This window comes from Coregonus lavaretus (assembly GCF_964263955.1).
Source record: "Coregonus lavaretus genome assembly, contig: HAP1_SCAFFOLD_54, whole genome shotgun sequence".
Taxonomy (NCBI): Eukaryota; Metazoa; Chordata; class Actinopteri; order Salmoniformes; family Salmonidae; genus Coregonus; species Coregonus lavaretus.
In genome coordinates, this window is record NW_028158385.1 from 3448829 (window position 1) to 3520917 (window position 72089).

General features: G+C 41.4%; 1 protein-coding gene across 1 annotated transcript; it reads left to right on the forward strand.

Moving 5' to 3' along the window:
• Nucleotides 1-2985: 2985 nt before the first annotated feature.
• On the forward strand, nt 2986-28347 carry LOC311124082 (uncharacterized protein; the record flags this gene model as incomplete). The annotated part of the gene is made up of 3 exons (XM_084198296.1): nt 2986-3107; nt 3636-4520; nt 28166-28347. Exons 1-3 carry the CDS (start codon nt 3005-3007, stop codon nt 28345-28347), a joined length of 1170 nt encoding a protein of 389 aa, XP_084054422.1. The 5' UTR covers nt 2986-3004.
• Nucleotides 28348-72089: the final 43742 nt, after the last annotated feature.

The following is a 72089-nucleotide window of genomic DNA, read 5'->3' on the forward strand; positions in this document are numbered from 1 at the left end:
TTACGTCCAGCTGTTTTTATCGACACAGGATAGTTACATGGAAACACACCCTAGATGGCAATTGTCGTATCTATTTTCTATGCAAACTTTTTCTTAATGTCGAGAAACAAAGCACTGGACAAGTTATTGGAAACATAGCTACTGTTTCACAAGATTGGAAAGTACAGTACAGCAGAGTACAGGAAAGAGAAGTTTAGTTCAGTACAGTACAACAGTACAGATTATAGTACAGTATAACGTACTGTATTGTATTCTACTCTAATGTACTCTGTTAGGGCTGGGCTATATGGACTATATCATACAGCTGTATCTTGAGTTTTTTTCAAACGTATGGGTGATTCAAGATTTCTTAATTTTGTTTTTCTCTAAGTAAGTGTTGTACAGTTAAAGGTCAAATACATTGCATTTCAAACAGTCAGCTATAATCTAATGAATTCAGGGCTTGTGAAGTTATACCTATGAATAAATACTATTGTTTTTTGATTGAAATAATACAGTGAAGCCAACGTTATTCAGGAAAATAGTACATAGTGCTGCCTAAAACAAACTGCAAACTTGTTCTAAATGGTTTTTCAGTCATTTATGTGAATTTCTGAAATCTACTATAGGTTAAGTGCACTTACATGGTTTAATTTAAAGTGTGCAATTTGTGTCTAATGTGAAATTAATAAATGGTTTGTTGTCAATGCTTAGCTACCTGATCTAATATATTTTTATAGAATAATGAAAGTGGCAGAACTGTCAAGACTAACTTTTGTGTCCGTTTCTCTTTATTACTACTGGACGACTCAGATTAAGTCTGAGGCCGGTAACATCAACAGTGAGGACAAACCCAGCCTGCCTCTCTCCTTCCACACTGAGTCTAAACCTACAGTCACTGGGTCCTGATTGTGACAGTGGAGCCCAGTTTGCACTGCAGGATCCAGAGATGGCATCAGTGAAGCTGGAAGACTGCAGTCAAACATTGGAGCTGAATGTCAACATTAAAGATGAAGAAAAGGAGGAGAAGATTGGGAAATCTGTTTCTCATGGTAAGAGCAGGTTCTATCTAACTATAAGTATATATTTTTTTTGTCAAGCAGTGGCAAATATACAGCACCAGTCAAACGTTTGGACACACCTACTAATTTAAGGGTTTTTCTTAATTTTTTACCATTTTCTACATTGTAGAATAATAGTGAAGACATCTAAACTATAAAATAACACATATGGAATCATGTAGTAACCAAAAAAAGTGTTAAACAAATCAAAATATATTTTAGATTTTTGCCTTGATGACAGATTTGCACACTCTTGGCATTCTCTCAACCAACTTCATCTGGAATGCTTTTCCAACAGTCTTGAAGAAGTTCACAGCATAGCACTTGTTGGCTGCTTTTCCTTCACTCTGTGGTCCAACTCATCCCAAACCATCTCAATTGGGTTGAGGTCGGTTGATTGTGGAGGCCAGGTCATCTGATGCAGCACTCCATCACTCTCCTTCTTGGTCAAATAGCCCTTACACAGTCTGGAGGTGTGTTGGGTCATTGTCCTGTTGAAAAACAAATGATAATCCCACTAAGCGCAAACCAGATGGGATGGTGTATCGCTGCAGAATGCTGTGGTAGCCATGCTGGTTAAGTGTGCCTTGAATTCTAAATAAATCACCAGCAAAGCACCATCACACCTCCTCCTCCATGCTTCACGGTGGGAACCACACATGTAGAGATCATCCGTTCACCTACTCTGCATCTCACAAAGACACTGCGATTGGAACCAAAAATCTCAAATTTGGACACATCAGACCAAAGGACAGATTTCCACCGGTCTAAGGTCCATTGCTCATGTTTTTTGGCCCAAGCAAGTCTCTTCTTCTTGTTGGTGTCCTTTAGTAGTGGTTTCCTTGCAGCAATTCCACCATGAAGGCCTGATTCACGCAGTCTCCTCTGAACAGTTGATGTTGAGATGTGTCTGTTACTTGAACGCTGAAGCAATTATTTGGGCTGCAATTTCTGAGGCTGGTAACTCTAATGAACTTATCCTCTGTAGCAGAGGTAACTCGGGGTCTTCCTTTCCTGTGGCGGTTCTCATGAGAGCCAGTTTCATCAATGCGCTTGATGGTTTTTGCGACTGCACTTGAAGAATCTTAAAGTAATGATGGACTGTTGTTTCTCTTTGCTTATTTAAGCTGTTCTTGCAATAATATGGACTTGGTCTTTTACCAAATAGGCCTATCTTCTGGATACCACCCCTACCTTGTCACAACACAACTGATTGGCTCAAGCGCATTAAGACATTCCACAAATTAACTTTTAACAAGGCACACCTGTTGATTGAAATGCATTACAGGTGAACACCTCATGAAGTTGGTAGAGATAATGCCAAGAGTGTGCAAAGCTGTCATCAAGGCAAAGGTTGCTTACTTTAAAGAATCTCAACTATAAAATATATATTTTGATTTGTTTAACACTTTGTTGGTTACTACATGATTCCATATGTAATTTCATAGTTGTGATGTTTTCACTATTATTATACAATGTAGAAAATAGTAAAAATAAAGAACCCCTGGAATGAGTAGGTGTTCTAAAACTTTTGACTAGTACTGTATGTGAATTTAGGAATATCTACTATAGGTTAAGTACCGGCACCTCAAATATCTAGTGCTTGAGCTCCTGTTCCTCTTATAGAATGTTAGCTCAACAGTATTGTGGAACTCCTGCACCTAGATATAAGCAGTACCGACACCTATTTCAGTCCAAGTCAAGCACTGAAGTAGATAATTTAACAAGAATAAATATAATATATTTTTAGAGAATAAAGAAAGTGCCAGAACTGTCAAGACAATAACTTTTTGTGTCCGTTTCTCATTGTTACTACAGGACGACTAAAATTAAATCTGAGGCCGGTAACATCAATAGTGAGGACAAACCCAACCTGCCTCTCTCCTTCCACACTGAGTCCAAACCTACAGTCACTGGGTCCTGATTGTGACAGTGGAGCCCAGTTTGCTAAGCAGGATCCAGAGATGGCATCAGTGAAGCTGGAAGACTGCAGTCAAACACTGGAGCTGAATGTCAACATTAAAGATGAAGAAGAGGAGGAGAAGATTGGGAAATATGTTTCTCATGGTAAGAGCAGGTTCTATCTAACTAAGTTTGTGTTATTCATTCCAACTTCCAAATGTGCATGAAAAGTTGCAGTAGAACTGTTTCATGATTAACTGTTTCAATGAGAAGGTAGATGTTATTTTATGCTACTGACCCTTGCATGGTTTTACACCAGTATTGGCAGCATGTGTTTTATTCACTGGGCTATCTGGAGTGATCAGAGAGTAGACTAAAGAAGTGAAGTAGACAAACTGCCAATGTTTTAAAGTTCTATTAAATGAGTCTGTGTAGTTACTAACCCTTGTGATAGTGAGTGGAGGATGACACTAACCCCTGTGATAGTGACTGGAGGATGACACTAACCCTTGTGATAGTGAGTGGAGGATGATATGGCTTCTACATCTGCATTGCTTGCTCTTTGGGGTTTTAGGCTGGGTTTCTATAAAGCACTTTGTGACAACTGCTGATGTAAAAAGGGCTTCATAAAATACATTTGATTGACATGTATATCACACCAACTGACTGGTTCTTCTGTTGTTGTTCACACAGGAGACCATGTTGAGACATTCTCTACATTCAGCGAGCAACAGCAGGAAGATCACAGAGCTAAGAGGTCTCACCACTGCCCACATTGTGAGGCGAGTTTCTCAATTCTATCAAAGTTAAAAATACACCTACAAATACACACAGGAGAGAATCTGAATTTCTGTACTGACTGTGGGAAGAATTTCACAACATCAAAGGCTCTGACAGTTCATCAGAGAGTGCACATAGGAGAGAAGTCTTACTCCTGCTCTGACTGTGGAAAGATTTTCTCTCGACAGGGAAACTTAAAATCGCACCAAAGGATACACACAGGAGAGAAGCCTTACTCCTGCTCTGACTGTGGGGCAAGTTTCTCTCACCGGTGCAGCTTAAAAACACATGAACGTATACATGCAGGAGAGAAGCCTTATTCCTGCTCAGACTGTGTAAAATGCTTCACAACATCATTTGAGCTAAAAGTTCATCAGAGAACACACACCGGAGAGAAGCCTTACTCCTGCTCTGACTGTGGGAAGAGTTTCTCTCAACTGGGCTGCTTAAAAAAACATGAACGTATACATACAGGAGAGAAGCCTTACCCCTGCTCTGACTGTGGGAAGAGTTTCTCTCAACTGGGCAGCTTAAAAAAACATGAACGTATACATACAGGAGAGAAGCCTTACTCATGCTCAGACTGTGTAAAATGCTTCACAACATCATTTGAGCTAAAAGTTCATCAGAGAACACACACCGGAGAGAAGCCTTACTCCTGCTCTGACTGTGGGAAGAGTTTCTCTCAACTGGGCTGCTTAAAAGAACATGAACGTATACATGCAGGAGAGAAGCCTTACCCCTGCTCTGACTGTGGGAAGAGTTTCTCTCAACTGGGCAACTTAAAAAAACATGAACGTATACATGCAGGAGAGAAGCCTTATTCCTGCTCAGACTGTGTAAAATGCTTCACAACGTCATTTGAGCTAAAAGTTCATCAGAGAACACACACCGGAGAGAAGCCTTACTCCTGCTCTGACTGTGGGAAGAGTTTCTCTCAACTGGGCTGCTTAAAAAAACATGAACGTATACATACAGGAGAGAAGCCTTACCCCTGCTCTGACTGTGGGAAGAGTTTCTCTCAACTGGGCAGCTTAAAAAAACATGAACGTATACATACAGGAGAGAAGCCTTACTCATGCTCTGACTGTGGAAAGGTTTTCTCTCAAATAGGCCATTTAAAAAGACACCAAGGTAAACATAAAACGAGAGAAGGCTTACCACTGATCTAAAAACAACAGCTAATCTGCAAGGTTATCAGAGAACACACACAGGAGAGAATCCTTACTTCTGCTCTTAATATGGCAAGAGTTTCTCCCGATTGGCAACATAAAAACACCAAAATTACACACTGGAGAGAAGACTTATTACTGCACTGACTGTGAGACGAGATTCTACAGATTGGTTAATTTAAAAGACACTAACGTATACATAAGAAGTGGTAGTGGTCAAAGACAAGACCACAGAGGGAAGTCAATCCTAGATCTGATCAACACAACCCACTGTACTTGCTCCTCTCAGATCCAGTGATCACAAATGTCTGCTGTTCTCTCCAATCACAACACCAGGAGGGAGAAGAGAGGTGCAGCGGAAAAAATGACATCTGGTAACCCAGAACAGAAAGGAGACCTTTGCACGATGTAAGGCCAGTACTGACTGGTCTGGCATATATGAGGTGGAGAGCATCGATGCAAAGGTGGAGATGTTCAACTCCTGCATTCAAACTGCACTTGATGTATGCATGTCAATAAGAAATAAGAAAACAACAACACTGGACAAGCCCTGGATGACTGAAAGAATAAAGGCTGCCATCAGGAAAATACAGAATATTTTCAACAGATGGAGAGAAACAATGACATGGAGAAAATACAGAAACACAGTGCAAATGCTTATCAAGGAAGCAAAGACAAGCTACTACAAAACTGAAATCCAGGACCTAAAGAAGAAAAACCCTAAGGAATGGTGGGACTTCATTAACAAAGGACAGGGACCAAAGAAAACATCAGGAGGGAGAATACAGGTCGAGGGAATTGAAGACGACGACGTGGCTGATGTTTTGAATGGCTTCTTTGCTGAGGCATGGACAAGCACCACACCTCTTGCCATCTTCCCCCTGCCAATGCCTACAAGGCAGGTTGAGCTGTGCAGCATTGGCCAGTTAAAGCAAGCTCTGACCAGACTCAGCCCACGTAAAGCATGTGGGCCTGATGGCATTCCAGCCTGGCTACTAAAAGAGCATGCAGAAGATCTAGCCCCTGTCATCAAACACATTGTTAACACCACCTACTGGCAGGGGACAGTTTTATCTGAGTGCACGAGTCAGTATGACTACCTCCCAAAGTCTAGCACTACTACCGCCCTTGTGAAAACCACACTTCTGCTGACAGCTACAGTCCCTTGGTCAGAGGACCATCCACAACCTGCACCACTAATCCTAGGAGGACAGGAAGTACCAGTGGTAACAGCAACCAAGTATATTGGTTTTCATCTAGACTCTAACCTCAGTGGTGACAAGTGGAGCAGCCAGTGAGAAAGGCCTCGATACGCCTATTTGACATTTCTTGCCAGTAATGTCCTACTGAAGATCTGGTCACAGTCTATACTACACTGGCCGGTGGAGTGCTGTTAGTTGGATGCAGTAAAAAGCAGCAGGCCCAACTAGACAGGGTGCAGAGGAGGGCCTTGAGGATCATCTCCAGAGTTGGAACAGTCCAACCACAGCTCCCGTCACTGCAGAGCAGGCGAGAACAGGCTGCAGTGCACCTGGTGAAGGACATGCACACTCTTGACCATCCACTGAATGACCTGCTCCCTCCAAAAAGAGGTAACTGCACCACCAGGCTCCTGAGAAACAGCCACAAACTGTCCTGTCTAACTGCCTGTACAAACCGCCTGCGAAACGCGACTCTACCCACTGCTATCAGACTGCATAATAACTCCAGCTCTTAAATGGTTTTCCCAAAAACTCTTTTTTTTAAATCACATTTTAATATTTCAATTTCCATCATGAAAAATGTCCTGTAATGTTTCAAGTGTTCTGTATTCTACTTATGTCACGTATTGTGTTATGTATTTAACAGGTAGCCTAGTGGTTAAGAGTGTTGGGCCAGTAACTGAAAGGTCACTGGTTTGAATCCTGAGCCAACTAGGTCCAAAATCTGTCATTGGGCCCTTGAGCAAGGCAATTAACCCCAATTGGTCCTATAAGTCGCTCTAGATAAGAGCATCTGCTAAATTACAAATATGTAATGAAAAATGATGTTTGTACATGAGTTTGTGCTGGGCAACCTCTTCTTATCTTGTGCATAAATATAACAAAGTGTTTAAAGTAAAATAGTTAGTCTATACAGTGCATTCTGAAAGTATTTAGACCCCTTGACTTTTCAACAAGAAAATACGTTGCAGCCTTATTGTAAAATTAATTCAAAATGTGTATATATAATCCCTCAATCTACACACAATACCACATAATGACAAAGCGAAAACAGGTTTAGACATTTTTGCAAATTTATGAGAAATTAAAAACAGATACCTTATTTAAATAAGTATTCCAGACACTTTTCTATGAATCTCGAAATTTAGCTCAGGTGCATCCTGTTTCCATTGATCTTCCTTGTGAACTTGATTGGAGTCCACCTGAGATCAATTAAATTGATTGGACATGGTTTGGAAAGGTACACACCTTTCTATATAACATCCGACAGTTGACATTGCATGTCAGAGCAAAAACCAAGCCATGAGGTCAAAGGAATTGTCCGTAGAACTCCGAGACAGGATTGTGTCGAGGCACAGATCTGGGGAAGGGTACCAAAAAATGTCTGCAGCATTGAAGGTCCCCAAGAACACAGTGGTCATTCTTAAATGGAAGAAGTTTGGAACCACCAAGACTCTTCCTAGAGCTGTCCGCCCGGCCAAACTGAGCAATCGGGGGAGAAGGGCCTTGGTCAGGGAGGTGACCAAGAACCCGATGATCACTTTGACAGAGCTCCAGAGTTCAGCCTGCTTGGAGTTTGCCAAGAGGCACCTAAATGACTCTGACCATGAGAAACAAGATTATTTTCTGATGTTACCAAGATTGAACTCTTTGACCTGAATGCCAAGCGTCACGTCTGGAGGAAACCTGGCACCATGCGTACGGTGAAGCATGGATGTTTTTCAGAGGCAGGGACTGGGAGACTAGTCCAGATCGAGGGAATAATGAACGGAGCAAAGTACAGAGAGATCCTTGATGAAAACCTGCTCCAAAGCGCTCAGGACTTCAGACTGGGGCGAAGGTTCACCTGGCCCAGCCAGAGCCCAGACTTGAACCCGATTGAACATCTCTGGAGAGACCAGAAAATAGCTGTGCTGCAACGCTCCCCATCCAACCTGACAGAGCTTGAATGGATGAAACTCCCCAAATACAGGTGTGCCAAGCTTGTAGTGTCATACCCAAGAAGACTCGATGCTGTAATCGCTGCCAAAGGTGCTTCAAGAAAGTACTGAGGAAAGGGTCTGAATACTTATGTAAATTTGATATTTCCCTTTTTTTATTAATAAATTAGGAAAAACTTATAAAAACCTGTCTTTTGCTTTGACATTATGGGGTATTGTGTGTAGATTGATGAGGGGAAAAACTATTTAATCAATTTTAGAATATGGCTGTAACATAATCAAATTTGGGAAAAGTCAAGGGGTCTGAATACTTTCAGAATGCACTGTATATATCTAAGCTATCATTGACTAGGTATTGGCACCCAATGTAATTTGCCAAGCTACCATTGACTAGGTATTGGCACCCCATGTATATAGCCAAGCTACCATTGACTAGGTATTGGCACCCCATGTATATAGCCAAGCTACCATTGACTAGGTATTGGCACCCCATGTAGATAGCCAAGCTATCATTGACTAGGTATTGGCACCCCATGTATATAACCAAGCTACCATTGACTAGGTATTGGCACCCCATGTATATAGCCAAGCTATCATTGCTCATCGTGTATTAATTCCTTGTGCTACAATCTTTTTTCCTGTTATTATAATTGTTGTATTGTGTTCTCCATTGTTGGTCAACATTTCACTGTTAGTCTACACCTGTTGTTTACCAAACATGTGACAATTAAAATGAAATGACTACGTGTTTAGTAAATTGTCTTATAGAATTATACTGAAAAAATATATAAACTTGACATGTAAAGTGTTGGTCCCATGTTTCATGAGCTGAAATAAAAGATCCCAGAAATGTTCCATACGCACAAAAAGCTAATTTTTCTCAAATTTAGTGCACACATTTGGTTCCATCTCTATTAGTGAGCATTTCTCCTTTGCCAAGATAATCAATCCACCTGACAGTTGTGGCATATCAAGAAGCTGATTAAACAGTTCTTCCATATTAGATCTGACAGTATGAATGGTTCTTATGGGCTGAGTGCCTGGAGTGTTTTGGTATGACCACAGTCAGGAGTTTTCTCTGACCCTGTGATCTCACCAGGACAGAACCACATGTCTCTATCACACTCCAGCCCAGAAGGTGGCAGTGATGTACCTTTAACATTGGTCTGAACACCACCAATAAACACCATAGAAGAAGAATGCATGCTTAGCAACAACCAAGGGGCCATGCAACTTTCCACTGTTCCAAAGACTGTCTATTATATGGAACAGATTGGCATGTGACCACTCTAACAATGTAGACACGTCCTCAAAGATTGGACATGAATCTGTGTTGGTCAAACTCTTCTCTTCTCTATCATTAAATACAACAAAACTATGTTTTAAGTGAAATATTTAGTGTTTGTCTAGCTGGAAAAAATACCTGAAATGAGTATCACAAAGATACATTTGACCTATGCACTAACAAGCTTTTTCAATATACGCAGCTTTGTCACCGGCTGCAGTACTGTAGCTTTATTAATCTACTGTACTTCAATCAACATGTGCTCACATTGGATGGATTGATTAGGATTCAACCATGTCTTAAACTGCTACCTAGCAAGTTTCAAGCCACAACACACATGTAAAGTTGCTGTAGAACTGTTTCATGGGGTGTGAAAATATATCTAATCAAAACTACAGGATATCTTTAGAAGGAAAATTGTTCTACAATTTTCTTACACTTTGAAAATGTGGGATAGTTTTTGTAGGTCGGCAGGATAAAAACAATATTTAATCTCTATTAAGATTTAAGCTTGCAAAATGTAAAGGGGTGTGTAGACTTTCACTGTGACTGTATACAGTGGGGGAAAAAAGTATTTAGTCAGCCACCAATTGTGCAAGTTCTCCCACTTAAAATGATGAGAGAGGCCTGTAATTTTCATCATAGGTACACGTCAACTATGACAGACAAAATGAGAAAAAATATCCAGACAATCATATTGTAGGATTTTTAATATATTTATTTGCAAATTATGGTGGAAAATAAGTATTTGGTCAATAACAAACGTTTCTCAATACTTTGTTATATACCCTTTGTTGGCAATGACACAGGTCAAACGTTTTCTGTAAGTCTTCACAAGGTTTTCACACACTGTTTCTGGTATTTTGGCCCATTCCTCCATGCAGATCTCCTCTAGAGCAGTGATGTTTTGGGGCTGTCGCTGGGCAACACAGACGTTCAACTCCCTCCAAAGATTTTCTATGGGGTTGAGATCTGGAGACTGGCTAGGCCACTCCAGGACCTTGAAATGCTTCTTACGAAGCCACTCCTTCGTTGCCCGGGCGGTGTGTTTGGGATCATTGTCATGCTGAAAGACCCAGCCACATTTCATCTTCAAAGCCCTTACCGATGGAAGGAGGTTTTCACTCAAAATCTCACGATAAATGGCCCCATTCATTCTTTCCTTTACACGGATCAGTCGTCCTGGTCCCTTTGCAGAAAAACAGCCCCAAAGCACGATGTTTCCACCCCCATGCTTCACAGTAGGTATGGTGTTCTTTGGATGCAACTCAACATTCTTTGTCCTCCAAACACGACAAGTTGAGTTTTTACCAAAAAGTTATATTTTGGTTTCATCTGACCATATGACATTCTCCCAATCCTCTTCTGGATCATCCAAATGCACTCTAGCAAACTTCAGACGGGCCTGGACATGTACTGGCTTAAGCAGGGGGACACGTCTGGCACTGCAGGATTTGAGTCCCTGGCGGCGTAGTGTGTTACTGATGGTAGGCTTTGTTACTTTGGTCCCAGCTCTCTGCAGGTCATTCACTAGGTCCCCCTGTGTGGTTCTGGGATTTTTTATAATAAAATAATAATATGCCATTTAGCAGACGCTTTTATCCAAAGCGACTTACAGTCATGCGTGCATACATTTTTGTGTATGGGTGGTCCCGGGGATCGAACCCACTACCTTGGCGTTACAAGTGCTGTGCTCTACCAGCTGAGCTACAGAGGACCACAGGATTTTTGCTCACCGTTCTTGTGATCATTTTGACCCCATGGGGTGAGATCTTGCGTGGAGCCCCAGATCGAGGTAGATTATCAGTGGTCTTGTATGTCTTCCATTTCCTAATAATTGCTCCCACAGTTGATTTCTTCAAACCAAGCTACTTACCTATTGCATATTCAGTCTTCCCAGCCTGGTGCAGGTCTACAATTGTGTTTCTGGTGTCCTTTGACAGCTCTTTGGTTTTGGCCATAGTGGAGTTTGGAGTGTGACTGTTTGAGGTTGTGGACAGGTGTCTTTTATACTGATAACAAGTTCAAACAGGTGCCATTAATACAGGTAACGAGTGGAAGACAGAGGAGCCTCTTAAAGAAGAAGTTACAGGTCCGTGAGAGCCAGAAATCATGCTTTGTAGGTGACCAAATACTTATTTTCCACCATAATTTACAAATAAATTCATTAAAAATCCTACAATGTGATTTTCTGGAATTTTTTTCTCTCAATTTGTCTGTCATAGTTGATGTGTACCTATGATGAAAATTACAGGCCTCTCTCATCTTTTTAAGTGGGAGAACTTGCACAATTGGTGGCTGACTAAATACTCCCCCCCCCCCCCCCCCCCACTGTACGTACCATTGACTTGCAATGGATTTGTGCCACAAATGCTAAAAAGTTAGCAGTTATAACAATAGTAAGATAAACAATATATGACCAGGACTATATTGAGGGACAGGCTGTTGTAATGTCCAGTTGATTATGTAAATAGTATTGTAGAACTCTGGTATTGATAGTCCATTTGAGGGTGAGTCATTGATATGAATGCTCAGAGTGAAAGACCTGAGTACTCACATGTGATGGCCCACGTCAACCACAACCTTTCCTATTGTGTTAGTAAGGACCACAGCATATTAGTCAGCCATTGTTCAAAATGTGTTCATACATATGGTACAATGGGAGGGGGTGTGGCATTCACAGGGGACCAGGAAGTTGATCTCAGACTTCTATTTAGGACTGGGATCCTATCCAGAGTTGACAGATTAACAGTGAGGACAAACCCAACCTGCCTCTCTCCTTCCACACTGATTCTAAACCTACAGTCACCTAGTCCTGATTGTGACAGTGGAGCCTAGTTTGCATTTCAGGATCTAGAGATGGCATCAGTAGACAGGTTTCCATTGGCCTAGGTTTATTTGACAAAAAAACATTTAGCAAAGAAATCATTGCAACATGATGGAAACGGCAGATACAGGAGACATTTTCTAAAGATCCACAAATGTTTTATCTTTTCAACAGGGGCAGGAAAACATTGAAGAACCACAGTGCAATGCCGCGAAGGCGGAAAAATGGCACTGCTAAAATCAGAGATTAATCTCCTGAGTACATACCTTCGAATCTTGGGTACACACCAACGTCCCCTGTATATAAACCTTACATATAGGACTTCAAGTTGTAAAATAGTGAACTACTCCTTTAATGGAGTGGTAGGTGCTATGAAAGGGATGTAAAAAAAAAAAAACGATAATGTTGTATTTTGTTCATTAGTCCACTGTTAATACAACGGCAAAAATGTTGCATATTAGCAATTACGTTTTCAAGATAGAGCACTTTCAGTACAGAGAAACAAGTGTGATGATGCAAATGAATGTTTATTTATAGCACATACTTAGAGCAAATGCACCTCTGACCAAGTGTAACTCCAAAAGAACTCTAATTAAAGGGATAGTTCATCCTGGTCCAGGGGACACAAAGGGGTGAGCTTTTTAGTTTTTGCCTTAACACTCACACAGTGGACTCAACTAAGCAACTCCAGCCTTTGAATGGAATAAGGTATGTGAGGGCAAAAACAAACAAGTCCACCCCTTTGGGACCAGGATTGGGGAACACTGCTGTACTGAAAGTCCTCCATCTTGAGAACTTCACTGCTGACGTGCGCATTTTTGGGGATTGTATACAGGGTGAGGAAACCAATGTGTACGTTTGTAATTTGATTGAACTATCCCTTTAATTAGAGTTCTTTTGGAGTTACACTTGGTCAGAGGTGCATTTGCTCTAAGTATGTGCTATAAATAAACATTCATTTATTTTATAAAGAAAACGTATTTTGTCATCTCTTAAGGATAGGCCAACTGAACGACTGTGCTCGCATACTCCCTTAAAAGACCTTTGCTTTAAAAATGAGAAAAAAGTGGCAGTAGTAGGGTTTGTCCATTTTGAGACGCCATAGACCCCTTTCTGTGTTTACAAACATAGCTGCAAGAGGGGGATGGGCGCGAGTTGATGGCAGAACAAGGGGGAGTTCTTATAGAACGCCAGCAAAAAAAGCCTCTATTTACATGTTGCTTATGAGTGCATTTCACACTACTTTGGATTATAATTGGATTTTAAGGCTCGTATGAATGCCCTGCTTAATATAATGTTGGTGGCATCACAAATCAACTGCATTACACTTTAAAAAAACACTTCAACTTCAACCATTAAAATGGCTCTTTGGCTAGCTTTTGCAATAGGCGTTTGCATTGTAGCTAACAACTGCTGCATACAAAATTGTTATTTTGCAAAGATCACAATCAAATATAATATTAGCGATTGTTAAAGCAAGAATCAAAACATAATTCTAAGCCTATGAGAGCCCCAATAAGGTTATTTTGTTTAGAAGTAATAAAAATGTAAATCTAGACTACTGCCGCCAAGAGTCGCACGCATCTGTTTGTGACGTCAGTGTGTCATGTCCTGGAAAAGGGTCTATAGCCACTTCCTCAAAATAGTCAGAAAACTCAAGAAATCCGTCTTTAATGTTGACGTTTTTGCCGAGGAAATCTTAGTCGTGCAATTTTACATCTAACTAAGATGTTTGGTTCAGTATTTCTGAATGAAAAAACCTGCATGAAAACGAGTCTTCAAGTTTAACGACAACAAATACTTTAATGAAGAATCCCTACTGTTGACTAATCACCAACGCAGGGGCGTAGACTTCGGCTACCGACTTGCCTCGAGGAAAATATGTTGTGTTCCCGAAAAGCCGAAAAAACCCTTACCGAAAGTCCAAAACGAAAACCTCACAAAATGTTGTCATAATATATGCACAAACTCTTCCGAACTGTTTCGACAGTCTAAATACAGATTAGTGACAATATCGGAACGCTTAAACCATTTGTAACATAATTATTGTTAGCCCAGCGTAAAGTTTGAGCTTTCCATTCAACACCATGGAGTGAGTCCTTACCACTGCTACACCTGGCTATCAGCCACCGGAGCTTAGTCTGGCAGCGAAAAAGTTTATTCAGCCTCATTTACTGCCTTAAAAAAAACATAGCTGATATTGCTGACTTGCTTAAACAAATATGTTTTCTACTGACTCCTTGTGGATTTGTGTAAGTCGATAAGAACAGCCTTGTTAAATAAAGGTTCAATAATATTAATAAAATATGTACATATTAAAATGGCTACTGTAAAACACATAGGGTGTTCACTCCTTAGGCCTACCTTCCTTTCTGCGTCAGACTTCGGCCTCATGTCTGGGGTGGAAAATCTACTTCTGAAAGTACCATGCTTAGATGCATAATAACATCTCAGATTGAACTCTTCGCAAACAGCGACAGTTTCGTTGCAAACAAGACACACTGGTTTGATACTGGAGAAATACAATGAATATATTTTAATAGAACAGGTAGGACTATTATAGTATCTGAAGATTATGCCTTTGTTAAATGTTTTTCATGAAGAAATGGAATGTGTTTATGTTAGTATCAAGAGGGAATGTTTTAGGTGTGACGCCATATCCAACAGACCGGAAGTGTCTTGTAGACAGGGGAGACTGGTGATTGGCCAGAAGAGAGAGTTTCATTGTTTATAAATAGGGGGGTTAAACGAAGAAGACGTCAGAACGGCCATGGCAATCGGAGGAGCCGTTCTCCGGGTGTCATATCACCTGTCATTTATGCTGTAACCTCGTGATTTTAATAAAAGCCTCTAACACGATGCAGCATAGACGGACTCTTTGTTGACAGCAATAATGGCCACCATTCATCCGATACGACATAATGGCGCCCAACGTGGGGCTGGGTTTGCGTATCTTCCTTGTTTCAGTCAACCGCCAGGCTAACTCGCTTTGAAGCATGGCCAAAAGGGTGAGTGTTTTCTTACCGCTTCGGAGTTTGTTAGATTGGATATGACTTGTGTACACTGGAGAGATGTTCCATATGACCTTGCCTCGGGTGGCGTTATTGCGGTCGACTGGAGTCTGCTAAAATGTTATTTCATTGGTAACGGGTGACAATGGGGAAATTTAGAGCATTAAGATAGATTCCATTGGTAACGGGTGACAATGGGGAAATTTAGAGAAGGCCAATATGCGCATTCTTTAGGGCACCGTGAATCTGGTAAAGACCTCGAAGCGAGGCGATTCTTTAGGAATGGGCCATAAAATCCTTGCAACGCGTTCGGTGTGGTGAGGTTGATTCTGGGAATTATAAGCTGGACGGATTATATGCATGTTATGCTCATCGTATGGTTGACGAACTATAATGCATGGGGTAACCTCTCTATGATTATCCAGAACTTACGGCAGCATAAAGTTAGGCGGAGATATTGATAATAATGGACAATGATTTGGCCACGGTGCAGGTTACTTAGGGCTGGGTAGGCCGCAGTTAGCTAGAGGCTAATGCTAATTGTGTTGTGTGCTACATGCTAACGTATCCTTAGAGATTCCATTGCGATGGATTAAAGTCTCTTAAATTTGTTTAAGTCAGGTTATATGTTTTGTGAGCGCTGTTAAATGTTGTTTGACTATAAGGGGGAAACGGGAGTTACAGCTGGAGTGTTATTCTGTCTGTTTGGGGAGAGAGAGTAGAGAATCTTCCTTCCACGGTGAAAAGGTATTTTTTTTAAATGGATGTGCGCATGTGCTTGATTTTACGGGGCTAAAACTACGACATGCGGTTGTGCTAAGCCTACAAAACAAAATGGTGGGTCGAGGTCATAGGTCCCATTTGGGAGCTGCAGGGGCAGACAGAGAAACACACGGACAAAGAGAAGATAGATTTTAGCACGATGATTCTAGTTTAAACTGCGATTGGTTAAAGATGAAACTTGTTTTGTAACCTATTGAATTTATAAATTAGATATATGGTAGCGGATTATCATAAATTGAATTAAATAATTAAATAACGGATTAAAATAAAATAATGTTTTTGAGCGATCTATTTAGTTCTGAGTTTAGTCTTAGAGTGAATAATGTAGAACGAATGAATATTGAATGGTTGGAAATACTCAGTGATGGCATTAACTACTAAAAGCTGTTTCTGTGTCTTTGTCCCTTGTCATGAGAGACAGGAGAGAGGGGGAGCGAGGAGATACAGGAAGTGATCACGTGACGCGGCAGAGGATCAAGTCAAAAAAAAAAAAGGTTACTGTTACAAGATATGTGATGTTATGACGATTTTACATAGGCATAGATTTTACATATTTCATTAAAAATTGCATTTTGGAAGATCTGTGTATCACTGGGGTTTGATTACAGATGTGTTGGGAATCAAGGATTGACATTGTTCTGTAAATTTAAGATAATTAGAGCTGATTGAGCAAGGGGTTTATGTGAATTGGAGTAATGATAGGGTTAGAGGCTTTGTTTTGGGGGGATTGCTTTGAAGTTGACTAACTTCATTTACTTGCATTTGATGGGTTGTGGTAATATAGCCACCACTAATGGATAAATTGGGGACATAGGATATAGGAATAAAAATTGGTTTTAATTATTCATGATTTTTAATTGATTTATTTGGAGTTTATTTGGATTTATTTGGAGTTGTTAGGTTTATATTAATAATTACAGGGGGGAAGCCTTAGGCTATACAGTCTAAAATAAGCTAATTCATAATAAAGGAATATAAAAGAGTTGTTACAAGGGGGAGAAAGGACAGCAAGGCTAGATGAAGGTGATTACACCGATTGATATAGGGGTAAAATAGTAATCCTTTAATTAAAGTAGGGTTAGAAAGTAGGGTTAGAAAAACTAATGGCAGAAGTTAGTACACCTTTCTCACATACGGATTCAGCAAAAAGACACCCACCTTACGAGAAGAAAAAGTACAGCTTAGGGATGTTTATCCTCAGCTTTCAGTGATCATCCAGGAGGGTGATTATGGCATCAGAGATGAAGACGAATACAAGCAGAAACGACGATAAAGATGAATCCAAAACTCCAGAAGGAAGAAAAACCGAGATGTCTGGGAACTTAAAGAAGATGAGGATGATGAAGATGAGAGTGATTGAGAGAGGTCATGGGTGGATATGACTCTGTGATCAGAAGGAAGTTGGCAAGAGAGAAACGAAGAAGGATACACGAGATTTGATCTCTGATGAAAGTTGAACGAAGAAGGAGACAAGAGATTCGAGTTCTGATGAAGAAAGTGATGAAGATTTGGAGATTAAAGGTGCTTTATGTTCGAGAGGATTTTATCCTACAATGACTAGCAAAGAAGAAATAGAGATATAGACCGATGCTTATCATGCCTGGATAAAGCAAATAGTTTAGAAGTAACACAGCTGAAGATACAGAAGAGGAGAAACTGCTGAGAAAAGGATCCCAAGAATTGGAGAAGAAGAAAGAACAGGACGAAGAAACTCTGAAAACTCAATCATACAACGGGTGGAGAAGATAAGTTTTGGTTATGAAGAATCAGAGTGAACCAAATCAACAATCACTGTTACAGCTTTAACTGAATAATATCAAATGCAATTGTACCAGCCAAGGGGGTACCAGTTGATTCATATCCAAAGCCAGTTTCTGGACAGACACAGAATTGACGAGAAGAAATAGAAGGAGGAGGAAGATTTCAGCTACACTTTCAGCAACTTTCAGAAGACTGTTATAATTGTGGACAGATTGGGTACTTTACCTGTGATGAAAATGAGTCGGGAGAAAACAACAGAGGAAGATAAAGGAGCAAGTGAAGATCACCTGTTAGTGTCTAGAAGATCCGGAAGGGGGGTGCATTGCTGAGAGCATCAATTAGAGAAGAAGAGAAAATAGCCAACAATTGAAGTAAAAACAACCGACCATTAGAAGTGATAGTGAATAGGGGAAAACTTATCTGGGTTCAGCCTAAAGAGGTTAAACATCTCACTAATTGATAACGAATTAGGATAGGGATTTGAGGTAGTAAAACAGTTAATTACTCTTAAGGTACTAATATTAGAAGATACTGTTATTGCAGTGTTGGGAAGAGATGCATTGTTTAAATTGAATTGTACAATAAAATGTACACTAGACGACTGTCTATTAGACAATCTGTCTGAAAAGTTAAAAGGGGTGACTGTTTATTCTGGGTGACATTCTTACACTAAGAGATTTCAGGCTAGGCTAAAAGGTGTTTAGACGTTTGCCACGTCTGTGTGTAATGAGTCAGAAGCAGGTGGGGAACTTTCCCAATCACATATTCTAAACATTTGGTGGTAAGGGATTTTGTGAAAAATCAGGGGGAAAAGTTGTAAATGTTATGAGAGAAAAGATTAGATTAAAATAAGTTAGGAGTAGATTAGGGTTGAAGGAACTCTGAGACAGTAAGCTAAGTTTCAAAGTTAGTAGTAAGACAGAGAGAGAAGTGGTGAATGACATTTTTAGAAGTTTAGTGGGAAGATATGGTAGGAGGTTAGATCTGTTAGGGGCAGATGCATTGAGAAAGTATGTGTTGCTGAATGATAAGAAAAGATTGAGGGTGATTGAGTATCTATAGTTACAGTTCCCAGCAGGGAGATCAAGGTAATTATAGGTGTATTTTGTGTAATCACAAGTTTGAAAGTCAGGGATTAGGGAAAGGACTGAGATTTGGGGAAAAAGTGACACTAGTGGTGATAGATGGAAGTACAAGCAAAGACAATTTTTTTCTTTGGGGAAAACTAGGAGTAACTAAGGACATTAACACTTCAGTCTATTATAACAACAGTGAGAAGCAATTTAACTCTTTCAACATTGATAGTTATTAAAGCCATAAATATATCGCATTTGATTATAAGGGAACCAATACAGCACCAATGTTAGGGAAAGAATACTTATTAGGGTTAGGATGGGGACGTTTCTCCCATATGGAGAGATAATTATGGAGAATAAGTATTGTTATCAGGACCAGGAGTAAAAGCTGTTGCACCTAGTCAAAGGAGGGATAGTTTGTACAACGATATGAAGTGGAAGAGGTTAGGAGTGACTGTTCACTTATTTGGCGTAATGTTACAGAGAAAGGTCAGGGAGGATATATGTATGCTTATTTAGGGCAAGCATTAGAAGTTGTTCCGGTTAAGAATTATGGGTTAAAGGGCTATGTAATTCGTAAAGTGATGCCTATAATGGAAGATTTGAAATCTGTTGAAGCTTCCGCAGTCACCGAAGGAGTTCAGGAGGAGTAGATTACAGTAGTCACTCCAACAGTAGATAATACACAGAGGATAATGGGAACTTTTGCACTAGAAGTAATTAGGGTTGATACAGCAATTAAGTCAACTACTTTAATGGTAACTTTGGAAGGGATTAGTGATATGATGGCAATAGCAAATGTAGGGAGTATAACATCGACAACAACTTTTCTGAAATTAAAGGAGGCAGCAAGAGAGACTCAGGGGTTTATGTTCAGATAATGGTAGAGAGAATATAGATTCATCATGGAGATACAGGATGAGGTCTTTGATTTTAATGACAGACAGGGAGAGGTATCTGATCAGTACCGCTCGTTCTTCTGTTGTGGAAATTAGAGATATATTAACTCATTCTGTAAGATCAGTGAGGAATCTTGAGGGTCCATGTCTGTTGAGGATTCCAGCACCAAACATGTTAGACGGTCGCGCGGCCTCTATCAGGTATGGTTCAGTCTTATGCTTTGTCATGACTGTGGTATCAGCAACAGTCATTGACCGATAAAATGGTGTCGTTGTCAGAACAGTGGTTTAAGCCTAGGTTTAAGTGTTCTTGGTTAAATGAATTACCCTATGGGAATTGTTAAATGGGAAAGGAAAATCAGGTAACAACGGAACCCTGAAGTATTCAGGTGAAACATTGAGGGCTAAAAGTTGTTTTTGTTCTAATAAAACATATGAGGTAAAGGGTATGTTTATGGGAATATCAGATTGTGATGATTGTATGATGACTTTGGATAAGCATGAACATAAGGTTAGAGATGACAAATATGATGTAATTTTTGTGGACCAGTTAGTGGGAACAGCAGGACTTTGATGGTTAAAGGATTAGTTTTGCCTGACAATGTGATTATGGGGAATTTTAGAGATATTTAGAGGGTTTGGGGTGATAAAGCATATATATTCTTACATTAGGGATGGACAGGATTTGGTTACATGTCAACGTTGAAGCTTCCATATGAGGCTTTTACTATTAAAAGAGGAGTAGCACCGAACACAGATCAATTTGAAACTAGAGTTCAAAATAGGATGAAAAGGGACATGTCATAGGCTTCAAACCTATCATTGAAGGATAAGTCTAAGGGAGAAGGGGGGACTTTATTCATGGTATGGTGTAACATTTGGGAAGATCATATTGATAAATATTAGTTATACTTTGAGTCCAGATAGTTCAGATAATATCACTGGGGTTATAGATGCATTATAAGGGATGTGTTTGGGAGATCTGAGAGGATTTGGTTGCAATATCAATTAGGCCAGTAGGGGCAGTGATGGGTCAGATTTTAGTTTCAGCTTGGATAACACTGTGTGATGTTTGTAATTTGTTACTGACCTTTGAGAAAGTTATGATATTGAGATAGGTTGGCGAGTGATGCCTGGAGACAACACTCAGATGCCGGTGTTGACTGTTCCTGATCTGGAGGAAGATGGATGGACTACTGATGGATAAATATCTTTTTTTTTATGAGTTGATTATTTTTCAATTTTTATTTTTTCAATATTGGGGTGATGTTGGTAGGATTTATGAATCAAAGGGGGGAATAGGTTTATGTGATTCATGCATCATTTATATATCAGTTTATATTCTTAGTTGATATTCATGTTTAATTTGAAAGTGTTTGTTTTGCAAAAGATACTGTTTGGTCGTTTCTTTTTCATTCCAGAAGCATTTGGGAGAACATGTGGAGATTGAAATACTCAAACAAAGACAATATGAAGGGACAATATGACTGGAGGAGATGAAACAAGGAGGGTGTGGCTGATTCCATCAGCAACAATCCATTGGAAGTCGAGACTACAGGGAGATGAAGTGTAGTGGACTACATTCCAGTGTCTGTAATGAAATATAGACATGTGTAATACATAATTGTGTCATATTTTTAGGGATTAATTTTGTAGAATGATGTTATTGAATACATGTGAGGATCTTAGATGTTTTTGTTTATTTCATGAATGCTTAGGGACAGAGGAAAATTTAGGTAGGGAGAGTTCCACTTTTGGGTCCAATGGGTTGACCAGCCTTTAGAGTGGATGTTTTTGGATAGGATTTTGTTTGCAGGGGCTTACATGTGTATTTAATTGCATCATACTTTCAAGTGCATTTACATGGGTTATGAGGTTATCTGGAGTACCGAAGGTGGTCGCCTGGGGCAGAGGGACCGGGAGAGAATTTTACTGTCTTGATTGATGGATGGATATTTGAAAAGATGGCTGCCGGACAGTTTTTCGCTCTTACACTCCATAGAGATTTCTTCATATTTCATAGTAATGTATTCACACTTCATAAAGATAGTAATGTATTCACACTTCATAAACGGTTATTGCATAGAAAGGTATTTACACTCTAGAGGAGAATGTTTTTGGTTTAATGTTAAAGATACTCAATAAGATAAATTGTTACTAGTCATAATCCTATTCTGTTTGTTTTCGAGACGTTTAGTTCGTCTCGAAGGGGGGAATATAGTATCTGAAGATTATGCCTTTGTTAAATGTTTTTCATGAAGAAATGGAATGTTGGTTGTGTTAGTATCAAGAGGGAATGTTTTGGGTGTAACGCCACATCCAACAGACCGGAAGTGTCTTGTAGACAGGGGAGACTCGGGATTGGCCAGAAGAGGGAGCTTCATTGTTTATAAATAGGGGGGTTAAACGAAGAAGACGTCAGAACGGCCATGGCAATCGGAGGAGCCGTTCTCCGGGTGTCATATCACCTGTCATTTATGCTGTAACCTCGTGATTTAAAAAAAAGCCTCTAACACGATGCAGCATAGACGGACTCTTTGTTGACAGAAATAATGGCCACCATTCATCCGATACGACACTATTAATACAGACATTGGTGATTTTACCACTGTAATCAGATGGACATCATTATGTTATGGTCAATGAATTGATTAGCCCACTAACCACGTGTTAAATGTGTAGTGTAGCTACACTGTGTAGGACTATGAATTGGGCAGCTATAGGCTATTTGTTAATAGGCTAATTATGTTCTGGCCTGCAGACTAGCTACAAGCTCAGCAACACATTGACTGGAGGCCAAACCTAGTTACAAACCCCCCTATATTGTAAATTCAATCTGGTTGGTATAAGATTGAAATGGGAAAATAATGTACCTGTGAACACCCTATGAAATAGCTCCCCAATACCGTCTGATGTATATATTTAATGTATTACATGAATGGTGACCACAGCCCTTCCGACAATACATTTAAAACGTGTTTGACTGTGTTTTTCCCACCCTGCTGAATGTATCCAATGTTCCATATCAAATGTGTGTCCTATTATGACACATCTGGCAGTTTCTTCTCTCCATGTTTCTTGGCCCAGTATCATTTTTTACAAAAATCTGTGTTTTTTGTTCATTACCATGTCAGGAAAATACCATGGTACTAGTGCAACTACCATGGTATTTCCCTGACATGGTATTACAATGAAAAAGATACCATGGTACTATCATGTTTATTGGGTCACTACAGTGGCAGGAAAATGCCATGGTATTTGCACCAGTGCCATAGTATTTTCCTGCCTTGGTAGTGACCCAAAACACATCATAGTACAATGGAATGTTGTTGTTCATTTTTCTACCATGGTGCATTTTTGTAAGAGCTGTCCTTCACATCGGAGTGCCAATGCTGTCTCTTTGTTGTCCTACTAACAACAGCAGCTACATAGTCTAGCCTACTATGGCCCTGTCCCTCTGGTCAGGGTAAACAAAGAGGTAATGTTGTGTCTTGTATATACAGTATAGGCCATTTGTTTGGGAGAATGTAAATGGGATCAAATTTGGTTCATATATAGACACTAACTATTATATTTAAAACAGTTTGTTTCATTTAATTATACACAAGAAGATGTTGCCCAGAACAAATTAATGTACAAAACATTATTTTTCATTACATTTTTGTCATTTAGCAGATGCTCTTATCCAGAGCAACTTACAGGACCAATTAGGGTTAATTGCCTTGATCAAGGGCACAACGACAGATTTTTCACCTAGTTGGCTCGGGATTCAAACCAGCGACCTTTCAGTTACTGACCCAACACTCTTAACCGCTAGGCTACCTGCCACCAGATCAATTAACTTCAATAAAGTCATCCAAATAAATTCATAATCAATGACTAAAATAATGAATCTAGTTTTAAAAGACAATTTATAAAACACAAGTAGTCAATTCATAGCCTGTTTATCATTAAACAAAAGTTGTTTAGTAATATAAAATAATCCACCCAAACTAATGCTGAAAACTGATCATCACACCATCTTTATCTGATATACAGTGCATTCCTAAAGTATTCAAATCCCTTGACTTTTTCCACATTTTGTTACGTTACAGCCTTATTCTAAAATTGATTACATCGTTTTTTCCCTCATCAATCTACACACAATACCCCATAATGACAACGAAAAAACAGTATTTTTTGCAAATAGAAAAAAAAAAACTTTAAATATGACATTTACATAAGTATTCAGACCCTTTACTCAGTACTTTGTTGAAGCGCCTTAGGCAGCGATTACAGCCTTGAGTCTTCTTGGGTACGACGCGACAAGCTTGACACACCTGTATTTGGGGAGTTTCTCCCATTCTTCTCTGCAGATCCTCTCAAGCTCTGTCAAGTTGGATGGGGAGCGTCGCTGCACAGCTATTTTCTGGTATCTCCAGAGATGTTCGATCGGGTTCAAGTCCGGGCTCTGCTGGACCACTCCTGTGTTGTCTTGGCTGTGTGCTTAGGGTCGTTGTCCTGTTGGAAGGTGAACCTTCGCCCCAGTCTGAGGTCCTGAGCACTCTGGAGCAGGTTTTCATCAGGGATCTCTATGAACTTTGCTCCGTTTATCTTTCCCTTGATCCTGACTTGTCTCCCAGTCACTGCCACTGAAAAACATCCCTACAGCATGATGCTGCCACCACCATGCTCTGACATGCACTGTCAACTGTGGGACCTTATATAGACAGGTGTGTGCCTTTCCAAATCATGTCCAATCAATTGAATTTAACACAAGTGGACTCCAATCAAGTTGTTGAAACATTAATCTTAATGGAAACAGGATGCACCGGAGCTTAATTTCAAGTCTCATAGCAAAGGGTCTGAATACTTATGTAAATAAGGTATTTCAGGTTTTTATTTTGAATACATTTGCTAAAAATTCTAAAAAGGGCTGTTGTGTGTAGATTGATGAGGAAAATGTTTTAACCTAACAAAATGTGGAAGAAGTCGAGGAGACTGAATACTTTCCAAAGGCACTGAGTGTACAAAACATTAGGAACTAATATTGAGTTGCATCCCCCTTTGTCCTCAGAACAGCCTCAATTCGTCAGGGCATGGACTCTCCAAGGTTTGTAGAGCGTTCCACAGGGATGCTGGCCCATGTTGACTGCAATGCTTCCCACAGTTGTGTCAGGTTGGCTGGGAGTGGATCTCTACTCCGAATAGCTTGTTCCATCCGATGCACAATTGGATGGAGATCTGGTGCCTCGGAAGGCCACTGCAGTAAGCTAAATTCACTGTCATGTTCGTGGAACCAATCCTGGACAAGCCTTGTGGCATGGGGCATAATCCTGCTGAAAAAATATATTTTGCAGATGGATAACTATTGCCATGAAGGGATGCACCTGATTGGCAATTATGTTTAGATATCCTGTGGCATTCAAACGTTGCACCACATATATCAAGGGGCCCAATGTGTGCCATGAAAACACACCCCACACCACCACCACCAGCCTGCAATGCTGACACACGGCATGGATGCATGTACTCATGGTTTCCTCCATACCCTGGTACAGCAAAACTGACAAGGTGAACACTGATCAGTAAAGTAAATAGATGCCAACATTATACAACACTCCCTTTCCTCTGCACAGTTCTCTCACAGTGAGAAACAATAGGATTAAAATAGAGTGTTCTATGCTTTCTTCATTTGATCCAATCCACTACCACTTCTTATGTATACGTTGGTGTCTTTTTAAATTGCCCAATCTGTAGAATCTCGTCTCACAGTCAGTGCAGTAATACAGTGGGGAAAAAAAGTATTTAGTCAGCCACCAATTGTGCAAGTTCTCCCACTTAAAAAGATGAGAGGCCTGTCATTTTCATCATAGGTACACGTCAACTATGACAGACAAATGAGAAAATAAAATCCAGAAAATCACATTGTAGGATATTTAATGAATTTATTTGCAAATTATGGTGGAAAATAAGTATTTGGTCAATAACAAAAGTTTCTCAATACTTTTTTATAATACCCTTTGTTGGCAATGACACAGGTCAAACGTTTTCTGTAAGTCTTCACAAGGTTTTCACACACTGTTGCTGGTATTTTGGCCCATTCCTCCATGCAGATGTCCTCTAGAGCAGTGATGTTTTGGGGCTGTCGCTGGGCAACACAGACTTTCAACTCCCTCCAAAGATTTTCTATGGGGTTGAGATCTGTAGACTGGCTAGGCCACTCCAGGACCTTGAAATGCTTCTTACGAAGCCACTCCTTCGTTGCCGGGGCTGTGTGTTTGGGATCATTGTCATGCTGAAAGACCCAGCCACGTTTCATCTTCAAAGCCCTTGCTGATGGAAGGAGGTTTTCACTCAAAATCTCAAGATACATGGCCCCATTCATTCTTTCCTTTACACGGATCAGTCGTCCTGGTCCCTTTGCAGAAAAACAGCCCCAAAGCATGATGTTTCCACCCCCATTCTTCACAGTAGGTATGGTGTTCTTTGGATGCAACTCAGCATTCTTTGTCCTCCAAACACGACGAGTTGAGTTTTTACCAAAAAGTTCTATTTTGGTTTCATCTGACCATATGACATTCTCCCAATCCTCTTCTGGATCATCCAAATGCACTCTAGCAAACTTCAGACGGGCCTGGACATGTACTGGCTTAAGCAGGGGACACGTCTGGCACTGCAGGATTTGAGTCCCTGGCGGCGTAGTGTGTTACTGATGGTAGGCTTTGTTACTTTGGTCCCAGCTCTCTACAGGTCATTCACTAGGTCCCCCGGTGTAGTTCTGGGATTTTTGCTCACCGTTCTTGTGATCATTTTGACCCCATGGGGTGAGATCTTGCGTGGAGCCCCAGATCAAGGGAGATTATCAGTGGTCTTGTATGTCTTCCATTTCCTAATACTTGCTCCCACAGTTGATTTCTTCAAACCAAGCTGCTTACCTATTGCAGATTCAGTCTTCCCAGCCTGGTGCAGGTCTACAATTTTGTTTCTGGTGTCCTTTGACAGCTCTTTGGTCTTGGCCATAGTGGAGTTTGGAGTGTGACTGTTTGAGCTTGTGGACAGGTGTCTTTTATACTGATAACAAGTTCAAACAGGTGCCATTAATACAGGTAACGAGTGGAGGACAGAGGAGCCTCTGTAGTGTCGAGTCAATGTTGCTAATTATGCTGTAACAAAGGAGTCCGCTTATACTGAGCTTTGATCATAAGTTTTATTCATATCACAAGATTTCAGCATAAGTTTACAGATGTCTAGAGCATCCGGAGAGCAGAGTCCCAAAAGAATATGTCTGCTCTAATGTTCTTTGTTCAAACCCAGTACTTATAATATTCCCCAAAATATGGGTGGCTCCCTCTACTGTCCAATCCCCTGTCTACAACACACATACTCCCTGTCTGTTCTATGGGGTGTCACCCTAAAACAACTCCCTCTGAAACTGAATAAACATCCTCTCAGGTTCCACTTGAAAACATTAGCAAAGTCATAATTCATCATACACAACACCTCTTAAAGAAGAAGTTACAGGTCTGTGAGAGCCAGAAATCTTGCTTGTTTGTAGGTGACCAAATACTTATTTTCCACCATAATTTGCAAATAAATTCATTAAAAATCCTACAATGTGATCTTCTGGAAAAAAAAATCTCAATTTGTCTGTCATAGTTGACGTGTACCTATGATGAAAATTACAGGCCTCTCATCTTTTTAAGTGGGAAAACTTGCACAATTGGTGGCTGACTAAATACTTTTTTCCCCCACTGTACATGACACAATACGTGACATAAGTAGAATACAGAACACTTAAAACATTAAGGGACATTTTTCATGATGGAAATTGAAATATATATATATATATATTTTTTTTTTTGGGGGGGGAACACCATTTAAGAGCTGGAGTTATTATGCAGTCTGATAGCAGTGGGTAGAGTGGCGTTTCGCAGGCGGTTTGTACGGGCAGTTATACAGGACAGCTTGTGGCTGTTTCTCAGGACCCTGGTGGTGCAGTTACCTCTTCTTGGAGGGAGCAGGTCATTCAGTGGATGGTCAAGAGTGTGCATGTCCTTCACCAGGTGCACTGCAGCCTGTTCTCGCCTGCTCTGCAGTGACGGGAGCTGTGGTTGGACTGCTCCACCTCTGGAGATGATCCTCAAGGCCCTCCTCTGCACCCTGTCTAGTTGGGCCTGCTGCTTTTTACTGCATCCAACTAACAGCACTCCACCATATTCCAGACAAGGCCTGGCCAGTGTAGTATAGACTGTGACCAGATCTTCAGTAGGACATTACTGGCAAGAAATGTCAAAAAGGTGCTTTTTGGCCTTTTTCACTGACTGCTCCAGGTGTCACCACTGAGGTTAGAGTCTAGAAGACTGCTCCACATGTCACCACTGAGGTTAGAGTCTAGATGAAAACCAAGACAATTGGTTGTTGTTACCACTGGTACTTTCTGTCCTCCTAGGATTAGTGGTGCAGGTTGTGGATGGTCTCTAGAAAAACATATCTGAATTTCCACAGACTTTTTCCCATTCAGGACCATGTTGTTGGATGTGGCCCACTCTTCCAGCTGCTGTATCTCCAAGCCCATGGAAGTGTCCTCTTGGATGCTGGTTAATGGTATGGCTCGGGACAGCCCTACATCGTCTGCATACCCAGTGTCCAGAGTGTCACTGAAGACAACTTTTCAGATGGACATGTGAAGGAGAAACAGATATGGTGAAACCACGCCACCTTGTGGAACACCAGAGGTGACCTCTGACCAAGAGCTAAATGTGCCAGTTGCCATCACCCTCTGCCCTCTTTCGGTGGTGTAGCTGTGGAGCCAGGCTAGTAACCTTGGACACAGTTCAATGTCAGACAGATGTTGCAGGAACTATGCGTGATCTACTCGATCAAAGGCTTTGGACACATCAGCAAGTAACACCCTCACCATTGTTGGGTTTATGGAGTCTGTAGCTGTCAGCCAGGAGTATGTGGCTTTCACAAGGGCGGTAGTAGTGCTGGACTTTTGGGAGGTAGTCATACTGATTCGTGCACTCAGATAACACCTCCTACTGGCAGGGGACAGTTTTAACAATGTGTTTGATGAAAGGGGCTAGATCTTCTGCATGCTCTTTTAGTAGCCAGGCTGGAATGCCATCAGGCCCACAAGCTTTCCGTGGGCTGAGTCTGGTCAGAGCTTGCTTTAACTGGCCAATGCTGCACAGCTCAACCTGTCTTGTAGACATGGGCAGGGGGAAGATGGCAAGAGGTGTGGTACTTGTCCATGCCTCAGCAAAGAAGCCATTGAAAACGTCAGCCACGTCGTCGTCTTCAATTCCCTCAACCTATATTCTCCCTCCTGATGTTTTCTTTGGTCCCAGTCCTTTGTTAATGAAGTCCCACCATTCCTTAGGGTTTTTCTTCTTTAGGTCCTGGATTTCAGTTTTGTAGTAGTTTGTCTTTGCTTGCTTGATAATCATTTGCACTGTGTTTCTGTATTTTCTCCATGTCATTGTCTCTCCCCATCTGTTGAAAATATTCTGTATTTTCCTGATGGCAGCCTTTATTATTTCAGTCATCCAGGGCTTGTCCAGTGTTGTTGTTTTCTTATTTCTTATTGGCTTGCATACATCAAGTGCAGTTTGAATGCAGGAGTTTAACGTCTCCACCTTTGCATCGATGCTCTCCACCTCAAAAATGGCAGACCAGTCAGTACTGGCCTTACATCGTGCAAAGGTCTCCTTTCTGTTCTGGGTTACCAGATGTCCTTTTTTCCGCTGCACCTCTCTTCTCCCTCCTGATGTTGTGTTTGGAGAGAACAGCAGACATTTGTGATCACTGGATCCGAGAGGGGCAAGGACAGTGGGTTGTGTTGATCAGATCTAGAATGGAGTCCCCTCTGTGGTCTTGTCTTTGACCACTACCACTTCTTATGTATACGTTGGTGTCTTTTAAATTGCCCAATCTGTAGAATCTCGTCTCACAGTCAGTGCAGTAATAAGTCTTCTCTCCAGTGTGTAACCGTTGGTGTGTTTTTACGTTGCCAATCGGGAGAAACTCTTGCCATATTAAGAGCAGAAGTAAGGATTCTCTCCTGTGTGTGTTCTCTGATGACATTGCAGCTTATCTGTTGTTTTTAGATCAGTGGTAGATCTTCTCTCCTGCGTGTATATGTTCATGTTGTTTTAAGTGGCCAAGTTGAGAGAAACTTGACCCACAGTCAGAGCAGGAGTAAGGCTTCTCTCCTGAATGTATACGTTCATGTTGTTTTAAGTTGGCCAGTTGAGAGAAACTCTTCCCACAGCCAGAGCAGGAGTAAGGCTTCTCTCCTGTGTGTCTACGTTCATGATTTTTTAAGCTGCCCAGATGAGAGAAACTTGCCCCACAGTCAGAGCAGGAGTAAGGCTTCTCTCCTGTGTGTATACGTTCATGTTGTTTTAAGTTGCCCAGTTGAGAGAAACTCTTCCCACATCCAGAGCAGGAGTAAGGCTTCTCTCCTGTGTGTATACGTTCATGATTTTTTAAGCTGCCCAGATGAGAGAAACTTGCCCCACAGTCAGAGCAGGAGTAAGGCTTCTTTCCTTCATGTTTATCTTGGTGTCTTTTTAAATGGCCTATTTGAGAGAAGTTCTTCCCACAGTCAGAGCAGGAGAAAGGCTTCTCTCCTGTGTGTATACGTTCATGTTTTTTTAAGCTGCCCAGTCGAGAGAAATTCTTCCCACAGTCAGAGCAGGAGTAAGGCTTCTCTCCTGTGTGTATACGTTCATGTGTTTTTAAATGTCCTATTTGAGAGAAAATCTTTCCACAGTCAGAGCAGGAGAAAGGCTTCACCCCTGTGTGTATACGTTCATGTTTTTTTAAGCTGCCCAGTTGAGAGAAACTTGCCCCACAGTCAGAGCAGGAGTAAGGCTTCTCTCCTGTGTGTGTTTTATGATGAAGTTTTAGCTCACTTGATGTTGTGAAACATTTTACACAGTCAGAGCAGGAGTAAGGCTTCTCTCCTGTGTGTGTTTTCTGATGAAGTTTTAGCTGACTTGATGTTGTGAAGCGCTTTACACAGTCCGAGCAGGAGTAAGGCTTCTCTCCTGTATGTATACGTTTATGTTGTTTTAAGTTGCCAGGTAGAGAGAAACTTGCCCCACAGTCAGAGCAGAAGTAAGGCTTCTCTCCTGTGTGTATACGTTCATGTTGTTTTAAGTTGCCAGGTAGAGAGAAACTTGCCCCACAGTCAGAGCAGGAGTAAGGCTTCTCTCCTGTGTGTGTTCTCTGATGGAATTTTAGCTCAGATGATGTTGTGAAGCATTTTACACAGTCAGAGCAGGAGTAAGGCTTCTCTCCTGTATGTATACGTTCATGTTGTTTTAAGTGGTCCAGTCGAGAGAAACTCTTTCCACAGTCAGAGCAGGAATAAGGCTTCTCTCCTGTGTGTATTTGTAGGTGTATTTTTAGCTTTGATAGAAATGGGAAAATCTTCTCACAATGTGGGCAGTGGTGAGACCTCTTAGCTCTGTGATCTTCTTGCTGTTGCTCTCTGGATGTAGAGAATGTCTCAACATGGTCTCCTGTGTGAACAACAACAGAAGAACCAGTCAGTTGGTGTCAATCAAATGTATTTTATGAAGCCCTTTTTACATCAGAAGTTGTCACAAAGTGCTTTACAGAAACCCAGCCTAAAACCCCAAAGAGCAAGCAATGCAGATGTAGAAGCCATATAATCCTCCACTCACTATCACAAGGGTTAGTGTCATCCTCCACTCACTATCACAAGGGTTAGTACCTACAGACTCTTTTAATAGAACTTTAAAACATTGGCAGTTTGTCTACTTCACTTCTTTAGTCTACTCTCTGATCACTCCAGATAGCCCAGTGAATAAAACACATGCTGGCAATAATGGTGTCAAACCATGTAAGTGTCAGTAGCATGAAATAATATCTACCTTCTCATTGAAACAGTTCATCATGAAACAGTTATACTGCTACTTTTCATGCATAGTGAGAAGTTGGAACAAACACAAACTTAGTTAGATAGAACCTGCTCTTACCATGAGAAACAGATTTCCCAATCTTCTCCTCCTCTTCTTCATCTTTAATGTTGACATTCAACTCCAGTGTTTGACTGCAGTCTTCCAGCTTCACTGATGCCATCTCTGGATCCTGCTTAGCAAACTGGGCACCACTGTCACAATCAGGACCCAATGACTGTAGGTTTGGACTCAGTGTGGAAGGAGAGAGGCAGGTTGGGTTTGTCCTCACTGTTGATGTTACCGGCCTCAGATTTAATTCTAGTCGTCCTGTAGTAACAATGAGAAACAGACACAAAAGGTTATTGTCTTGACAGTTCTGACACTTTCTTTATTCTCTAAAAATATACTCTTCTTGTTAAATTATCTAATTCAGTGCTTGACTTGGACTGAAATAGGTGCCGGTACTGTTTATATTTCGGTGCAGGAGCTCCACAATACTGTTGAGCTAACATTCTATAAGAGGAACATGAGCTTAAGCACTAGATATTTGAGGTGCCGGTACTTAACCTATAGTAGATTTTCACAAATTCACATACAGTACCATTCAAAAGTTTTAGAACACCTACTCACTCCAGGGGTTTTCTTTATTTTTACTATTTTCTACATTGTAGATTATAAAGATTCTACAAAGCTGTCATCAAGGCAAAGGGTGGCTACTTTGAAGAATCTAAAATATATTTGATTTGTTTAACACTTTTTTGGTTACTACATGATTCCATATGTGTTATTTCATAGTTTAAATGTCTTCACTATTATTCTACAATGTAGAAAATAGTAAAAATTAAGAAAAACCCTTGAATGAGTAGGTGTATCCAAACTTTTGACTGGTACAGTAAATGCATAAATGAAAAAAGCAATTTAGTACAAGGTCACTGTTTGTTTTAGGCAGCACTATGTACTATTTTCCTGAATAACCTTGTCTTCACTGTAATCTTTCAATCAAAAACCAATTGTATTTTCCGTTCACACCATAGTAACATTTATCGATAAATACAGAAACAACTGAATGTGTCTGAATATTAGTACAGATGTAGAAAATTGATTATCATTACATTCAGCTTTAAAAACAGTAGTGCGACCGTGAAATTGTCTCTCTCTGCTGTCTCTCTCTGCTGCACTGAAGTCCGTTGACGCTGACTGAGTGGGCGGCACCATTTTACCAGCTTGTTAATTTTACACAAAACCAAAAACTCGTTAATCTGAAAGAAACGGATTCTTAATGAAATCACCTTGTGGAAATTATGTACATCCATTCAGACAAACTCAAAGTATCTAGCTATTGATGTGTATTTTTTAATGGATTATCAGATAAAACTGGGTTAATCACGAACATAGAGTTAGAATTATTTGTTACTGGGCCAGGAATGTAATTGGGTCATTTCACTGTGTGTGTGGTGGTAAAGAGGGAATCTGACCTAGGGTCAGATTGCTTGCTCTTACTTAGATCCATGGTTGTCTTATCATATCAAAGACTGAAACTGGCTTGGGCCTTTTGTTTCGGTCTTCAAACACAGTGAAAAGAGCCGGGGTTGAACAGAGTTTAAACTAAACATGAGTGTTTTTGCAAGATAAGGATTGATTGATTGTAGTACTCTGAACTTAATGAAAGTCGAGAGACAAAGGAAGTGGGCGGAGCAATAAAAGAGTGGGAAAACTGAAGAGGGGCCAATAGAAGAGGGAGGGAGAGTGTAAGGGGTGTGCCATTCAGACTGGTATCGGCTTTGTTGAAACTCTAATAAAGTCATCTTGATGCAACAAAAACTCTAAGACCTTATTTGTAATAAAGGATAGTGGTTATTTTCCACAACACTATGTGACTTGTAAAATAGTTACCAGGTTTACTCAGTCTGACATAAAAATAACACATCAAACCTTTACCAAACGTGATAATACCTTAACGGATTTGTTACCTAGCATGGTATGACATGTTCTTTCGATATTAGAAAGTCTAAACGTGCTATTACATACTGATATTACGTCTTTTATAAAGTATTAGTTAATGTTTGGAATATTGAGAGCTGCATAAGGATTTGGAGGATGACATACATTCCATGTATTTATTTCTGTCACTGGTGGGTGCCAGAAGGTATGCGGGCCAAGATAGCTGGGGGGCCACTGGTGCTAATCTTAGAAGGAGTACGTGATTGAATATCCTGACTAGGGTGCAACGCGATACCATATAGGGTGATCCTATATGTGGCGAGGAGTGACACTCAATAATGGTTGGCAACTGTTGGATGGAATTAGCTCTGAAAAGCATTATATAAACTGAAGAGGTTTTCTATGTAAGTCATTCAGATGACAATAGGCTACGCCCGTACCGCTTGTCATAAGAATCTGGTACTGTAATATTAAATACTTTGAACCAACTCTCCATCTAAGTGTTGAACTATTCTCTTGCATACTTAATTACTTGATGCCAGAGAAACTCGTCATAACACATACCTATAGTAATAAATAGAAACGGACAGAAATGTTATCTTGTTGACATCACAGCTCTGGTCCTTTCTTTATACTGAGGAATGGTGCGTGCCTGCCTGGAACTTCCTGTTCCCCCACTACCACAGTGCAGCCACAGATAGAACAATGAGACAGATATTTCACTGGATGTATAATTGTGAAGCATCCGGTTGGCGTTTCCACTCACTACCAAATATGGCAGTGAGAGGAAGCCCACTGGCCGGCAGTGGGAGAAGATGGAAGGAGATGGATTTTGGCCGACATTCTGCAAATGTTCTAATCGATGAAACACTTCTGATCTTAATACAGTTCTGTTCCCAAAACTAAAATCTGTTATGCACAGAGTGGACTAAGTTTTGTGGACTTACCTGTTGCAAATGTTTATTTTAAATCATGTTATTTAGAAGGAACGCAAAGGCGAATTGAGTTATTGCACACGAGCGCTTCACAGAGGAGGCATTCCCTAACAGAAATATGCAGATGTATGCTAGAACACGGCAATAGGATCTCGCTAGCTCGTGCTTGGCTCTGCCCACTATGACTCATCTGTTCCCATTGGAAACGACCAGCTGTGGTCTATCTTGGTTTAGTTATAAAAAATAATTGGTGCAACCGTCCGTGCGTTCAGGGATCATTGGGATGGCCCTACCCCATTATATGAGAAGGGTGGTGATTAATTTGAGCTGGATCCTCCGGTACCTCTCAGTTTTGTAGTCTTTCGTTCCGGAACCCATTTGCCAGAATCAGGTAGCCTACCTCTTGTGGCAAGAAAAATAATTTCCACTGTTTGCAATGTAAAAATCCTAATAAAAGCAATCAGAGTAATTACATTTAGATTCCTCTGTAATTGTCATGCTCCCTAAAAAAACGTAATGTGAAAACGTGCATGATATTCTAAGAATTGGTTCATGTTGGGCCGTCCCGGGTTTATGGTTTGCGCAACATTGTAGCCTAGACCAAGGCGTGGCCATTGCTGTGGTGAGAGAGAGAAGCACGCCTGTATCTCTTACAGAAATACAATGACATTCACTTTCTATGATCTCTCTCCCTCTCTGTGCTGTTATAGACATAAGCCAGCAACTCTCTTCTCTCCAGCATTGCACTTCATCATTTATCTCCTAATAGAATAATAGCTGTGGGAAGTGTGCTGGAGGTGCTGCAGCACTCTGCAGTCTGTTCAGAAAGAAATTAAATAATTCCCAATACTACACCAGGAGTAAGACTAGAATTTCACCACAGAGGATCCATAGCTAATTAAAAAAATAGCATAGCTGTGGATTGTGTGTAGCCAAATCACAAGGCATGCCTAACGTGTGGCAAATCTGTCAGTTAACAGCATGCAGCCAAAACAGGCCTTTAGCAAATATTTCTAATACAATCGCTGGAAAACACAGGTTGTAAAGCAAATGGATCCTACTGAAAATAAAATACTAATGTCTGTATGTTACCAAGTTAACAACTTCCAAATAGACCTATTGAGCGAACAGCATTGTTTTAAAAAGTAAAGCAAGAGAGAGATAAGCTTTTGGCGGGTGAGTGAGCTGCACATCATTGGGTGAGTCAGTGAAACTGGAAAGCTTTTTTAGGACTATATCTTCCTCCTCATATTGTACAATGTGTTTCTCTGCACACTTAGGGGCCTCGGCTATTGATGGATTCAAGACAAGGTCGTTTTTATTGATCTCAGATTCTCAGTGTCAAAGTAGCCTGTCATTTTGGTCATTTGTGAGGTATTAAAAAAATATTCTGTGAAAGTCTCCAGTCATCTAAAATGATGTAGAATTGCATGAAATCCATTTATAAAAAGAACACATTTTTCCAAGACTCTAGGCTACAAAAAATTTACTCCATGTGTGTAACTTCTGCAAGCGGCTCCACACCACTGCTCTATGCCCGTACGCGAAAGCCATGATAATGCATGCAATGCTTTGTTATAAAGGTTGTTTGTTTTTATCCGTTCTGGTACCTCAGAGCCCCCCAGGTCACCCCCCTCTCGGGCTCACTTTTGGTTCCGGCACCGCCCAATTTACAAATGAAGCACTGGAGAAGTGGGTAGCTGCCGCTGCCTCCTCCGGGACACTTCTCCTTTGCATAAAGTTAATCAGGCTGTTGATTGTGGAATGTTGTCCCACTCCTCTTCGATGGTGGTGTGAAATTCCTGGATATCGGCGGGAACTGGAACAAGCTGTGGTCCACATCGATCCAGACCATCCCAAACATGCTCAAAGGGTGACATGTCTGGTGAGTATGCAGGCCATGGAAGAATTTGAACATTTTCAGCATGTTCAATTGTGTACAGATCCTTGCGACATGGGGCCGTGCATTATCATGCTAAAACACAAGGTGATGGAGGTGGATGAATGGCCTCAGGATCTTGTCATGGCATCTATGTGCATTCAAACTGCCATCGATAAAATGCAATTGTGTTAGTTGTCTGTAGCTTATGCCATCCCATTCCATAACCCCGATACCACCATGGGGCACTCTGTTCACAACATTGACATCAGCAAACCGCACGCCCACACAACGCCATACACGGTGGTCAGCAGTTGTGAGGCTGGTTGGGCATACTGCACAATTCTCTAAAACAACATTGGAGGCAGCTAATGGTAGAGAAATTAACCTAACATTCTCTGGCAACAGCTCTGGTGGACATTCCTGCAGTCAGCATGCCAATTGCATGCTCCCTCAAAACATGAGACATCTGTGGCATTGTGTTGTGTGAAAAACCTGCACATTTTAGAGTGGCATTTTTGTATTTGTTAGGGAACCCCATTAGATGCTGCCAAGCACCTCCTCAGCTACTCTTGTCCCCAGCACAAGGTGCACCTGTGTAATGATGATCATGCTATTTAATCAGCTTCTTGATATGCCACACCTGTCAAGTGGATGGATTATCTTGGCAAAGGAGAAATGCTCACTAACAGGGATGTAAACAAACTTGTGCACAACATCTTAGAAATAAGTTTGTGTCTAGAACATTTCTGGGATCTTTTATTTCACCTCATGAAACATGGGACCAACACTTGACATGTTGCGTTTATATGGTTGTTCAGTGTATACAGTATTTCCCAAAAAAAATCATACAAACTATCAATAACGAAATTTAAATAGAACTGAAATCAGCTTTTCTGTTCTAATCAGGTCCATTCACAGGCTCAGAAGGATCCTTTGAGGGCGGAACATTTTCTGGCAACAGTAGACTTTGCAGGGCTTCTGCCGTGAAGTATTGGAGGCCCCAAAACTTCTCAGCTGCAGATATAATGATGTCCAACATCTTGGACTTCTTGTGCAGTACAATTAATAACTGTGGCTATAAATACTAAAAAATCCACCTTCAAAATAAGTGTATCAAGAACACTTTTTTTATTTATTTAACCTTTATTTAACCAGGTAAGCCAGTTGAGAACAAGTTCTCATTTACAACTGCGACCTGGCCAAGATAAAGCAAAGCAGTGCGATAAAAACAACAACACAGAGTTACATATGGGGTAAAACAAAACATAAATAAAAAATACAACAGAAATACATATATATACACAGTGTGTGCAAATGTAGCAAGTTATGGAGGTAAGGCAATAAATAGGCTATAGTGCAAAATAATTACAATTAGTATTAACACTGGAATGATAGATGTGCAAGAGATGATGTGCAAATAGAGATACTGGGGTACAAATGAGCAAAATAAATAACAATATAGGGATGAGGTAGTTGGGCGGGCTAATTTCAGATGGGCTGTGTACAGGTGCAGTGATCGGTAAGGTGCTCTGACAACTGATACTTAAAGTGTAACATATTCCACTTGATTGACATACATTATTTGCAACTGGTTGCAGTGCATCCACCGCCATATCGTCTTCAGAACTGTGGCCTCTTGCTACTATAACTCTCTTCACCGCCTCCACATAGGAGATTTGCTGTACAGCCCTGATCCTTGACACCTCAACCTCTTTCACCCTAACAGGGCACTCTGGGAATTCAGGAATATGACCCGCACCACAGTTACAACATTTTACATTCACATGCTCTTCAATATCATATTCCTTCCGTCTGCAAACACTTGATATGTGGCCAAACTTTTTACATTTATTGCATTGCATCAGGTTTTACACAAACTCTCTTATGGGGTATATTATATATCCCAGCTTTACATAGGGTGGTAGATACTCTTCATCAAACATCAATAATAAAGATGAACTTTGCTCCTTTTTCACATTCTCCATACGGGTCAAGTGACGTGCATTTGCATCCTTCTTCTTCGGGATTTGGTTGGCGGAGCGCATTCAACTTTTAGGTGCATACACCGCCACCTACTGTACTGGTGTGTGAGGCCATTCACAGACTACATACAATAAATTCATTGATACGGTAATTAATACAAAATTGCAGTATTAGCCTGCTCTAAAAAATGTGAGGGTAAATGTTCTTGGTTCGTGCAGATGACTGACCTCCTCAGACCAATTGGCAGTACGCCCAGAACATTGTTCTGGGATCCAAAAGGGATATCTCAGTTTCAAAGTCTCAGCTTGGAGAGAAGAAGCCTTGTGAGGTATTGGTCGGTCACATGCAGGAACCAAATGTTAATGATTAATTAATTATTAATAAAGCTAAAATCATGCAAATATAACTTGTCTGTGTAAGCAGTATATAGGACAACTAACGGGACTGCCCCGGCAGAGCTCCCGACCAACGTGTACCCCAGTCAAAACTGTTCGCTGCTCTGGCACCCCAATGGTGGAACAAGCTCCCTCACGACGCCAGGACAGCGGAGTCACTCACCACCTTCCGGAGGCATTTGAAACCCCACCTCTTTAAGGAATACCTGGGATAGGATAAAGTAATCCTTCTACCCCCCCCCAAAATTGTAAAGTGGTTATCCCACTGGCTATAGGGTGAACGCACCAATTGGTGAGTCGCTCTGGATAAGAGCGTCTGCTAAATGACGTAAATGTGCCCTTGAGCAAGGCACTTAACCCTAATTGCTCGTGTAAGTCGCTCTGGATAAGAGCGTCTGCTAAATGACTAAAATGTAAATGTAAATGTGTACTATGGTGCTTTTAAGTTTGTTGGAACCTCTCCAGCTTGCTGATAAAAAATTATGATTCATTTAAGTTTGACTTTGAGTCCCTTCGTGGTGATTTTCCACGACAAAAACCCACCACCCCATTCCACTATTTAACCCCATCTAGTCCTACGCCAGACCACTACCACTCAACACAGCTGTTCTGCAGTAAATCCTCGCAATCCCAAGTACTTTTCTGCCGCTGCCACCACAGCCTCTATTTTCTGGGACTTTAGATCTATTTCTGCAGTACAATTGACAACCATTGCTATAAATGCTAAAAAGCCCACATTACTGAAGCACATATTCTTCCCATCACTATCTCTTGGTCTCTGCTTACTCACAGGAATCCTCTCAAGATCCCTCACCCTGTACCCATCTTCCTCTACCACTCCCTTCACTGCTTCTGCTACAACACTTTATGTACTACTGTAACCCTGGCAACCTCAATCTAATAATAATAATAATAATAATAATAATAATAATAATAAAGCCATTTAGCAGACGCTTTTATCCAAAGCGACTTACAGTCATGTGCGCATACATTTTTACGTATGGGTGGTCCCGGGGATTGAACCCACTACAAGTGCTATGCTCTACCAATTGAGCTACAGTTAAGCTATAGAGGACCACAATCTGCCTTTCTCTCACTTGACACCTCAGATCTCCAGCCCGTTAGCACCCCCACAACTAACACACAGAACTTTCTCCACCGATACCACACATTTCTTCATCTCATGCCCTCCTGCACACTTGTCACATCTAGGCATCTCACGCCTACACACTGCTGCAACAGGCCCATAAACTTCACACCTAAAACACTGTAGTATTTACGGAACAAAATCGCTCACGGGATAACTGACCTACTGACTACCTTGATCTTATCTGGCAGAGACTATGCATCAAAATCCAGCATGACAGATAATGTATTCTCTGTTTCCCCACGCTCTAAACCGGATCTACGTCTCACCAAACGGAGGGTGTCACAGACACCTGGAATCTTCCATTTCAACTGCACATCCTCAACACTTAAACCTATCCCTGTTATCACTCCTTTCAATGCCACCCTGTTCCGGAGAGCAATTCAAGTCACAATTCCTGTCTCTAATCACGTAATCCGCAGCGCCCGCTCCCTCTGGACAGAGGAGAAACAATAAATCATCACGAGTCCACTCAGAGTTACCTTCACCAACTCAACAGTCCCCAACCTCTTCTCCACCTAACCTGACACCACATATGTATCCATTCTCTCTACAAATCTCACTCCCACTGGGCCAGAATCATCCTTATCATCCTTGGAACAAGGCCCGAACTCGGAGTTCCTCACCGCAGGTAATTCATCCTCACTCTCGCCAGGTTCCATCTCTGAGCTACTGGAGGACGTATCCCTCTTTATACACTAGACGATAACCTCCCTCACCACACTGCTTCCCTCTACACTCAGCTCCTTCTCAGCGGTCATCACTGCACCTACCACCACAGTTAATTCGTTTTAAATTGACACAATACCTGTTTATCAAAGGTTACAGCTAGAGATGACGTGCAGGAGCTTGCAGTGATGTTGTTTTGCATGATGTCTACTTTGATGATAATTAGAGTTTTATAATCTGAGAGGAAATAGAGCCGAATATTGCTAAAAGTCACACCAGGGTAAGCCTACACGAAACACAGCCATTATTTTAAGTGTTTCTAAAATGAATAAAAAGGAAAGGAACCATTTCACTGTTTGACCGCTAGGTGTTGACAATTTTTGCAAAAATAATAATAATAATAAAAAAATAAAAAACTGTATTCAGACTTTACTCAGTACTTTGTTGAAGCTCCTTTGGCAGTGATTACAGCCTCAAGTCTTCTTGGGTATAACGCTACAAGCTTGGCATACCTGTATTTGGGGAGTTTCTCTGCAGATCCTCTCAAGCTTGTCAGGTAAGATGGGTAGTGTCGCCGCACAGCTATTTTCAGTTCTCTCTGTACTTTGCTCCGTTCATCTTTCCCTCGATCCTGACTAGTCTCCCAGTCCCTGCCACTGAAAAACATCCCCACAGCATGATGCTGCCACCACCATGCTTCGCCGTTGGGATGGTGCCAGGATTCCTACAGACGTGACGCTTGGCATTCAGGCCAAAGAGTTCAATCTTGGCTTCATCACACCAGAGAATCTTGTTTCTCATGGTCTGAGAGTCCTTTAGGTGTCTTTTGGCAAACTCTCAGCGGGCAGTCATGTGCCTTTTCATGAGGAGTGGCTTCCGTCTAGCCACTCTACCATAAAGGCCTGATTGGTGGAGTGCTGCAGAGATGGTTGTCCTTCTGGAAGATTCTCCTATCGCCAAAGAACTCTGGAGCACTGTCAGAGTGACCACTGGCTTCTTGATGACCTCCCTGACCAAGGCCCTTTTCCCCCGATTGCTTAGTTTGTCTGGGCTGCCAGCTCTAGAAAAATTATTGGTGGTTCCACACTTTTTCCATTTAAGAATGATGGAGGCCCTTCGATCATATCCTTGGACTAAAATGTTTGACACGCAGGTGCAAGCCTAACATCACATGCAAAGGGCCTTTGGGTAACGTAGCACATATTCAATGATATACATTTTTCTCACATAGGCTGTTCATTTCTGATCTTTGATACTTTTTCTGGTTTATAAACGTATCATGGTATACTACGTTAACGCTATACGTATGGGCCATATTGTTACTTGGTAGCTACTAGCAACAGACCCTGTGTTGTGGATCATCTACCACTATTTTGGACGGTCCATACTGTAACGTTAGTCTCAGGCTTCACTAACTAGCGTTACTGTTTTAGGTGGAGCTATTCTTTGCTACTTTTCAAACAAATACTACGTGATATTTCACATATCATCTTGCTAGAGAGGCCTTTTGTTGTGATATTTAGGCTACTATATAGGCTACTAGCAAAAGACCCTGTGTTGTTAGGATAGATTTATGTCTGTTTCTTCCAACAGATCTTTACATATTTTCCTCACTACAAAATATTCCTGCGGTCCTTGTGGTTACTAAACATATTTTAGATATGCCTTTATGCTATAGCTTATTCCATGTTTACATCTTTGGTTAAATGACTTCAAATGCTAAACTTAAATTTACTTTGTGGAATGTCTGTGGAGTTTGTAAACTATCCAAGCTTAAAACAGGTTATTACTAGGCTTAAACAACTTCATTCATCTATTGTGTTCCTACAATAAACTCACTTGTTGAAGGATGAGCTACTTAAAGTATGCAGGAGATGACAAGGGCCAGTAGTAGCATCCTGTTTCTCCTCTCATTCTCATGGTGTTATGGTTTTAATTCACTAATCTGTTCCGTTTCAAGTGGATACTATTATAACTGATACAGCTGGTAGATACATTTAGATACAGGAAACTCTTTTGAATGAGCATATTAATCTGGTTAATGTTTATGGTCCTAATGATGATAATCCCAAATTCTTTGAGAATGTATTTCTATTGATAGCCTCCATTCCTGGTAAGGTCCTAATGGCAGGGGACTTTAATTGCACTCTTGATCCTCATCTAGATCACTCCTCTGGTTCAGACACTTCCCACTCGCAGAGTAGAAAGAAATTACAGCATTTCATTAAGGACTTAAATCTATGTGAACCTTGGAGGACTCAGAACCCGAGTAAAAGGGAGTATTCATGTTACTCGTCAACATTTAAATCATATTCTCATGTAGACTACTTTTTAGTTTCTTGCTCATTGCTTCCCAATGTAGCAGGAAATGGATATGATACTATTGTTTTGAATGACCATTCCCTTGTGTGGTTATTCTATAGGGATACAAAACTAGTAAAAAGGATCCTCTAGATGGCGTTTGCATCCCAGATGGTTACAGGACCCAGACTTCTTACATTCGTCAACATTTAAATCATATTCTCATGTAGACTACTTTTCGCTCCTATGGTTTAGACGAGTTGGAGTGCATATAGATGTTTATTTGACATTGAACACTGACCAAACGTCAGTGAGAACCAGATGGGAGGCTTTCAAAGCACATATTTGGGGGCAAAGTATACGTTTTACCAGTTTAAAATCAAATAAAAATCAGAAAATGAGAGATGGACAGCAAAATCAGAGAATTGGAGAGGGAAGCTTTTTTGGATAACTCAGTAGAAGTAAACAAGGAATGATTTGGTCTTAAAGCTCAGTATGAAGAACTTCCCACCTCAAAGGCTGCAAACAGCTTAACTAGGCTGAAACAGTCCTATGATCAAGGTGATCATGGTTTAGACACTCACAGAGTAGAAAGTCATTTTGTAAATGTGATCGTTCAGTTGTTGTTTTTTGCAACAATTGATAAAAACCTGTTTTTGCTTTGTCATTATTGGGTATTGTGAGTAGATCGATGAGGAAAAAAAACAATTTCATCAATTTTACAATAAGGCTGTAACGTAACAAAATATCTAAAAAGTCCAGGGGTCTGAATACTTTCTGAATGCACTGTATATAGACAGGTGTGTGCCTTTCCAAATCATGTCCAACAAACTTAATTAGATAGAACCTTCTCTTACCATGAGAAACAGATTTCCCAATCTTCTCCTCCTCTTCTTCATCTTTAATGTTGACATTCAGCTCCAGTGTTTGACTGCAGTCTTCCAGCTTCACTGATGCCATCTCTGGATCCTGCTTAGCAAACTGGGCTCCACTGTCGCAATCAGGACCCAGTGACTGTAGGTTTGTTCTCACTATTGATGTTACAGGCCTCAGATTTAATTCTAGTCGTCCTGTGGTAATGAGAAACAGACACAAAAAGTTATTGTCTTGACAGTTCTGGCACTTTCTTTATTGTCTAAAAATATATTATCTTTCTTCTTGTTAAATCATCTAATTCAGTGCTTGACTTGGACTGAAATAGGTGCCGGTACTGTTTATATTTAGGTGCAGGAGCTCCACAATACTGTTGAGCTAACATTCTATAAGAGGAACAGGAGCTCAAGCACTAGATATTTGAGGTGCCGGTACTTAACCTATAGTATATTTTCCCAAATTCACATACAGTACCAGTCAAAGGTTTTAGGACACCTACTCATTCCAGGGGTTCTTTATTTTTACTATTTTCTACATAGGATAACAATATGAAATAACACATATGGAATCATGTAGTAACCAAAAAATTGTTAAACAAATCAAAATATATTTTATATGTGAGATTCTTCAAAGTAGGCAACCTTTGCCTTGATGACAGCTTTGCACACTCTTGGCATTTCAATCAACAGGTGTGCCTTGTTAAAAGTTAATTTGTGGAATGTCTTAATGCGCTTGAGCCAATCAGTTGTGTTGTGACAAGGTAGGGGTGGTATACAGAAGATAGGCCTATTTGGTAAAAGACCAAGTCCATATTATTGCAAGAACAGCTTAAATAAGCAAAGAGAAACAACAGTCCATCATTACTTTAAGATTCTTCAAGTGCATTCGCAAAAACCATAAAGCGTTATGATGAAACTGGCTCTCATGAGGACCGCCACTGGAAAGGAAGACCCAGAGTTACCTCTGCTGCAGAGGATAAGTTCATTAGAGTTACCAGCCTCAGAAATTGCAGCCCAAATAAATGCTTCACATAGTTCAAGTAACAGACACATCTCAACATCAACTGTTCAGAGGAGACTGCGTGAATCAGGCCTTCATGGTCGAATTGCTGCAAGAAACCACTACTAAAGGACACCAACATGAAGAAGAGACTTGCTTGGGCCAAAAAACATGAGCAATGGACATTAGACCGGTGGAAATCTGTCCTTTGGTCTGATGTGTCCAAATTTGAGATTTTTGGTTCCAACCGCAGTGTCTTTGTGACACACAGAGTAGGTGAACAGATGATCTCTACATGTGTGCTTCCCACCGTGAAGCATGGAGGAGGAGGTGTGATGGTGCTTTGCTGGTGATTTATTTAGAATTCAAGGCACACTTAACCAGCATGGCTACCACAGCAGTCTGCAGCGATACACCATCCCATCTGGTTTGGGCTTAGTGGGATTATTTGTTTTTCAACAGGACAATGACCCAACACACCTCCAGACTGTGTAAGGGTTATTTGACCAAGAAGGAGAGTGATGGAGTGCTGCATCAGATGACCTGGCCTCCACAATCAACCGACCTCAACCCAATTGAGATGGTTTGGGATGAGTTGGACCGCAGAGTGAAGGAAAAGCAGCCAACAAGTGCTCAGCATGTGTGTGAACTTCTTCAAGACTGTTGGAAAAGCATTCCAGGTGAAGCTGGTTGAGAGAATGCCAAGAGTGTGCAAATCTGTCATCAAGGCAAAGGGTGGCTACTTTGAAGAATCTAAAATCTAAAATATATTTTGATTTGTTTAACACTTTTTTGGTTACTACATGATTCCATATGTGTTATTTTATAGTTTAGATGTCTTCACTATTACTCTACAATGTAGAAAATAGTAAAAAATTAAGAACAACCCTTGAATGAGTAGGTGTGTCCAAACGTTTGACTGGTGCTGTATATTTGCCACTGCTTGACAAAAAAAAAGATAACTTATAGTTAGATAGAACCTGCTCTTACCATGAGAAACAGATTTCCCAATCTTCTCCTCCTCTTCTTCATCTTTAATGTTGACATTCAGCTCCAGTGTTTGACTGCAGTCTTCCAGCTTCACTGATGCCATCTCTGGATCCTGCAGTGCAAACTGGGCTCCACAGTCACAATCAGGATCCAGTGACTGTAGGTTTAGACTCAATGTGGAAGGAGAGAGGCAGGCTGGGTTTGTCCTCACTGTTGATGTTACCAGCCTCAGACTTAATCTGAGTCGTCCAGTAGTAATAAAGAGAAACGGACACAAAAGTTAGTCTTGACAGTTCTGGCACTTTCTTTATTCTCTAAAAATATATTAGATCAGGTAGCTAAGCATTGACAACAAACCATTTATTAATTTCACATTAGACACAAATTGCACACTTTAAATTAAACAACGTAAGTGCACTTAACCTACAGTAGATTTCAGAAATTCACATAAATGACTGAAAAACCATTTAGTACAAGGTTGCAGTTTGTTTTAGGCAGCACTATGTAATATTTTCCTGAATAACCGTCTTCACTGTATTATTTCAATCAAAAACCAATTGTATTTCCTGTTCACACCATAATAACATTTATAGATAAAGACAGAAACAACTGAATGTGTCTGAATATATGGAAAAAGGGGAGGGGTCTGAATACTTTCTGAATCCACTGTAAGGAATTGGCAACTCGTTCTCATTCTGAGAAATAAGGTAGGCCACTTGATTTCAACATCTGAACAAAGTGGACAGGCTAACATGCTTTTCAAACAGTTGGAGACAGACAGAATGGTGTGTTCATAACAGCTAAACTGTTCAACCTTGTTAGCAGACAGATCCAAGTTGGCTAAACCTGAAACATAAAGATTAGCTGGTTAATCACTAGCACTTGAGAAATTGTTGATGAGACCTGTGTTAATTTTCTATAGCCAAATGCCTTCTACAATAAGTTTGTCAATTTGTAACAAAAAAATGCATTTTCATAGACCAACTTGAAAGCCAGATCAGTGATTAATGCCAATATAAGCAGGTTAAACTATTTTTATAAAATAATACAATAATTAGTGGGTCTTATTGGTTGTGGATGGCTTATATTTAGCCTAGGTTTAACTTCACGAGCCCTGAATTCATTAGATTATAGCTGACTGTTTGAAATGCAGTGTATTTGACCTTTAATTGTACAACACTTACTTAGAGAAAAACAAAATTGAGAAATCTTGAATCACCCATATGTTTGAAAAAACTCAAGATACAGCTGTATGATTTGTAGTGCATATCGCCCCAGAGTACATTAGAGTAAAGTAGAATACAATACAGTATGTTATACTGTACTATACTATGTACTGTACTAAACTTTTCTTTCCTGTACTCTGCTGTACTGTACTTTCCAATCTTGTGAAACAGTAGCTATGTTTCCAATAACTTGTCCATTGATTTTTTTCTGGACATTTAGAAAAAGTTTGCATAGAAAATAGATACGACAATTGCCACCTAGGGTGTGTTTCCATGTAACTATCTTGTGTCGATAAAAACAGCTGGACGTAATGACTCACCCTGTACCGTCAAAATGGTTTGGCAATCATCATTTATTTAAAACACTGTTTCAATCCTCACTTGTCAGAATAAAGAAACTTTGACAAAAGAAAAACCCACCCGTCCAATGATTAAAAATGGTTGTCGAGCTTTAGAACATTTCTCCTATATCTGCCGTTTCCATTACACACGGTGCAAAGATTTTTTTTTGCAACATTGCTTTTGTCGAATGCACCTGGTTCAATGGAAACCTGCCTAATGCTGTCTGAGTGATTGGTTCAGATTTGGTCCGGTCTAATGTTTGGGCCAAGTCAGTTAAGAACAAATTCTTATTTACAATAATGGCTTACCCTGACCAAACCCGGCCGACACTGGGCCAATTTTGCACCGCCCTATGCGACTCCCAATCACGGCCGTATTGTGATACAGCCTGGAATCCAACCAGGGTCTGTAGTGACAGATGCAGTGTCTTAGACCACTGCGCCACTCGGGAGCCCTGTGACTAATCATTTTGTCTATTTAAGCTCTGAAAAGGCCTATCAGCTACCCAACCTTATCAGGAGTTATCCTGAGCCTATTTGCAATGAGAATCAATGCATTTGCACAGCGGGAAATGCAGAAGTATTTAATTTTTTGCTATGATCATCTAGTCAAAAATGTACAGAGACAAACTTGAAACCACTGATTATCATGACAATTTAGCTGACAGGGTTAAACTCCCGGACAACAGTGGTTTCAGAGTCCTGCAATAGAGTGAAGACGCTAATATTTGTGTAAAGTCTACATAGTTGTGTTCTGTGGGTGTCACTGAGTAGGCTGAACAATACATAGGTAGGGCTGTACAGTGCAATATGAATGTCCAATACAAACAAAAGAAACAGCATACTCAACTGGCGTAACGCGGTAAGGACCAAGAACGGGGTCGATATGGACCACGGGCCACAAAATAATTATATAATAATACTGTTTTGGTTGGGCTTCAACCCCTGGTATCATATAAACACACATAAGACATGGAAACATGTAGAATTGCTTAAAAAGATCAACAACTACAAATCTCAGCCCTGTCGTAAAATGTGTAGAATTACGGGATATTAGCTTTAAAACTGCTAAATGTTCTCTCCGCCAACAAGAGGGTTGTGAACAGTTTGGGGTCACAAGTTGGGGGTTTGTTACTACACCAATAAATGACAATATCCATCCGGACCTTTGCCACCTAGGAAATGTGTTTGACCGGACCTTCTCAAATAGTACTGGAGTACCCCTGCAATAGACTGACTGGGAAGGTGATTTTTCACAGTCAAAGTCCTGCAATAAGAGCTAAGACGCTAACATTTGTATAAACTCTTTGAGAATTGTTTTCTGTGGGTGTCACCCGTTCCATGGGAGCACAATCCAACCCGTTTCATAAGTGCATATATGAACGCCCCCAATATAATTATGTGGTCTAATACCTCCACAGTGGGATTTCAACCGGTTTTCCCCGTTTATTTTCAAAATAATTAGTTTTTGTAATTCATTTTAAATTAAGTAACAACGTTTGACATGATTCCAATATTTTGTATCAGTTTGCATCACTTTCAATGAGGGCCTTTTATTTTGAGGGCGAACCGCAAATTCCACTATTGTGGCTAATCATTATTATGACTAGCTTCACATACATAGGGACAAGCGGGTACCAGGGCTGCGTCCAGCAGGAGGATGGAGACGTTGGCCACATTCAGATACAAATGTATTATGTAGAGCAAACATGTCTCTGATTCTAATGAATCATGTCACTTCTATTCAGGGTATTTCTATCTGCAACTTTCCAAAACGTTTTTGTACTGAACATGCCCAGGCGAAACGCACTGACCTATATACGAACCTGGAAAGCCTCACAAATGAACACGTGTAATGGACCCAGCGCCATGTGCTTGTAAAATATATTTTATCACGTTCTTCAATCACTCAGACTGACACAAACAATACACAAAACCTTTCCCTTAATGTGATAATACCTTGACTGATTTGTTATCTAACATGTTATGACGTTATTTCGATATTAGACAGTTTAAACGTGCTATTACATACCTGTAGTAATAAAGAGAAACGAAAAACACAGTCCTGTCGTTTTCTTTGTTCTGAAGAATGTTGCGCGCCTCCCCGGAAGTTCCTGTTCCCCAACTACCACAATGCAACAGCGACATCTTCTTCTTCTTCTTCTTCTTCTTCTTCTGTGGGTTTTATGGCAGACTACATCCAAAAGTTGTATTGCCGCCACCAACTGGACGGTTTGAAACCACAAAATAAATTAAATAAAAAATAAATCCATACTTAATAGTGATACTAACTTACTCCACCCTAATAAAAATAGTACATTGCCAAAACAAACAAAAGTCCCATTTCTTCCTTCCTTTAAATCTCCATATCTCCCTTCTCAGTCTCTAGGACCTGAAATGGTGGTACGGCTTTTGACAATATTCCATGTAACTCTTTTGCCAATAAATCTTCCAGCCCCAGGAACCGTTCTGCCGCAACCACAATGATTTCTATCTTCCTAGATATTTTCTCCACCTTGGCAGTGCGTTAATCACCATTGCGATAAAGGCCACAAAGTCCACCTTTTTAACCTTTAAAATGTCAGGATCATCTTGTTGAAAGGCAACCCCTGCAGCTTGCATTGAAGGCTTATCCACCACCATTATATTTACTGTAAAGATAACCCCCAACAACTACAATGATTCAGTAGATCAGTAATGTTACAGTACTCTAGCATGTCTCACAGCTGCTTATGCTGACAAAACGTGTTAGTGAATAGGTCAGATTTAGCTTTGTGATGCTGATTTAAACTTCCTGTCTTGTTCAGCTTCAGAACAACAGTAAATATGTCACTTCAAACATAGTTTTTTGGTAATTCATTACACAAAAGAGAAGAGCTTGACTAGTACAAATTCATATACAGTGGGGGAAAAAAATATTTAGTCAGCCACCAATTGTGCATGTTCTCCCACTTAAAATGATGAAAGGTCTGTAATTTTCAGACAAATTGAGGAAATAAATTCCAGAAAATCACATTGTAGGATTTTTAATGAATTTATTTGCAAATTATGGTGGAAAATAAGTATTTGGTCACCTACAAACAAGCAAGATTTCTGGCTCTCACAGACCTGTAACTTCTTCTTTAAGAGGCTCCTCTGTCCTCCACTCGTTACCTGTATTAATGGCACTTGTTTGAACTTGTTATCAGTATAAAAGACACCTGTCCACAACCTCAAACAGTCACACTCCAAACTCCACTATGGCCAAGACCAAAGAGCTGTCAAAAGACACCAGAAACAAAATTGTAGACCTGCACCAGGCTGGGAAGAATGAATCTGCAATAGGTAAGCAGCTTGGTTTGAAGAAATCAACTGTGGGAGCAATTATTAAGAAATGGAAGACAAACAAGACCACTGATAATCTCCCTCGATCTGGGGCTCCACGCAAGATCTCACCCCGTGGAGTCAAAATGATCACAAGAACGGTGAGCAAAAATCCCAGAACCACACGGGGGGACCTAGTGAATGACCTGCAGAGAGCTGGGACCAAAGTAACGAAGCCTACCATCAGTAACACACTACGCCGCAAGGGACTCAAATCCTGCAGTGCCAGACGTGTCCCCCTGCTTAAGCCAGTACATGTCCAGGCCCGTCTGAAGTTTGCTCGAGTGCATTTGGATGATCCAGAAGAGGATTGGGAGAATGTCATATGGTCAGATGAAACCAAAATAGAACTTTTTGGTAAAAACTCCACTCGTCGTGTTTGGAGGACAAAGAATGCTGAGTTGCATCCAAAGAACACCATACCTACTGTGAAGCATGGGGGTGGAAACATCATGCTTTGGGGCTGTTTTTCTGCAAAGGGACCAGGACGACTGATCCGTGTAAAGGAAAGAATGAATGGGGCCATGTATCGTGAGATTTTGAGTGAAAACCTCCTTCCATCAGCAAGGGCATTGAAGATGAAACGTGGCTGGGTCTTTCAGCATGACAATGATCCCAAACACACCGCCCGGGCAACGAAGGAGTGGCTTCGTTAGAAGCATTTCAAGGTCCTGGAGTGGCCTAGCCAGTCTCCAGATCTCAACCCCATAGAAAATCTTTGGAGGGAGTTGAAAGTCTGTGTTGCCCAGCGACAGCCCCAAAACATCACTGCTCTAGAGGAGATCTGCATGGAGGAATGGGTCAAAATACCAGCAACAGTGTGTGAAAACCTTGTGAAGACTTACAGAAAACGTTTGACCTGTGTCATTGCCAACAAAGGGTATATAACAAACTATTGAGAATCTTTTGTTATTGACCAAATACTTATTTTCCACCATAATTTGCAAATAAATTCATTAAAAATCCTACAATGTGATTTTCTGGATTTTTTTCCCTCATTTTGTCTGTCATAGTTGACGTGTACCTATGATGAAAATTACAGGCCTCTCTCATCTTTTTAAGTGTGAGAACTTGCACAATTAGTGGCTGACTAAATACTTTTTTCCCCCACTGTACATATACAGTGGCTTGCGAAAGTATTCAACCCCCTTGGTATTTTTCTTATTTTGTTGCCTTACAACCTGGAATTAAAATTGATTTTTTGGGTGGGGTTTGTATAATTTCATTTACACAACATGCCTACCACTTTGAAGATTCATAATTGTTTTTATTGTGAAACAACGCACTTGAGCGTGCATAACTATTCACTTCACCAATTTGGACTATTTTGTGTATGTCCATTTCATGAAATCCAAATAAAGATCCATTTAAATTACAGGTTGTAATGCAGCAAAATAGGAAAAACGCCAAGTGGGATGAATACTTTTGCAAGGCACAATGAAAATCTACACACCCCTTTACATTTTGCTAGCTTAAATCTTAATAGAGATTCAATATAGTTTTTATCCTGCCGACCTACAAAAACTATCCCACATTTTCAGTGTAAGAAAATTGTAGAACAATTTTCCTTCTAAAGATATCCAGTAGTTTTGATTACATATATTTTCACACCCCATGAAGCAGTTCTACAGCAACTTTACATGTGTGTTGTGGCTTGTAAGTAACTAACTAGAGGTTTAGACACTGGATCTAATATGGAAAAACTGAATACAACCAGAAGAACCATTCATACTTTCAGATCTAATATGGAAGAACTGAATCCAACATTAAGAACCATTCATACTGTCAGATCTAATATGGAAGAACTGAATACAACCATAAGAACCATTCATACTGTCAGATCTAATATGGAAGAACTGAATACAACCATGAGAACCATTCATACTGTCAGATCTAATATGGAAGAACTGAATACAACCATAAGAACCATTCATACTGTCAGATCTAATATGGAAGAACTGAATACAACCATAAGAACCATTCATACTGTCAGATCTAATATGGAAGAACTGAATACAACCATGAGAACCATTCATACTGTCAGATCTAATATGGAAGAACTGAATACAACCATAAGAACCATTCATACTGTCAGATCTAATATGGAAGAACTGAATACAACCATAAGAACCATTCATACTGTCAGATCTAATATGGAAGAACTGAATACAACCATGAGAACCATTCATACTGTCAGATCTAATATGGAAGAACTGAATACAACCATAAGAACCATTCATACTGTCAGATCTAATATGGAAGAACTGAATACAACCATAAGAACCATTCATACTGTCAGATCTAATATGGAAGAACTGAATACAACCATGAGAACCATTCATACTGTCAGATCTAATATGGAAGAACTGAATACAACCATAAGAACCATTCATACTGTCAGATCTAATATGGAAGAACTGAATACAACCATAAGAACCATTCATACTGTCAGATCTAATATGGAAGAACTGAATACAACCATAAGAACCATTCATACTGTCAGATCTAATATGGAAGAACTGAATGCAAAAGAGAAGGAGAGGTTGACCAGTACAAATTCATGTACTAATGTTATTTTTCATTGGCAGATCAATGCAGTTTTCCAAACATAATCATCATCAGTTGTTTTGTAAGATTTTAACTAACTGAACAAAAATATAAACACAACATTCAACAATTTTACTGGGGTACAGTTCATATAAGGAAATCAGACAATTGAAATACATTCATTAGGCCCTAATCTATGGATTTCACATGACAGGGGCCCACCCATCAGTCAATAAGAATAATTTTTCCCCACTAAAAGGGCTTTATTACAGATATAAATACTCCTCAGTTTCATCAGCTGTCCGGGTGGCTGATCTCAGATGATCCTGCAGGTGAAGAAGCCAGATGTGGAGGTCCTGGGCTTGCACGGTTACACGTGGTCTGCGGCTGTGAAGCCAGTTGGACGTTCTGCCAAATTCTCGGTAGAGAAATGTACATTCAATTCTCTGGCAACAGCTCGTGAACATTCCTGCAGTCAGCATGCCAATTGCGCACTCCCTCAAAATGTAGACATCTGTGGCATTGTGTTGTGTGACAAAACTGCACATTTCAGAGTGGCCTTTTATTGTACCCAGCACCAGGGACGGCTTGTTCAATAGGGCGATATGGGCGACGCACTGCCAAACGGAAAAGGAAGGGATTTTTTTTCTAATCAATTATATCACGGCAACAGCAGTTATCAGTGTTCACGTCTGATCTGCCAGCCACTAAATGTCAAATCAGGCTAAAGTCGTGCTTCAAATGGCCCCGCCCGTTTTTGGGGCGATTTCAGTCAAGTTGAAAATCGCCCAGAAGTCTCTCATAGCCTGTCATGTAAAATCTATTTTTTTCACATTTCAAAGCTTTCAATACATTCTCTATGGGTGTCTGTGGGCTTGCACTTACGCGCTTTCGTCATACGTGACGTAACGTTGAACGTAACTAAGACAATGGCGGCTAGAAGCGTCTCTGTTGCGACCTGCAGTGCGGCGTTATTTTATGTTTTTAATTTGTAGACTTAGTTTACAAACATTCTGCCAACCATGGATTTCCAGTGGTTGGTTTTAGACTGATCTTGTTGATCGTGTACATACCCGCTACGAACGGACTAAATAATGAAAACGCTGCTGGCAGCTGAATCCCAATACAGCTGGGAGACTTGGCTGGATGAGTCCCGGACAGAGAAGTGGAGCCGGCCACCTTCACCCTGGTCAGAGCGGACCGCGATCCTGGTAAGAGAGCGACTCTGTACCCCGACATTGAACTGCTTTCTGTGTCATTGCGACCTTACTATCAATTCAATTCAATTTAAGGGCTTTATTGGCATGGGAAACGTGTGTTAACATTGCCAAAGCAAGGGAAGTAGATAGTAAACAAAAGTGAAATAAACAATAAATATTAACAGTAAACATTACACTCAGAAGTTTCAAAAGAATAAAGACATTTCAAATGTCATATTATGTATATATACAGTGTTGTTACAATGTGCAAATAGTTAAAGTACAAATGGGAAAATAAATAAACATAAATATGGGTTGTATTTACAATGGTGTTTGTTCTTCACTGGTTGCCCTTTTCTAGTGGCAACAGGTCACAAATCTTGCAGCTGTGATGGCACACTGTGGTTTTTCACCCAGTAGATAAGAGAGTTTATCAAAATTGGGTTTGTTTTCGAATTCTTTGTGGATCGCTGTAATCTGAGGGAAATATGTGTCTCTAATATGGTCATACATTTGGCAGGAGGTTAGGAAGTGCAGCTCAGTTTCCACCTCATTTTGTGGGCAGTGTGCACATAGCCTGTCTTCTCTTGAGAGCCAGGTCTGCCTACGGCGGCCTTTCTCAATAGCAAGGCTATGGTCACTGAGTCTGTACATAGTCAAAGCTTTCATTAAGTTTGGGTCAGTCACAGTGGTCAGGTATTCTGCCACTGTGTACTCTCTGTTTAGGGCCAAATAGCATTCTAGTTTGCTCTGTTTTTTTGTTTGTTCTTTCCAATGTGTCAAGTAATTCTCTTTTTGTTTTCTCATGATTTGGTTGGGTCTAATTGTGTTGTTGTTGTTGTTGTTGTCCTGGGGCTGTGTGGGGTCTGTTTGTGTTTGTGAACAGAGGCCCAGGACAAGCTTACTTAGGGGACTCTTCTCCAAGTTCATCTCTCTGTAGGTGATGGCTTTGTTATGGAAGGTTTGGGAATCGCTTCCTTTTAAGTGGTTACTATCTGCCCCGTGAGTTCCCCCAATTGTTTGTTACCGTTGTGTACTGTTGATAATCACAAGTTTACTGGAGAACTGAGACCAAGTAGAGACTTTGGACAGGGTGGATATGGTATAATAAAGGCAGTTTATTCAGAGGTAAAGATATCTGGAATCGCGTGCACGGACTCGTGCACGTGTGTAGGTCACCTAAATCATCAGAAAAATTGCCCCTCCTGAGAATTTTTTCAGGAGCCGCCACTGCCCAGCACAAGGTGCACCTGTGTAATGATCATGCTGTTTAATCAGCTTCTTGATATGCCACAACTCGCAGGTGGATTGATTATCTTGGCAAAGGAGAAATGCTCACTAACAGAAATGGAAACAAATTTGTGCACCAAATTTGAGAGAAATAAGCTTTTTGTGCGTGTGGAAAATATCTGGGATCTTTTATTTCAGCTCATGAAACATGGGACCAACACTTTACATGTCAAGTTTATATATTTTTTCAGTATAGTTTTAGAAGACAATTAACTAAATACGTAGTCATTTCATTTTAATTGTCACATGTTTGGTAAACAACAGGTGTAGACTAACAGTGAAATGTTGACCAACAATGGAGAACACAATACAACAATTATAATAATAGGAAAAAGATTGTAGCACAAGGAATTAATACACGATGAGCAATGGTAGCTTGGCTATATGCATGGGGTGCCAATACCTAGTCAATGGTAGCTTGGCTATATACATGGGGTGCCAATACCTAGTCAATGGTAGCTTGGCTATATACAGTGCAATCTGAAAGTATTCAGACCCCTTAACTTTTTCCACATTTTATTACGTTACAGCCATATTCTAAAGTTGGTTAAATAATTTTTCCCCTTCATCAATCTACACACAATACCCCATAATGTCAAAGCAAAACACAGGTTTTTAGAAATGTTTCCTAATTTATTAATAAAAAATTGAAATATCTAAGTATTCAGACCCTTTACTCAGTACTTTCTTGAAGCACCTTTGGCAGCGATTACAGCATCGAGTCTTCTTGGGTATGATACTACAAGCTTGGCACACCTGTATTTGGGGAGTTTCATTCATTCTTCTCTGCAGATCCTCTCAAACTCTGTCAGGTTGGATGGGGAGCGTTGCTGCACAGCTATTTTCTGGTCTCTCCGGAGATGTTCAATCGGGTTCAAGTCTGGGCTCTGGCTGGGCCAGGTGAACTTTCGCCCCAGTCTGAAGTCCTGAGCACTCTGGAGCAGGTTTTCATCAAGGATCTCTCTGTACTTTGCTCCGTTCATTATTCCCTCGATCCTGACTAGTCTCCCAGTCCCTGCCTCTGAAAAACATCCGCACAGCATGATACTGCCATGACCATGCTTCACCGTAGGCATGGTACCAGGTTTCCTCTAGAAGTGACGCTTGGTATTCAGGCCAAAGAGTTCCTTTTCCTCCGATTGCGCAGTTGGCCGGGCGGACAGCTCTAGGAAGAATCTAGGTGATTCCAAACTTCTTCCATTTAAGAATGGAGGAGGCCACTGTGTTCTTGGGGACCTTCAATGCTGCAGACATTTTTTGGTACCCTTCCCCAGATATGTGCCTCATCACAATCCTGTCTCGGAGCTCTACGGACAATTCCTTCAACCTCATGGCTTGGTTTTTGCTCTGACATGCAATGTCAACTGTGGGATGTTATATAGACAGATGTGTGCCTTTTCAAACCATGTCCAATCAATTGAATTTATCTCAGGTGGACTCCAATCAAGTTGTAGAAACATCTCAAGGAATATCAATGGAAACAGGATGCACCTGAGCTAAATTTCGAGATTCATAGCAAAGGGTCCGGAATACTAATGTAAAAAAGGTTTTGCAAAAATGTCTAAACCTGTTTCCACTTTGTCATTATGGGGTATTATGTGTAGATTGATGAGGGATTGTTGTTGCTTTTGTTGTTTGTAAAAAAACCAAACATTTTTACAATAAGGCTGTAACTTATTTTTTTGTTGAAGAAGTCAAGGGGTCTGAATACTTTCAGAATGCACTGTATAGACACTAACTATTTCACTTTAAACACTTTGTTATATTTATTGGCAAGAGAAGAGGTTGCCCAGCACAAATTAATGTACAAACATGATTTTTCATTACGTATTTGTAATTTAGCAGATGCTCTTATTCAGAGCGACTTATAGGACCAATTGGGGTTAATTGCCTTGCTCAAGGCCACAATGACAGATTTTTGACCTAGTTGGCTCGGGATTCAAACCAGCGACCTTTCAGTTACTGGCCCAACACTCTTAACCGCTAGGCTACCTGTTAAATACATAACACAATATGTGACATAAGTAGAATACAGAACACTTGAAACATTACAGGACATTTTTCATGATGGAAATTGAAATATTAAAATGTGATTTCAAAAAAGCATGTCAGCCAGGAGTATGTGGCTTTCACAACGGCGGTAGTAGTGCTGGACTTTGGGAGGTAGTCATACTGAATCGTGCACTCAGATAACACCTCCTACTGGCAGGGGACAGTTTTAACAATGTGTTTGATGACAGGGGCTAGATCTTCTGCATGCTCTTTAGTAGCCAGGCTGGAATTCCATCAGGCCCACATGCTTTACGTGCTCTGAGTCTGTTCAGAACTTGCTTTAACTAGCCAATGCTGCACAGCTCAACCTGCTTTGTAGGCATTGGCAGGGGGAAGATGGCAAGAGGTGTGGTGCTTGTCCATGCCTCAGCAAAGAAGCCATTCAAAAACATCAGCCACGTTGTTGTCTTCAATTCCCTCGACCTGTATTCTCCCTCCTGATGTTTTCTTTGGTCCCAGTCCATTGTTAATGAAGTCCCACCATTCCTTAGGGTTTTTCTTCTTAAGGTCCTGGATTTCAGTTTTGTAGAAGATTGTCTTTGCTTCCTTGATAATCATTTTCACTGTGTTTCTGTATTTTCTCCATGTCATTGTTTCTCCCTATCTGTTGAAAATATTCTGCATTTTCCTGATGGCAGCCTTTATTCTTTCAGTCATCCAGGGCTGGTCCAGTATTGTTGTTTTCTTATTTCTTATTGACATGCAGTCAATAAGAGAGTAAGTACAGTGGGTTGTGTTGATCAGATCTAGGATGGAGTCCCCTCTGTGGTCTTGTATTTGGCCACTTGTTTCATGTCTGGATGGGAGTTTGTCAGCATCTTGATGGGCAGGTGATTAAAGTCTCCACACAGGATGAGACCCATTTGGGGAGAGGACATCCTGATCACATGGACAGTGATTATGAGATAATCCACAGTGTTCTGCTGCAGTGTTTTGTCATGTGCCCATGGTGGATGTTAGAGCACTCCACTACCAGAGATGAAACTGAGCTGGGGTGTTGTTTAGGACGGAGCTGAAGACACACAAACTCTTCTTTCTCTAGGTCAGTTATTCTTCTCTTTGCCTGCATACTGTGATTCACATACATAGCCACGCCCCCCTCCTTGCATCCCCTCTCTGGACCTGTCATTTCTGAACAGCTGATAGTCTTTCTCATCAGAACAGCCTCAATTTGTCAGGGCATGGACTCTACAAGGTGTCGAAAGCGTTCCACTGGGATGCTGGCCCATGTTGACTGCAATGCTTCCCACAGTTGTGTCAAGTTGTCTGGCAGTGGATTTATACTCAGATTAGTTCGTTCCATCTCCTACAACAGATGCACAATTGGATTTGAGATCTGGTGCCTCTGAAGGCCACTGCAGTAACCTGAATTCACTGTCATGTTCGTGGAACCTTTTCTGGACAAGCCTTGTGGCATGGGGCATAATCCTGCTGAAAAAATATATTTGCAGATGGAAAACTTCTGCCATGAAGGGATGCACCTGATTGACAATGATTTTTAGATATCCTGTGGCATTCAAACGTTGCTCCACTTTTATCAAGGGGCCCAATGTCTGCCATGAAAACACACCCTACACCACCACCACCTGCAATGCTGACACACGGCATGGATGCATGTACTCGTGGTTTCCTCAATACCCTAGCCCTCTCATTATCTTTACAGTAGGAGCTATCTAAGCACTGCAAAACTGACAAGGTGCACACTGATCAGTTAAGAGATTCTAACATTCTAAAACTTTCCCGTACCTCTGCAAAGTTCTCTCACAGTGAGAAACAATAAGATTACAATAGAGTGTATCCAATCCACTACCACTTCTTATGTATACGTTGGTGTCTTTTTAAATTGCCCAGTCGAGAGAAACTCTTCCCACAGTCAGAGCAGGAGTAAGGCTTCTCTCCTGTGTGTATCCATCCGTTGGTGTGATTTCAAGCTTTCCTGCTGAGAGAAACCCTTCCCACAGTCATTGCAGGAGTATGGCTTCTCTCCTGTGTGTACGTTCATGTATTTTTATGTGGCCCAGTTGAGAGTAACTCTTCCCACAGTCAGAGCAGGACTATGGCTTCTCTCCTCTGTGTATATGTTCATGTCGTTTTAAGTTACCAGGTTGCGAGAAGCTTGCCCCACAGTCAGAGCAGGAGTAAGGCTTCTCTCCTGTGTGTGTTCTCTGATGAAGTCTTAGCTCAGTTGATGTTTTGAAGCATTTTACACAGTCAGAGCAGGAGTAAGGCTTCTCTCCTGTGTGTATACGTTCATGTACTTTTAAGTTGCCAGATTTAGAGAAACTTAACCCACAGTCAGAGCAGGAGTAAGGCTTCTCTCCTCTGTGTATATGTTCATGTCTTTTTAAGGTGCTCTGATGAGAGAAACCTGCCCCACAATCAGAGCAGGAGTAAGGCTTCTCTCCTGTGTGTATACGTTCATGTACTTTTAAGTTGCCAGATTGAGAGAAACTTAACCCACAGTCAGAGCAGGAGTAAGGCTTCTCTCCTCTGTGTATATGTTCATGTCTTTTTAAGGTGCTCTGATGAGAGAAACCTGCCCCACAATCAGAGCAGGAGTAAGGCTTCTCTCCTGTGTGTATCCGTTCGTGGGATTTTAAGTTGCAAAGTTTGGAGAAACTCTTCCCACAGTCAGAGCAGGAGTATGGCTTCTCTCCTCTGTGTATATGTTCATGCCGTTTTAAGTTGCCAGGATGCGAGAAGCTTGCCCCACAGTCAGAGCAGGAGTAAGGCTTCTCTCCTGTGTGTATACGTTCATGTATTTTTAAGCTGCCAGATTGAGAGAAACTTGCCCCACAGTCAGAGCAGGAGTAAGGCTTCTCTCCTGTGTGTGTTCTCTGATGAAGTCTTAGCTCAGTTGATGTTGTGAAGCATTTTACACAGTCAGAGCAGGAGTAAGGCTTCTCTCCTGTGTGTATACGTTCATGTATTTTTAAGGGGCCCTGTCGAGAGAAACCCTTCCCACAGTCAGAGCAGGAGTAAGGCTTCTCTCCTGTGTGTATACGTTCATGTATTTTTAAGGGGCCCTGTCGAGAGAAACCCTTCCCACAGTCAGAGCAGGAGTAAGGCTTCTCTCCTGTGTGTATACGTTCATGTATTTTTAAGGGGCCCTGTCGAGAAAAACTCTTCCCACAGTCAGAGCAGGAGTAAGGCTTCTCTCCTGTGTGTGTTCTCTGATGAAGTCTTAGCTCAGTTGATGTTGTGAAGCATTTTACACAGTCAGAGCAGGAGTAAGGCTTCTCTCCTCTGTGTATATGTTCATGTCTTTTTAAGGTGCTCTGATGAGAGAAACTTGCCCCACAATCAGAGCAGGAGTAAGGCTTCTCTCCTGTGTGTATCCGTTCGTGGGATTTTAAGTTGGCAAGTTTGGAGAAACTCTTCCCACAGTCAGAGCAGGAGTATGGCTTCTCTCCTCTGTGTATATGTTCATGTATTTTTAAGTTGCCAGAATGAGAGAAGCTTGCCCCACAGTCAGAGCAGGAGTAAGGCTTCTCTCCTGTGTGTATACGTTCATGTATTTTTAAGCTGCCAGATTGAGAGAAACTTGCCCCACAGTCAGAGCAGGAGTAAGGCTTCTCTCCTGTGTGTGTTCTCTGATGAAGTCTTAGCTCAGTTGATGTTTTGAAGCATTTTACACAGTCAGAGCAGGAGTAAGGCTTCTCTCCTGTGTGTATACGTTCATGTCTTTTTAAGTTGCCAGATTCAGAGAAACTTAACCCACAGTCAGAGCAGGAGTATGGCTTCTCTCCTCTGTGTATATGTTCATGTCGTTTTAAGTTGCCAGGTTGCGAGAAGCTTGCCCCACAGTCAGAGCAGGAGTAAGGCTTCTCTCCTGTGTGTATACGTTCATGTATTTTTAAGCTGCCAGATTGAGAGAAACTTAACCCACAGTCAGAGCAGGAGTAAGGCTTCTCTCCTGTGTGTGTTCTCTGATGAAGTCTTAGCTCAGTTGATGTTGTGAAGCATTTTACACAGTCAGAGCAGGAGTAAGGCTTCTCTCCTCTGTGTATATGTTCATGTCGTTTTAAGGGGCCCTGTCGAGAGAAACTCTTCCCACAGTCAGAGCTATGTCTTTTTAAGGTGCTCTGATGAGAGAAACCCGTCCCACAGACAGAGCAGGAGTAAGGCTTCTCTCCAGTGTGCACTCTCTGATGAACCGTCAGAGTCTGTGATGTAGTGAAATTCCTCCCACAGTCAGTACAGGAATACAGATTCTCTCCTGTGTGTATTTTTAGGTGTATTTTTAGCTTTGATAGAATTGGGAAAATCTCCTCACAATGTGGGCAGTGGTGAGACCTCTTAGCTCTGTGATCTTCCTGCTGTTGCTCTCTGGATATAGAGAATGTCTCAACATGGTCTCCTGTGTGAACAAATTCAGAAGAACCAGTCAGTTGGTGTGATATACATGTCAATCAAATGTATTTTATGAATTCCTTTTTACATCAGAAGTTGTCAAAAAGTGCTTTATAGAAACCCAGCCAAAAACCCCAAAGATCAAGCAATGCAGATGAAGAAGCCATATCATCCTCCACTCACTATCACAAGGGTTAGTAACTACACAGACTCATTTAATAGAACTTTAAAACATTGGCAGTTTGTCTACTTCACTTCTTTAGTCTACTCTCTGATCACTCTAGATAGCCCAGTGAATAAAACAAATGCTGGCAATACTGGTGTCAAACCATGTACAGTGAGGGGGAAAAAAGTATTTGATCCCCTGCTGATTTTGTACGTTTTCCCACTGACAAAGACATGATCACATGAGACAGAATAACATTAAAAAAATCCAGAAAAACGCATGTCAAAAATGTTATTAATTGATTTGCATTTTAATGAGGGAAATAAGTATTTGACCCCTCTGCAAAACATGACTTAGTACTTGGTGGCAAAACCCTTGTTGGCAATCACAGAGGTCAGATGTTTCTTGTAGTTGGCCATCAGGTTTGCACACATCTCAGGAGGGATTTTGTTCCAATCTTCTTTGCAGATCTTCTCCAAGTCATTAAGGTTTCTAGGCTGACGTTTGGCAACTCGAACCTTCAGCTCCCTCCACAGATTTTCTATGGGATTAAGGTCTGGAGACTGGCTAGGCCACTCCAGGACCTTAATGTGCTTCTTCTTGAGCCACTCCTTTGTTGCTTTGGCCGTGTGTTTTGGGTCACTGTCATGCTGGAATACCCATCAACAACCCATTTTCAATGCCCTGGCTGAGGGAAGGAGGTTCTCACCCAAGAATTGACGGTACATGGCCCCGTCCATCGTCCCTTTGATGCGGTGAAGTTGGCCTGTCCCCTTAGCAGAAAAACACCCCCAAAGCATAATGTTTCCACCTCCATGTTTGACGGTGGGGATGGTGTTCTTGGGGTCATAGGCAGCATTCCTCCTCCTCCAAACACAGCGAGTTGAGTTGATGCCAAAGAGCTCCATTTTGGTCTCATCTGACCACAACACTTTCACCCAGTTCTCCTCTGAATCATTCAGATGTTCATTGGCAAACATCAGACAGCCCTGTATATGTGCTTTCTTGAGCAGGGAGACCTTGCGGGCGATACAGGTTTTCAGTCCTTCACGGCGTAGTGTGTTACCAATTGTTTTCTTGGTGACTATGGTCCCAGCTGCCTTGAGATCATTGACAAGATCCTCCTGTGTAGTTCTGGGCTGATTCCTCACCATTCTCATGATCATTGCAACTCCACGAGGTGAGATCTGGCATGGAGCCCCAGGCCAAGGGAGATTGAAAGTTATTTTGTGTTTCTTCCAGTTGCGAATAATCGCACCAACTGTTGTCAACTTCTCAACAAGCTGCTTGCCGATGGTCTTGTAGCCCATTCCAGCCTTGTGTAGGTCTACAATCTTGTCCCTGACATCCTTGGAGAGCTCGTTGGTCTTGGCCATGGTGGAGAGTTTGGAATCTGATTGATTGATTGCTTCTGTGGACAGGTGTCTTTTATACAGGTAACAAGCTGAGATTAGGAGCACTCCCTTTAAGAGTGTGCTCCTAATCTCAACTCGTTACCTGTATAAAAGACACCTGGGAGCCAGAAATCTTTCTGATTGAGAGGGGGTCAAATACTTATTTCCCCCATTAAAAATGCAAATCAATTTATAACATTTTTGACATGCGTTTTTCTGGATTTCTATGTTGTTATTCTGTCTCTCACTGTTCAAATAAACCTACCATTAAAATTGACTGATCATGTCTTTGTCAGTGGGCAAACATACAAAATCAGCAGGGGATCAAATCCTTTTTTCCTCACTGAAGGGGCCTAAGCTATTGATGGATTCAAGATAAGGTCGTGGTTATTGATCTCAGATTCTCAGTGTGTGGTCCTCTGTAGCTCAGCTGGTAGAGCACGGCGCTTGTAACGCCAAGGTAGTGGGTTCGATCCCCAGGACCACCCATACACAAAAAAAATGTATGCACGCATGACTGTAAGTCGCTTTGGATAAAAGCGTCTGCTAAATGGCATATTATTATATTATTAAAGTAGCCTTTCATTTTGGTCATTTGTGAGGTATTAAAAAAGATTATGTAAAAGTCTCCAGTCATCTAAAATGATATAGAATTGCATGAAATCCATTTATAAAAGAACACATTTTTCCCGGACTCTAGGCTTCTAGGAAATTCCTGGATATTGGCAGGAACTGGAACAAGCTGTGGTACACATTGATCCAGACCATCCCAAACATGCTCAAAGGGTGACATGTCTGGTGAGTATGCAGGCCATGGAAGAATTGGGACATTTTCAGCATGTTCAATTGTGTACAGATCCTTGCGACATGGGGCCGTGCATTATCATGCTGAAACACGAGGTGATGGAGGTGGATGAATGGCAGGACAACGGGCCTCAGGATCTTGTCATGGCATCTCTGTGCATTCAAACTGCCATTGATAAAATGCATTTGTATTAGTTGTCTGTAGCTTATGCCATGCCATACCATAACCCCGATACCACCATGGGGTACTCTGTTCACAACATTGACATCAGCAAACCGGAAGTCCACACAACGCCATACATGGTGGTCAGCAGTTGTGAGGCTGGTTGGGCATACTGCAAAATTCTCTAAAACAACATTGGAGGCAGCTAATGGTAGAGAAATTAACCTAACATTCTCTGGCAACAGCTCTGGTGGACTTTCCTGCAGTCAAAATGCCAATTGCATGCTCCCTCAAAACTTGAGACATCTGTGGCATTGTGTTGTGTGAAAAAACTGCACATTTTAGAGTGGCATTTTTGTATTTGTTAGGGATCCCCATTAGATGCTGCCAAGCACCTCCTCAGCTACTCTTGTCCCCAGCACAAGGTGCACCTGTGTAATGATGATCATGCTATTTAATCAGCTTCATGATATGCCACACCTGTCAGGTGGATGGATTATGTTGGCAAAGGAGAAATGCTCACTAACAGGGATGTAAACTAATTTGTGCACAACATTTTAGAAATACGTTTGTGTCTGGAACATTTCTGGGATCTTTTATTTCACCTCATGAAACATGGGACCAACACTTTACATGTTGCGTTTATATGTTTGTTCAGTGTATACAGTATTTCTAAAAAAAATCATACAAACTATCAATAACAACATTTAAATTAAATCAGCCTGCTTTTCTGTTCTAATCAGGTCCATTCACAGGCTCAGAAGGATCCTTTGAGGGCGGAACATTTTCTGGCAACAGTAGTCCTTGCAGGGCTTCTGCCGTGAAGTCTTGGAGGCCCAAAAACTAGGAGATTTGCTGTACAGCCCTGATCCTTGACACCTCAACCTCTTTCACCCTAACAGGGCACTCTGGGAATTCAGGAATATGACCCCCACCATAGTTACAACATTATACATTCACATGCTCTTCAATAACATATTCCTTCCGTCTGCAAACACTTGACATGTGGCCAAACTTTTTACATTTCTTGCATTGCATCAGGTTTTACGCAAACTCTCTTATGGGGTATATTATATATCCCAGCTTTACATAGGGTGGTAGATACTCTTCATCAAACATCAATAATAAAGATGGACTTTGCTCCTTTTTCACATTCTCCATACGGGTCAAGCGACGTGCATTTGCATCCTTCTTCTTCGGGATTTAGTTGGCGGAGCGCATTCAACTTTTAGGTGCATACACCGCCACCTACTGTACTGGTGTGTGAGGCCATTCACAGACTACATATATTAAATTCATTGATACAGTAATTAATACAAAATTGCAGTATTAGCCTGCTCTAAAAAATGTGAGGGTAAATGTTCTTGGTTCGTGCAGATGACTGACCTCCTCAGACCAATTGGCAGTACGCCCAGAACATTGTTCTGGGAACCAAAAGGGACATCTCAGTTTCAAGGTCTCAGCTTGGAGAGAAGAATCCTTGTGAGGTATTGGTCGGTCACATGCAGGAACCAAATGTTAACGATTAATTAATTATTAATAAAGCTAAAATCATGCAAATATAACTTGTCTGTGTAAGCAGTATATAGGACAACTAACGGGACTGCCCCGGCAGAGCTCCCGACCGACGTGTACTATGGTGCTTTTAAGTTTGTTGGAACCTCTCCAGCTTGCTGATAAAAAATAATGATTCATTTAAGTTTGACTTTGAGTCCCTTCGTGGTGATTTTCCACGACAAAAACCCACCACTCCATTCCACTATTTAACCCTATCTAGTCCTACGCCAGACCACTACCACTCAACACCCCCTGCAGCTGTTCTGCAGTAAATCCTCGCAATCCCAAGTACTTCTCTGCCACTGCCACCACAGCCTCTATTTTCTGGGACTTTTTGATCCATTTCTGCAGTACAATTGACAACCATTGCTATAAATGCTAAAATGTCCACCTTACTGAAGCACATATTCTTCCCATCACTCTCTCTTGGTCTCGGTCTACTCACAGGAATCCTCTCAGGATCCCTCACCCTGTACCCATCTTCCTCTACCACTCTCTTCACTGCTTCGGCATACAACACTTTCTGTACTACTGTAACCCTGGCAACCTCAATCTGCCTTTCTCTCACCTGACACCTCAGTTCTCCAGCCCGTTAGCACCCCCACAACTAACACACAGAACTTTCTCCACCGATACCACACATTTCTTCATCTCATGCCCTCCTGCACACTTGTCACTTCATGGCATCTCACTCCTACACACTGCTGCAACAGGCCCATAAACTTCACCCCTAAAACACTGTAGTATTTACGGAACAAAATCGCTCACAGGATAACTGACACTTCCTACCTTGACCTTATCGGGCAGAGACTATTTATCAAAATCCAGCAAGACAGATAATGTATTCTCTGTTTCCCCACGCTCTACACCGGATCTACGTCTCACCAAAAGGAATCTTCCATTTCAACTGCATATCCTCAACACTTAAACCTAACCCCGTTATCACTCCTTTCAATGCCACCCTGTTCCGGAGAGCAATTCAAGTCACAATTCCTGTCTCTAATCAAGTAATCCGCAGCGCCCGCTCCCTCTGGACAGAGAAGAAACAATAAATAATCACGAGTCCACTCCGAGTTACCTTCACCAACATTTACATTTTAGTCATTTAGCAGACGCGCTTATCCAGAGCGACTTACAGTTAGTGAGTGCATACATTATTATTAATAAAAAAAATTTAATACTGGCCCCCCGTGGGAATCGAACCCACAACCGTGGCGTTGCAAACGCCATGCTCTACCAACTGAGCTACATCCCTGCCGGCCATTCCCTCCCCGCCATTCCCTCCCCTACCCTGGACGACGCTGGGCCAATTGTGCGCCGCCCCATGGGTCTCCCGGTCGCGGCCGGCTACGACCAACTCAACAGTCCCCAACCTCTTCTCCACCTAACCTGACACCACATATGGATCCATTCTCTCTACAAATCTCAGTCCCACTGGGCCAGAATCATCCTGGGAACGAGGCCCGAACTCGGAGTTCCTCACCGCAGGTCCTTCATCCTCACTCTCACCAGGTTCCATCTCTGAGCTACTGGAGGACGTATCCCTCTTTATACACTAGACGATAACCTCCCTCACCACACTGCTTCCCTATACACTCAGCTCCTTCTCAGCTGTCATCACTGCACCTGCCACCACAGTTAATTCATCCTCACTCTCATCACTTTCACTTTCCTCCTGTAGCTCTTCTAAAAGTTCTGTGAGATCTTCCATTCCATATTCACTCAAAACATATTCCACTTTTCTCCTTTGTCCTTGTCCACCATCTTCTCCTTCATCAGATCTTCCAGAAGGTTTGTGCATCCCCCATTCCACAGTTTTTCTTGTCCGCCATCTTACCACGTGTCTCAGCTCATCCACACTCCACTAGCTTCGGGTAGCTGCACACCAATGGAGTACGACAGTATAAATGATAATACCCATAAAACCTAGCAGTCAAACAAGGAAATGGTTCCAATTATTTTTACACCATTCATTTTTCTCATAGGGGATTTTAGAAACACTTAAAATAAGGGCTGTGTTTCATGTAGGCTTATCCTGGCGTGGCGTTTTGATAACCGTGTAAATCTCTCTAGGACAAGGTGACTTTTATCAATATATTTGCCTATATTTACCCCCACAAAAATGAAATGGTAATTAGCTGCTAATGTGGCTATCATAAAGAACTACAAATGCCATGATGATCTGGACAAAATTGCAGAATCGAGTAAAAGGTAAGGATCTCTGGGTTAACTATATAATGTTAGCTAAATTTAGAAATGAATAAATAGGCTACATTTATTTAAATGGACAAATCTGTGAACTGTCGTGTGCAAGTTTTAAATTGACACAACACCTGTAGCAAAGGTGCAGGAGTTTGCAGTGATTTGTTGTTTTGCATGATGTCTACTTTTGTGATAATTAGCGTTTTAAAATCTGAGAGGAAATAGAGCAGAATATATTGCTAAAAGTCACGACAGGGTAAGCCTTCACGAAACACAGCCCTTATTTTAAGTGTTACTAAAATGAATAAAAAGGAAAAATGATTGGAACCATTTCCCTGTTTGACCGCTAGGTTTTATGACACCATTTTTGCAAACATAATAAAAAAAAAAAACTGTATTCAGACTTTACTCAGTACTTTGTTGAAGCACCTTTGGCAGTGATTACAGCCTCAAGTCTTCTTGGGTATGACGCTACAAGCTTGGCATATCTGTATTTGGGGAGTTTCTCTGCAGATCTTCTCAAGCTTGTCAGGTTAGATGGGTAGTGTCGCCGTACAGCTATTTTCAGGTCTCTCTGTACTTTGCTCCGTTCATCTTTCCCTCGATCCTGACTAGTCTCCCAGTCCTTGCCACTGAAAAACATCCCCACAGCATGATGCTGCCACCACCATGCTTCACTGTTGGAATGGTGCCAGGATTCCTCCAGACGTGACGCTTGGCATGGTCTGAGAGTCCTTTAGGTGTCTTTTGGCAAACTCCCAGCGGGCAGTCATGTGCCTTTTCATGAGGAGTGGCTTCCGTCTAGCCACTCTACCATAAAGGCCTGATTGGTGGAGTTCTGCAGAGATGGTTGTCCTTCTGGAAGGTTCTCCTATCGCCACAGAACTCTGGAGCTCTGTCAGAGTGACCACCGGCTTCTCGGTGACCTCCCTGACCAAGGCCATTCTTCCCCGATTGCTTAGTTTGTTCGGGCAGCCAGCTCTAGAAAAAGTATTGGTGGTTCCACACTTCTTCCATTTAAGAATGATGGAGGCCTTTCGATCATGTCCTTGGACTAAAATGATTGACACTCAGGTGCAAGCCTAACATCATGTGCATAGGGCCTTTGGGTAACGTAGCACATATTCAATGATATCTCTTTTTCTCACGTAGGCTGTTCATTTCTGGTCTTTGAAACTTTTTTTGGTTTATAAACGTATCATGATATACTACGTTAACACCTGTTCGTCGGGTGAGGTTGTGTCTCTCTCTGGCGGGAGGTAAGCTTGGCTTATATGGCGTAGAGTAAAGCTTAAACTATGTAGTTAGATTGTAGTTAGGTATTGTAGGTAGTTATCGTGGGTTGTTGTATGTAATTATTGTAGGCAAGTATTGTATTTGGCTGAGCCCGGTGAAGCACGAGGCTAGCTAACCCACTACCTGGACTAGCTAGCGGGTAGCTACTGGTAACTATTAGCAACTGTGGATAGTTGTTTCAAGCTTAAGAGTGCCTGTAATTACGCCAGCTAGCTGCCTACAATAATTACATACAATAATGCCTACCATTCAGCTGTTTTTCTAACCTCATTGTCTGAAGCGTTAACGTTAGCGTTAACGTTAGGTAGTAAGTAGCTACTGTGCTCGAAATGTAGTTAGCTTGTTGCTACCTGGATAGCTACTAAACAATAGCTGGAACGACCTAGCGAACAGACAAACTGGCTGAGTCGATTCAGTGGCTAGCTTTGCACTTGGCTAGCTAACAGTAGCTGCTAGGGGTATGTTATAACCTACATTTGTGTTTTGTTTTTACATACTGGTAGCCAGTCGTTCAAGGGAATTCGGGACATGGGTGACTAGTTAAGGTTAACTTGGCTCTCTCTGTGTGTTCGTGCCGTGGGTGGAGGGGTTTTTTCGTTGGCAGAAAGCAATGGCTAGCTAGTATGCTAACTATTCTAGCTAACTAACTGGCTGAATAAGTTGATGACGGACACGCTCAAGCTGTCGGGACTAACCCACACCGTTAGACACAGACACGAATGATCTGCTTGGTGTGTTAACACACTGGTGGTTTGTTGTGGCCGAGTATTGGTGCTAAACCGTGTTGTTGGAGGCTGGCATGCTAGTTGGCTGTGGCGTCATAGGACTAGGTGCCCTGGACGGTTTTCACGGAAGAATACTGTACCAAGTTAGCTAGCTGAATAAACTAAGTTAGTCTATTCCTAGAAAACATTGAACTGCTGTAGTTTACAACAATTATAGTTTCTGAGGTGGAAGTTGGGAGAGTTATATTTGGGTGTTTCAGTGAAACGTAAGTGAGGGAGGCCCCGCTCTCTCGCTTTCCCAGATGTTTAGTTCATTTCATTCCGATCTCCTTTGCATTATTGTAGCCATTTTCTGTAGCCTGTCAACTATGCCTCTGTCTATCCCTGTTCTCTCCTCTCCGCACAGGCTATACAAACGCCTTACACCGCGTGGCTGCTGCCTCTCTAACCTGGTGGTCCCTGCACGCACGACCCCTGTGGAGTTCCAGGTTTCCGGCAGCCTCTGGAACTGCCGTTCTGCGGCCAACAAGGCAGAGTTCATCTCCGCCTATGCTACCCTCCAGTCCTTCGACATCTTGGCGCTGACGGAAACATGGATTACCACTGAAAACACTGCTACACCTACTGCTCTCTCCTCGTCTGACCATGTGTTCTCGCATACCCCGAGAGCATCTGGTCAGCGGGGTGGTGGCACAGGAATCCTCATCTCTCCCAAGTGGACATTCTCTCTTTTTCCCCTGACCCATCTGTCTATCTCCTCATTTGAATTCCATGCTGTCACAGTCACTAGCCCATTCAAGCTTAGCATCCTTGTCATTTATCGCCCTCCAGGTTCCCTTGGAGAGTTCATCAATGAGCTTGACGCCTTGATAAGTTCCTTTCCTGAGGATGGCTCACCCCTCACAGTTCTGGGTGACTTTAACCTCCCTACATCTACCTTTGACTCATTTCTCTCTGCCTCCTTCTTTCCACTCCTCTCCTCTTTTGACCTCACCCTCTCACCGTCCCCCCCTACTCACAAGGCAGGCAATACGCTTGACCTAATCTTTACTAGATGCTGTTCTTCTACTAATCTCACTGCAACTCCCCTCCATGTCTCCGACCACTACTTTGTATCCTTTTCTCTCTCGCTCTCCTCCAACACTACTCACTCTGCCCCTACTCAGATGGTAATGTGCCGCCACAACCTTCGCTCTCTCTCTCCCGCTACTCTCTCCTCTTCCATCCTATCATCTCTTCCCTCTGCTCAATCCTTCTCCCTCCAATCTCCTGATTCTGCCTCCTCAACCATCCTCTCCTCCCTTTCTGCATCCTTTGACTCTCTATATCCCCTATCCTCCCGGCCGGCTCGGTCCTCCCCTCCTGCTCCGTGGCTTGACGACTCATTACGAGCTCATAGAACAGGGCTCCGGGAAACCGAGCAGAAATGGAGGAAAAATAGACTCCCTGCGGACCTGGCATCTTTTCACTCCCTCCTCTCTACATTTTCTTCCTCTGTTTCTGCTGCTAAAGCCACTTTCTACCACTCTAAATTCCAAGCATCTGCCTCTAACCCTAGGAAGCTCTTTGCCACCTTCTCTTCCCTGCTGAATCCCCCCCCCCCCCTTCTCTCTGTGGATGACTTCGTCAACCATTTTGAAAAGAAGGTTGACGACATCCGATCCTCGTTTGTTAAGTCAAATGACACTGCCCTACCCTATGCT